The sequence below is a fragment of the Schistocerca piceifrons genome, chromosome 5, assembly GCF_021461385.2.
Source record: "Schistocerca piceifrons isolate TAMUIC-IGC-003096 chromosome 5, iqSchPice1.1, whole genome shotgun sequence".
NCBI lineage: Eukaryota > Metazoa > Arthropoda > Insecta > Orthoptera > Acrididae > Schistocerca > Schistocerca piceifrons.
This window is the reverse complement of record NC_060142.1, coordinates 642,200,099-642,272,187: the sequence shown is the minus strand read 5'-3', so window position 1 is coordinate 642,272,187 and position 72,089 is coordinate 642,200,099. Positions and strand designations below refer to the sequence as shown.

The window sequence follows — 72,089 nt, the reverse complement described above, 5'->3', positions numbered from 1 at the left end:
ACATGAATCACGGTGACTTCAGTGTAATTATAGTCTTCGAACAATAGTGCCATTCCTTTTCGTTTCATTGCGTATTTCTTTCGGGTATGGCGTTTACTATGCTGTAGGAGTTCTTTCTACGTATAGTCGAGTTTCTCTGAGATATGTTACTTGACAGTGTCACGTCATACGAAAGTTACTTTCGTCATTAAGTTTCGCACAGCCGTGTATACTACCTAAACGCTGACGCACTTCCGCGGTTCACGTTTCATGGTGTACAAATGCAGTTGTCAGTTTCCCATTTAACGGCTTCCAGGAGCAGCAAAAATTTATTTTTCAATATTTTATATAGTTATTTACAGAAATTAAATATTTTAAATCCTGGTGCAGTCTACTCATTAAGAAGTACAGGGTGTCCAGTGAACTAGTCTCTGATTTCAAAACTAAATGACTCAAAAATTAAGACGAGTGCAACAAAAGGTATGCTTACTGGTGAAGTGTAAGCATTTTTACAGAAGATGTACAGAAATTTCGAAATAGTTCGAAAAGCTGCTAACAGACGGCGCTGGACGCCGTACAGCTCGTACGGTATCAAGCAGTATTTTCAATCACATCACTTTTTTTTTCTAAATGTCCACGTCTCGCACTACGGAGTTTGTGAAGACGAACAATGAAATTTGTCATCACATCCTGTAGCGTCTGAACGAAAATTGACTCAAATCCCACGCAGATCGCTGATTCAATGTCGACCAGCGTGCTGGGACAGCTTCCATGAACCATCCGGCCCATGGTCGATTATCGAACGCTAGCTGTGTGGCGACAGACAACCTAACATTCCCTATTGATCGTTTCTCGCTTGAAAAAAGCGAACAATAATGTCTCTGCTCCATATCGCATCCGAAACAGTAACTTTGGGAGAATACAGTAGCCCTTCTTCGTGCAAATGGCTATTTTCGGCATTCCACAATTCACCATTCAGGTGAAAATATGCTTCATCTGTGAACCAGACGCAGCCAATATCAAATCCTTCATTATGACTCATTGTGAGAATTTGGTTCTCAAAGTCAGCCTCTGTCTCACTTTGAATTTTGAATGGAAACGTGTGTAGGCCCTGTCTCAATATTTTCTGTGTGCTGGAACACGGGGTCTGCATCCTTCCACCACTCTTTACACCTACCAATCCTTGATCCGCTCCATCCTCTGTTATGCCAGCGTGGCTATGATTTCCGTCACTCACAGGTTCTATAAATCCCTCCAAATTCTCGAACGCCAAGTGCTCCCCCTCGCTTTCTGCATCCGCCTTCCGTCCCCCACGTGCATCCTCTATGACCTCATCCCCTTCCCCCACCTTCTCCTTTTCCTTGAACACATCTGCACAATATATATTGTCCACCACATTGATCCCCCTCACCTCCTGGTGTCTCCCTTCCTCTCCACCCCTCTCCCATTGCCTCACCTTTACTGTTGTATCCCTCCCTCTCTCCATCTCCACACTCTCCTTTCCCAACGCAACTTCAACCATCTACCCCTCCCAGATGATGAACTTCGCCCTGACATCTACCCTTCCTACCAACTCTAACCCCATCTTCCTCCTGCCTCCTCCTCAGGGCTCCCTCTCCCCCTCCCTTCTCCTGAGCGTCTTTCCCCTCCTACTCCTACTCCCCTCCCTCTCTTGTGCTCCCATTCAGTGTCTCTGCACTCCCTCCTGCCTTCTCTTCATCTCCGGCCCCACTGATCTCCTGCCTCTTGGTGTACCCACTGACGCCCCTACTCTTTTCATCCCGACCCCTCCCCTGCTGTACCTTGCTCTCACCTCCTTTTCCATCCTCTCTGGCCTCTCCCTTGGCAGGTTCCCCTTGCAGTTTTATTCTTCATTGTGTGTGCTCCAAGTGGGTTTAAAGTGTGTTGTTCCGGAGTGTTTTTAATACTGTGGCCGACTTTTAACCTGCGTGTGTGCCTTCAGTGTCTTCTCTGTGTTTTAGGAATCGCCAACTGTGTTTTTTAACTTAATATCGACTTTTTTAAATGTCCCCCCTAATAACGTCTCCATGTCAGTGTATTTTTACCTCCATTATCTCCCCTTACTCTGTTTTATGTCCCCCTTTTTTATCGCCTTAAATGTAACATTTTATTCTCGTATTAGTTGTCATGTCACTTGGCTGAAGAGTGGCGGATTGTACCACTGACAGCCCTCCGCTGCCCATATGTGGCATGGTAATGAAATCACAATAAAGGAAAAAAAAGGTGACATGTGGCCTCTGGCCAGACATTGGGGTTGAACACCTCTACCATCCTCCGCACGTCCAAATCCTTAATCCGTCCCATCCTCTGTTATGCCAGTCCTTTCTGGATATACACTCCCCCCCCCCCTCCCCCCAAATTATAAAAGTCCCTCCAGATCCTCAAGCGCCATGCACTCCGCCTCACCTTCTGTATATGCCTCCCGTCCCCCATGTGGATCCTCTACGATCTGATTCTTTTCCCCCCATCTGCTCCTTTTCCTTGAACATATCTGCATCCTCTATACCTCCCGCCGCCTTCATCCCCCTCATCATCTGGTTACGCCTCTCCCCTCCAACCCCCACCCTCTGCCACACCTTTGCTCTTGTGTCCCCCCTACCCTTCATCTTCACACCCTTCATCTCCTTTCCCAAGGTGGAGTCCGTTGACTCCCCCTCCTGGATGATGCCCTCTCTCCCTCCATCTATCCCTCCTATCAACTCTGATCCCCACCTCCCCCTCCCTTCTTCTGTCCTTTCCCCAGGCTCCCTCTTCCCCCCTTCCATCCTGTTTTTTCCCGCCTACCCTCTCTCTGCCTCCCTTCTCTACCCCGAGTCTTTTTGCTCTCCCCTCCCATGCCTTTCCAACATCCTCCCAGCCCCCCCACCCTTTTCTATGTTCCCTCCCTCAATCGGCTCCCCCCCTTTTTCTTTTCTCTCCTCCCCCTTTTCCCTGTTTAGGTCTGGGTCCACTTCCCCCCCCACTCTGCCGCGATGTCACCTGTATAGTGCTGTTATAAGTGAGTGTTCAGTGTCATGCATCCCCTGTCAGTGTTGCGAACAGCCACCATACTGTCGCTAGTTGTGTTTTTTATCTTGTGCGAACAGAAACCAGACTGTCGCCTTGTTTTTTAATTGTGCCTGTCTCGTTCTTGTGTATCTTCACCCGCATCATCACCGCAGTGCTTTTGTGTTTTAAATTCCACAACTTTTCGACGTTTTAGAGTTTTTTACAATGTCACCGTTTTATCGCCTGTTTTTGCTTGTATCCTCATCATGTTCTTTTACTTTTCTGTAGGCTGTAAAGCAGCATATTACGCTGCTGCCAGCTCGCCTATCCACCCCCCACCCCTGAGAGGGGGGGGGGGGAGGAACTGAAATCCAACAAAGAAAAAAAATGCCGGCATATGGCCTGCCGTATGCGTCATAGCTCCACCTGTTGCTAAAGTGGACTGTGAGGATGCTCACTGCAGCGCGTACTAAAATCACTTATTCACCTCACCTATGAAACTAAATCACTACGTTAAATATTAGCTGTTTTATTCCAAATGTGGTGCATGACCTTTTGTTATTCAGACGAGTTTTGTGTCGAAATTTGATACCGCTACCTATAATAGTTTCAGAGATATAAAAAAAACCTATTAAAAAAGTACTTAACCGACACTTACGAAAATAAATTCAGATAGTAATAATAACAGTTGATATTTCTTTTGTTATTTGAAAACAGTAACAGCACTCTTTGTGTGCTGATTTAATTTATAAAGATTTTCAATTCTAAACTTTCGTTAATTTTTCATCCGTAATGGAAATAACAGTTTGAAAGTTAATATTCATATTTTGTGTTAGGGTGAGAGTAGATTAGAGTGAGTGTGAGTGTGTATGTGGGACATACGTCAAATTTCAATTCTACATTGTATTACACCTTATGTAACTAGCCAGTGTTACGCCACCTGCATGTCATGAAAAAACAGTGAATCCCCCTAACTGGCGGATGACGTATGTCGATGATCGTTTGCTTTTGTAATAAGGCAGACAGAAAGGTAGTAGGAGGATAATCAGTTCTAAAGTATACTTCAAGCATAGTTTGCTCTTAGTTTTCGTTTGGTTTGGTTCGGTGGAATATTTTGTTAATACTTGCAGCATAAAATGACGTAGATGCATCTGCGAATGTTAATGGGAGTAAAGCAGTTTGAGAGCAAATTTGATCATGAAAGATTAATTTGATTGGCTGTTCGTTTTGATCAACCAATGAGAGTAAAGTCTTTCCCGCGCATTGGAATGAGTTATATGCCCTGAAAGCAACGGCATTCAGCCAGTCGTGGACTAGCTGCCGGACGAGAAGGTCATTTTAGACGTCTCCGAAAAAGTTATTTGTAAAATGAAGAAGTGACTGTTATTTCGCGTTCGATTTATATCTCCGTGCAAGCAGATGCATTTACGGACAGTTCCGTGAAGTCTGGGAGATTTTGGGGTGTTTTTTGTAGAGAAAACCGCGTGTAAAACTATCGGCCTTTGTAGAGAAGTCAGCGTGGCGTGTTCAGTATGCACTTACAGAACATTTTTTGGCGAGCATCTTCATTTGAAGAATCCACTGAAAAGGATCGAGTGTGAAACTCATTTCGTAGCAGAATATTGACTGTATTAATCTCATAATATTTCGGGTTGGACTTAACACATTTCTGGATGTCTTGCATGTGACATAAGCTGCATGAACTAGTAGTGGATGTGCTAACGACGTAAATGTGGTCATGTTGACACCATAGCTAAAAGACAATAAAAAACATTAGTATCGATAAGAGGACATTTTCAATGAAGGAATGTAGCGTCCCCTTATGCCTGTTATTACTAGAGATTTTGAGGTTTATTTTGTTACCTGAGTTACGTGGACTATGCAGTCATAAGTATGGACGATGGTTCTCTTCAACGCTGTTTTTAACATCGTCTGCATAGTACCTAAGAATGCAGAGCAACGGATGGTAAACGAACGCTATACTGAGGTAGGTGGACATTAATTTTGCAGCCTGCTTCACTCAGTGCTAGCGAACATTTTAACACCATTTCGCCGCAACAGTAAGACAAACATTATATTTAGAAACTGTGTGTATGTCTTGAGGCAGCGAAAGTGACACAAATACCAAAATTATGTTCAACCTGTATTTGAGAATGAGAACACTAGCGACTTCCAACAAACTTTATACATAACTTCAAACGCTTATGACACTTTGTTACTTCCGCACTACGAACACTATTTGTAACACAGTTTGCACACACTACTCACATATACCACTGAACGTGCCTGTAAACTTATTTCATTGTACGACACACATTTCATGAGAGATGACGTTGTAAACATTGAGAAACACGAAAAACTTTCTTTTGCTTAAAATTGGATAACACGTTACTCATTTGTAATCATAGAACTTTGTAAAACGAGCACCACAGCCGTTAAACGTCATAATAAATAAAAGTAAAACTGAACGCAAGACAGCTATAATTGGTGATTTCTTTACTGTAACAACCGGTTTTACTGCATTAAAACGGCATCCTCAGGTGAAATACATAAGAAGGAGAAATCCCGTGTAATACGTATAATTATAGTACTATAAGAATCTTTTAAAAATTTTCCTGTAAAATTTTAAATTTGTTCCAGAATTTTAAGAAAAATGTTTTTTTAATATCTTTATAGACCCTGAGTGAAGTATTGAAAAAGATAGAAAAACTCAAAATTGAAACCACAGTGCCACATTAGCGCACAAAGATGCCCCCAGCATTCGTAGTCAAAAATAAAACCCCTGAAGAGGAGATGTCGTCAAAATAAATAAAACAGGTCACAGGGACGAATGCTACGGTGGCACACTATTAGAAGAAAACAGCATATAAGTACTATGAGTGAAAACGAAAGGCATAAATAAGGAAGGATCAAAATTGGGGCCTCCAGTGAACTAAAGAATCAACCCCCCACCCCCACCTGAAGCTTTCTCACACCCTTTCCCCTTCACTCAACTTCACACTATTATAAATAAATGTCAAGACCGTAAGGCTGATTGAGCAACACGCTGGTAAGAATATCCGTGTGGAATTCATGAAATGGAGGACACTAAATTAAAACCGCAACATACTGACATGGTTACTGACACAGTAAATTTTTTTGTCAGGCTGACTATATTAAGTGAAAGTACACCTAACCATGACAGAAATTTAAGATATAAGGTAGCAAAGGACTTAGACAAATTGAAGTAACATAAAACGAGAATCTGTACAAACCCCGTGATGGTTGCAAGAGTACAGCACTGAAGGCGGTCAAGCGTGTACTAACAGGGAAACTTGACATACGGAGAGAGGCGCTACTGACTGAAGACCGCGACATAAGGTAAACTAGGCGAGATTTTTTAAGTACAGAAAGTAATAAAAATAGTTAAATGTAACAACTGCTTATTCAAGGAAAGATAAATCGCTGAAAAAAGTAATACCTTTCCTTGAAAAAAAAAAAAAAAAAAAACAGTTTTCTCTAGCTTTTTTGTTATTCTGTCTTTGGATACATTATTAGGACGCTCCCCAAACTTCCATATTCAAAGATCAGCCGCGTTTACCACATCTCGCAGTTTTACGGTCGCTCACTAGTGTCTCCCATCGTATGCCAACTTTCTGTGTTAGTACACTCCTGACCGTCTTCTGTGCTGTACCCTTGCAACCACCACGGGGTATGTATAGATTTTCGTTTTATGTCAACTCAAGTTATCTAAGTCCTTTCCTAGCTTATTCTTAAATTTCTGTGATGGCTAGGTGTTCTTTCACTTGATATAGTCCGCCTGACAAAAAAATGTATAATGTGTCAATAGCTGTGTGGTTTTCACCTGCCTTGAGATGACTGGGTGTTTGTGTTGTCCTCATCATTTCATCTTCATTCATGAAAGTGGCGAGGTTGAGCTGAGAAAAGGTTGGGAATTTGTAAGGGCGCTGACAACCGCGCAGTTGAGCGGCCCACAAACCAAACATCATCATCATCATCATCATCAGCTGCGTGGTTTTCTTCTCGTAGTGCCATTCGTCGCGATGTACTGTTTTATTTATTTTGACGACACTCCCTCTCCAGTGGTTTAGATTTTTGACTACGAACTTTGGGAGTGTATTAGTGTGCTAATCTGACACAGTCAGATTTATTCTGCCTGTTTAAAGGCATTACACTTTTTTAAATACTTTCTGTACTTAAAAATTTATATTTTCTAGAAAATTTTAAAAAGATTCTTACAGCATTTTGATCATACTTGTATGTATTACAAGGGATCTTTTCCACCTTATGTAATCCACCTGAGGATGCTGTTTTACATCCACATCTACATTGATACTCCGCAAGCCATCCAACGGTGTGTGGCGGAGGGCACTTTACGTGCCACTGTCATTACCTCCCTTTCCTGTTCCAGTCGCGTATGGTTCGCGGGAAGAACGACTGTCTGAAAGCCTCCGTGCGCGCTCTAATCTCTCTAATTTTACATTCGTGATCTCCTCGGGAGGTATAAGTAGGGGGAAGCAATATATTCGATACCTCATCCAGAAACGTACCCTCTCGAAACCTGGCGAGCAAGCTACACCGCGATGCAGAGCGCCTCTCTTGCAGAGTCTGCCACTTGAGTTTATTAAACATCTCCGTAACGCTATCACGATTACCAAATAACCCTGTGACGAAACGCGCCGCTCTTCTTTGGATCTTCTCTATCTCCTCCGTCAAACCGATCTGGTACGGTTCCCACACTGATGAGCAATACTCAAGTATAGGTCGAACGAGTGTTTTGTAAGCCACCTCCTTTGTTGATGGACTACATTTTCTAAGCACTCTCCCAATGAATCTCAACCTGGTACCCGCCTTACCAACAATTAATTTTATATGATCATTCCACTTCAAATCGTTCCGTACGCATACTCCCAGATATTTTACAGAAGTAACTGCAGCGAAACCGGTTGTGACTATAAAGAAATCACCATTTACAGCTGTCTTGCGGTTCATTTTATTTCCATTCATTTGTAATCAGAAATTCGTGGCTGTTTCATTCACGGTAGTTCAATTTTTTTAAGGAATCTGATTTTTACTGGTACTGAACTGAAATGTCATTCACTAAAGGAAATTCTGGATATTGCCTTCAGTGGCACTGTTTTTCACCACGCTAAATTTTCAAAAGTACTATATTTAAACTGAAATTATCTTCTTTGACTATTTAACACGTAATGTATTTAATTAAACGTGTTAAAAGTCTCGGTAAAATTACGCAAACGAATGCCAGATACTCTCACAAGGCAATCCCTCATTGCAATTTATTTCATCAGTATAAATAAATGTTACGTTCGAAATCACAAATGTTGTTCTCTCTGCGTAAAGTTTAAAGCTATTGTCCAGCGATAAAAAGCTTGTAGTCTTCACATCCACTGGCAACGTTTTCAGCATTCACATCTACATTGATACTCCGCAAGCCACCCAACAGTGTGTGTCTTGATTGATGACACCCCTTCTGCGGCCAGTTTTAGATTTACATCATTCATTCAACGCTGTCCCTTAAGCATTAATACTTTTATCTAACTGTTCGTAACATTGCACAAGTTCATAATCTTTCTTCGTTTATTGTAATATGTTCCACTCGGTTATTGTATAAGAGGCGAATTAGATGAACAAAGAGGCTCTCGAAAAACTTGACGACAGTTTCACGTAATATTTGGACTATATCGTGCTACATCATTTTACGTAAGAAAGGGAGATCCTTAATATGAATGTTTTTCTAGTTCTATAACCCTATCTCTTTAGTAAGGTAAGTCGCATATTCCGTGTCGTGCCTCATTAGCGGGTCCCACGCTTCTAGCGTCATGCATCTAGCTAACCTTTTAGTGGAATTCCCTTATGCCACGTGAGATCATCATTCGTTCAAATTACTCTCAAGAAACATTTTGTGGTCTTTGAACATTTTCGGTCAGTGGTTGTAAGTATGTGATCACTAGCATAAAATTTTAATTGTCGATTATTTTACAAACGAACTGGTGTGAAGTATTCCTCTAGCAATATCGCTACCTAACTACTAAACCTCTCGAATTTAGATGTTGCAGTTTCTGTTTACTTCCACGCTGCCTTAAATAATATTTTCTTTCCTCTACCATCCGGTTTAATGGATCTTTTCGTTAATTTCCGTTGAAGTAACCCTTTACCGACTCTGTACCGACGTCTTGAGCGACGACGGAAGAAAAAAATCGTTTCTCACCTTCCTGTCGCGATGCTGAACTGTCGGAACCACACCAAAGCTCTTGAAAAGCAAGCAGCTATTCAGCAGCACCAAAGTGTGTTAGATCTACGACAAGATTCAAAGAGATTCAACGAGATTTTCCCCGGGAGCGAACTGACGCAACACGCAGAGATTTGACGAGATCTGATGGGCAGTCTTTCGACATGCTCTCAATTAGGCGACAGCATACATCGAGACGAGTGAGATAACATCTATAGCATCGCTCACAGCAGCGTTCAGAACGAACTTCACCTTCGCGCAGAGCCACAGAAGAATAAGTCTGAAAGCAGATCTAAAAGTTTATTCCCGACAGTTAACACACAGTGGTCACCCACAGGTCACGCACAGTGGAATCAAGATAAACGAAAGACCACTGACCTCATAGAAAGTGTCTGTCCTTCAAATGGATGGAATTACGCTACCAGTGATGTGCGTGTAAATTGTATTAAGATACAATAACAGGCTGCAGACAACTATAGGTTAACAAATACCTTTTTTCAAATTTTTCTCAGTTTACAGGTGAAACTTTTCTTAATTTTCATAACAGGTGTTTATGGAGTGATATAAATATACACACTACTCATGAGTCACCACACCAGCAAATTTTCTCTTTGTGTCGTTAGAGGTATTAGCTGATCGTGCCATTGTGGCCACTCATCCATTCAAGAAAACTTGATAGACATTGAGTTTCTTGGCTTGGATGATGAAGTATCCCCTGTGCAAATGTCCAGGAATATGGGAGATGCTTGATGGAAGCTCGACAAGCCTAACGCGAGAATATGTTCTAAAATATCTTGGTCTGCAAGATGTGACATCAATCCACCGGAATTTTTTGTTTGGGGTCGCCTCAAAAGTGAGGTATCCAGCATACCAGTTAATGAGTTCAAAGATCTGGAGAAGCAAATTGTACAGTCTTGTCTGACTTTACGAGGTGGTCAGGGATGTTTGAAAAAATTCGTAACTGACTGCAGAAACGAGCGTGGCATGGCATCCAAATGTCATGACAACATGCAGAGCGCTTCGCCTACCATGCGTGACTGTACAGTAAATTGTAACATGTAGCATGCTGAAGTAGTACTGTATTGCGGTTCTCAAGCTTCTCCCAGAGTATCTGTAGACAGAACAATACACGAAAGTAGTGTTGGTTCTCGGCATCCAGGCAGTACACCCACGGAGCGTTTCGATGATATTGTATTTCCTGTTAAAGCTGGCTGTGGGTGAAATTAGAGTGTAATTACATGTGTACTTAATTTAAACGCTGACATTTCAAACATATTTCTGCCAACAAGGTTAGTATTTCATACTAAAGTGAGTGGTGGCTCGGAAACACACATTCGCAGTTATTTCGTAAACGAAGTTTCTGTTTCAGTTATCGTATACTTTTACTCGTATCAGTTTTCGCTATTAATTATGATACATCATTGTGTTTCATAGCACGTCTAGGAAAACATTGTAGTCTTGTTTGGTGTAGTGAAGTGTTGTTAGGTGTGCTGACATGAAACGCTAGATGCCTCATTCCAAGAAATTCAAACCAAAATATCTTTAGTTTTCTAAATAATAATTATAATATTCATTTCTTTTTTAAGCCACTGAGTCTGCGTAAAATGTTTGGACAAAAACAAAAGTAAGCTTCAGTTGCAAAAGACGAATAACTGTTAACTTTATCTACGAGATAAATATCGTTTTCCAATATTGCTTCATTTTCGGATACTTGTGTACAGTTCTTAATTTTAAATTAGATCCTCAAAATACTGTGAAATACGCAAAGAAAGAGCCGTCTTTGTAAAATAATTCGATGTATGAAATGCCTTGGTACGTCATTTTGAGACATGATACAACCTGAAGAGATAAAAAGTGTAGGTCAAGTCACCGGTCCTGGCCCTAGACGCGCCAATTTGGGACCGACCGCCCGCCATATCATCCTCTGCCAGTGGCGTCGTCGGATGCGATATGGAGGGGCGTGTGGTCAGCACGTCGCTCTCCAGGTCGTTGCAGAGTTTCTTGACCTTGGATAGCCACTAATCAGTCGAGTAGGTCCTCAGTTTGATCAACGAGGCTGAGAGCAGGCCTTACCAATCCTGAGACGGAGGAAAACTACTTAGCAGCACCGGGAACCGAACCGGGTCCTCCTCCACATGTAAGTCAAACACGCTGACCACTCAGATAGGAAGGCCGATACAGAGGGAGGATAATACGGAGATTACATTAGCCTCCATCCTCCCTTATGGAGCTCACTGAAAACGTGTAAATTATTTTACTTAGTATAAAGTTGTGGATAAAGCCAAATTTCAAGTATTGAACACTAAAGAAGATTGTGTCATTATGATTTCAAGTAAGCTGCTAAGTTTGAGTGTTTTATTTTTACAATATTTCAGCAGAATCGCCGTCATCAGGATATCTGTAACTAATAATAACTAATTTTGTTATAATATTTCTAATTTTATAGGTAGTTACTAAATAGATTTCATTATTATACATCTTTGCATACGTCTGATGATTTTGACCTCTATGCAATATCGGTAATTTTGTCACTCCGTATTTGCCTGTTAATTACATTCCTGTGGTATTACTCGCGTAATAATGGTTGTTCATCACGTCATCTCACTTATTACTTTATGTAGTTGCCCGATTATGAAGTTTATTTATTTTATTTATTTATTTATTTATTTATTGTTCCGTGGGACCACATTTAGGAGAAGTCTCCATGGTCATGGAACGAGTCAATACATGAAATTATAACACGATTGTAGAAACACATAAAATGAAACAAGTCGTTAGTTTAAATAAAGAAAATCAAGAATGTAACACTGGAATTTGCCTAATTTTTTATCTCTTCCAGGAGCTCCTCGACAGAATAGAAGGAGTGAGCCATGAGGAAACTCTTCAGTTTAGACTTAAAAGTGTTTGGGCTACTGCTAAGATTTTTGAGTTCTTGTGGTAGCTTATTGAAAATGGATGCAGCAGAATACTGCACTCCTTTCTGCACAAGAGTCAAGGAAGTGCATTCCACATGCAGATTTGATTTCTGCCTAGTATTAACTGAGTGAAAGCTGCTAACTCTTGGGAATAAGCTAATATTGCTAACAACAAACGACATTAAAGAAAATACATACTGTGAGGGCAATGTCAAAATTCCCAGACTATTGAATAGGGGTCGACAAGAGGTTTTCGAACTTACACCATACATAGCTCGAACAGCCCGTTTTTGAGCCAAAAATACCCTTTTTGAATCAGAAGAATTACCCCAAAAAATAATACCATATGACATAAGCGTATGAAAATATGCGAAGTATACTACTTTTCGTGTTGAAATGTCACTTATTTCAGATACTGTTCTAATGGTAAATAAAGCGGCATTTAGTTTCTGAACAAGATCCTGAACATGGGCTTTCCACAACAGCTTACTATCTATCCGTACGCCTAGGAACTTGAACTGTTCCGTCTCGCTTATAACATGCCCATTCTGTCTGATTAAAATGTCAGTTCTTGTTGAATTGTGGGTTAGAAACTGTAAAAACTGAGTCTTACTGTGATTTAGCATCAAATTATTTTCCACAAGCCACGAACTTACTTCATGAACTACATTATTTGATAATGTTTCAATATTACACACAAGATCCTTCACTACCAAGGTGGTGTCATCAGCAAACAGAAATATTTTTGAATCACCTGTAATACTAGAAGGCATATCATTTACATAAATAAGGAACAGCAGTGGCCCCAGCACCGACCCTTGGGGAACGCCCCATTTAACAGTGCCCCATTGGGACTGAACATCATTACCACTCTCAATATTGCGGAGGATTACCTTCTGCTTTCTGTTCTTAAAGTAGGAGGCGAACCAATTGTAAGCTACTCCCCTTACTCCATAATGTTCCAACTTCTGCAGTAATATTTTGTGGTCAACACAGTCAAAAGCCTTCGTTAAATCAAAGAAAACACCTAACGTTCTCAACCTTTTATTTAATCCGTCCAAAACCTCACAGAGAAAAGAGAATATAGCATTTTCAGTTGTTAAGCCATTTCTAAAACCAAACTGTACATTTGACAGCAAATTATGTGAATTTAAATGCTGCAGTAACCTTGTATATACAAGCCTCTCGATAACTTTAGCAAACACCGATGGCATAGAAATAGGTCTATAATTGTCAACATTATCCCTGTCTCCCTTTTTATAAAGTGGCTTCACTACCGAGTACTTTAATCGGTCAGGAAACCGACCACTGCTAAAGGAAAAGTTACAGATATGGCTAAGTACTGAGCTAATATACGTGGAACAATACTTCAGTATTCTGCTAGATACCCCGTCATATCCATGAGAGTTCTTGGTCTTTAGTGATTTAATTATTAACTCAATCTCCCTCTTGTCAGTATCATGGAGGAGCATTTCAGGTAACAGTCTCGGAACACTTTTTTCTAAGAGCGCTATATGATTCCCTGTTGGGACTAGGTTTCTATTTAGTTCACCTGCTATATTCAGAAAGTGATTATTAAGTACTGTACATATATGCGACTTATCAGCAACACGGACATCCCCACTACGCACTGATTCTATATCCTCGACCTGTCTCTGCAGACCAGCCACTTCCTTTACGACTGACCATATGGTTTTAATTTTATCCTGAGACTTAGCTATTCTATCTGCATACCACATACTTTTTGCCTTCCTAATAACTTTTTTAAGCACCTTACAATACTGTTTGTAATGGGCTGCTGCATTTAGATTTTGACTGTTTCTAACGTTTTGATATAATTGCCACTTTGTTCTACAAGATATTCTTATCCCTTTAGTCAGCCACCCAGGCTGCCTGTTTGTGCTAGTACCCTGTTTTAAACGTTCTAACGGAAAGCAACTTTCAAAGAGCACGAGAAAAGTCTTGAGGAAAGCATTATATTTATCGTCTACTGTATCAGCACTATAAACATCTTGCCAATCTTGTTCCTTGATAAGGTTTACAAAAGTCTGTACAGCAACTGGATCAGCTTTCCTAAAAAGTTGGTAACTATATTTAACATGTGTTGAAGCACAAAAATCTTTTAGACTTAAAATTTGTGCATCATGATCTGAAAGGCCATTCACCTTTTTGCTAACAGAATGCCCTTCTAATAATGACAACTTACTCGACACATAATCCAGTGATATTGGATGATTACGTGCAATTCTGTTTATCGATGCTGTTACGTAAGTATTCATGTTTGCTACTGTTATACTTTTCTTTTTCGGAGTTTTATATCTATATATTTTATTTTTATAGTTGTACATATTTTTAACATATGGTATTATTTACAATTTATGGTAGTCTTATTTTCTTGGTTATTACTTCTTTTACGTATCTGTATGTCGATATGACATCCCTGGATACTGCCATTGTGATCTATTTTCTTACACGAATCCGGTATATGCTCTGTTTGGTCCTGTGTATTCGTTTGTATTCATTTATAAACGGAATTCTATCTTTCTTGTGATTTTTGTGGTATACGTTGTTCTTTTTCGTAGGTGCGTCTTTTTGTCAGCTTGTTGACAGGTTTTCCAGTGATGTTGTATGATTATGACACTGTCTGTTCGAATCTGTATATTTTTGTGAATTTAGGTATAATGTAATCTCTGCCTGTTTCGTATTATTTGTTCTCTGATGTATCTATAGTTGTCGTATGGATAATTTCAATAAACGTTTGTATCTGTTGTTTGTGTGCCTGGTAGATTTGCTCCTTTAGTATTTTCTGCGGATATTAATGTGTATTTAGACAGATTTCCACTTCTTCCAGAATGTTCATTAGCGGTCCTTTCGGTGTTACGTGTAAAATTTATGTATCTTGTTCTGTATTATCTACTGTCTGCTGTTCGGTCTTCAGGTGATGGAAAAAGGAAGGAGGATTGTTGTCGCTTTTTCTTAAGTAGCCTCATGAACTTAGCAGCATACCTGGAGTTCCAATCATGCACTATCCTTAAAAGATATGAACTACAAAGTGAGCCCAGAAGAGTATAGAAATACCTTAGTTTAACAGCTAAAATATCCATACACAGGGGTGAACAAAATAATATGAACACCTGACGTATACACGACATTTATTTATTGATAAGAAGTTGGATGCTTTGAGAGCAATTGCAACTCTTCGCGGAATAGACTTTTTCATTCTTCTACCAAAATACGCGCCAGTTGTTTCAACGATGTTGGGACTGCAGATCTGCTCCTCAGTCTCTGCTCTGAAACTTACCATAACTTTTCAGTGATGTTGATGTCTGCCGATTGTGCTGGCTAGGGAAGATGTTTGATGTTATTCTGATGCTCCACAAATTAAACCTAAATATTTTTTCCCAGTGGTTGAAAATACCTCTACAGTTGTTAAGTTCCTTTTTTTTATCAAACGACTGGTTTCGGGCTCTTATAAGCCCATTTTCAGGTGTCGTAACTGGGTGCTGTGAGCCCCAGCGCCAGGGTGGACGTGTACAAGGCGCGTTGTGCTACCCAAGAGCACAGAGCTTGTATGTGCTGCTCGTATGGGCTCGTTATCATGTAGGAATACGGCCATGTTCAGCAGCAATATGCTAGTCATTCATTGACGAGGATGTCGAGATATTGAAATGGCTCTGAGTACTATGGGACTTAACATCTGTGGTCATCAGCCCCCTAGAACTTAGAACTTCTTAAACTTTACTAACCTAAGAACATCACACACATCCATGCCCGAGGCAGGATTCGAACCTGTGGCCATAGCGGTCACGCGGTTCCAGACTGAAGCGCCTAGAACCGCACGGCCACACCGGCCGGCTGTCGAGATATTCACTCGCACTATTTCAGAGAGTGAGGGTAATGGCAAGACCAGCTGAATATCACGATGTAGCCGGCCAAATCGTAACGGAATCTCCTGCTGCGGCACGAATAAAATCAGGCGTAGATTTGGGGAATTCTTGTGAGTTTCGCGCAGCTATAACTTGAAGATAGTAGTTAAGGGACCGATAGGCACATCGGATGGCAGCCACGGGCGATGTTGATATTTTGCAGACACTTCTGGGAGGCAGGTTTACGACACCCCTCGCAAGCGGAAAGGCATGTAGTGGTTTGCACTAGATATAACCGTGAAGCAATCAGGGCAACACAGGGCACCGACGTACTGTGAAGATCCCATATGTTGCGCCTAGTGACCTGGGTGTAGGGGCCGAAGTGGGCTGAGGAAATCTGACTTGTAATTATCAAAGAGCACTCCACCTGTCCCCTTTGGAGGAATACGTCAGACGTGTAGGGAAAATACGTATAAATACGAGGGCAGTTCAATAAGTAATGCAACACATTTTTTTCTCGGGCAATTTTGGTTGAAAAAACCGGAAATTTCTTGTGGAATATTTTCAAACATTCCCGCTTCGTCTCGTATAGTTTCATTGACTTCCGACAGGTGGCAGCGCTGTACAGAGCTGTTAAAATGGCGTCTGTAACGGATGTGCGTTGCAAACAACGGGCAGTGATCGAGTTTCTTTTGGCGGAAAACCAGGGCATCTCAGATATTCATAGGCGCTTGCAGAATGTCTACGGTGATCTGGCAGCGGACAAAAGCACGGTGAGTCGTTGGGCAAAGCGTGTGTCATCATCGCCGCAAGGTCAAGCAAGACTGTCTGATCTCCCGCGTGTGGGCCGGCCGTGCACAGCTGTGACTCCTACAATGGCGGAGCGTGCGAACACACTCGTTCGAGATGATCGACGGATCACCATCAAACAACTCAGTGCTCAACTTGACATCTCTGTTGGTAGTGCTGTCACAATTGTTCACCAGTTGGGATATTCAAAGGTTTGTTCCCGCTGGGTCCCTCGTTGTCTAACCGAACACCATAAAGAGCAAAGGAGAACCATCTGTGCGGAATTGCTTGCTCGTCATGTGGCTAAGGGTGACAATTTCTTGTCAAAGATTGTTACAGGCGATGAAACATGGGTTCATCACTTCGAACCTGAAACAAAACGGCAATCAATGGAGTGGCGCCACACCCACTCCCCTACCAAGAAAAAGTTTAAAGCCATACCCTCAGCTGGTAAAGTCATGGGTACAGTCTTCTGGGACGCTGAAGGCGTTGTTCTGTTCGATGTCCTTCCCCATGGTCAAACGATCAACTCTGAAGTGTATTGTGCTACTCTTCAGAAATTGAAGAAACGACTTCAGCGTGTTCGTAGGCACAAAAATCTGAACGAACTTCTCCTTCTTCATGACAACGCAAAACCTCACACAAATCTTCGCACCCGAGAGGAGCTCACAGAACTTCAGTGGACTGTTCTTCCTCATGCACCCTACAGCCCCGTAGGAGGCACTACGCGGATGATGAAGAAGTTATTGATGCAGTACGACGTTGGCTCCGACATCGACCAGTGGAATGGTACCGTGCAGGCATACAGGCCCTCATTTCAAGGTGGCGTAAGGCCGTAGCATTGAATGGAGATTACATTGAAAAATTGTGTTGTGTAGCTAAAAGATTGGGGAATAACCTGGTGTATTTAAATGCTGAATAAAACAACCCCTGTTTCAGAAAAAAATGTGTTGCATTACTTATTGAACTGCCCTCGTAAGCGAGTCCGGAGGCTCAAATCAGACAATCGTGTCGCCGTTCTGTCCGCGTCTAAAATCGGAGAGAAACGGCTGTTTAAGTTACAGGCCAACCACGACGACCAACCGGCCCGCTGAAGCTACTTCCAACCTTCGGTGCAAGGACGCATCATAGCTGTGGTGGGGCACGCTGCGCTTTGGAGCTGTACCGGAACAAGGAGCGATAGAGCTGCTAGGCTCCGCTCTCTGGGTGACAACATCGTCGGAGGGACTGAAAGCTACCGTCCGCAGGGTCGGGGCCGGGGCGCGAACTCGCGGTCTCCCTGGTGCAGAGTTGTCGGCGGCCACTGAACGAGCTGCCCTGGGCGGATGCTAGGAGCCGCGAAGGCTCACTACAACGACGACGGTCAGCTGTTTCCCTTCGGTGGTCTACATGGGGTCCACGAGTCGCACTTGAGGGAGCAGCCAGCCATGTTCAGGACCCCGGGCGCAGCATCACACGCGGCGGACACTCAGCCGTGGCTTGTATAGGAGCGCTGCGTCCGCTAGGCCGGGCGACTAGGCGCTGACGCTGCAGATTCCGGCATTGGCACAATGTGCAGCGCGATCGGCGAGTTCAGCAGAAAGCCGGTTGCTTGCCTCGATGTAATGAAGTCAGTGACGTACTTGCCTGTATTCCCCTACACTGTTCTGCGTGAGTCACCGCTCCGTCCCAAATCATACCTCTCGGTCGTTCTGAAGTACTACAACCCCTGAGCTCGGGGAGCTTGTAACATCCCCCTAAGCTTGACTGTAGGAAGCAAGCATGTCGGATCGTAGGTTTCTTTTGGTGTTCTACATAAGTAAAGCTAGCCGTTTGTGGGAAACATAGCAAACGGTGATTCAGCAGACCATACCGCACTCTTCCAGTTGTCAGTGTCCAGGTTCTATGATCGTGGTGCCATTTCTTTCGCAGTACTGCACTGAATTCCGTCAGTAATGGTTTCGCAGTTGCACCTGTCCATGAATGTTAGCCTCGTGAAGCTCCCGCCGTACTCTTTTTGTCGACACAGAATCACGCAAGCGAGTATTGAGTTCCGCACTCACTTTTGCTGCAGCAGTGCTGTGTTCTCTAGTCAGAATTCTCGTCTGTGTCTGGCAGTTAACTTCTACTTTCGTCCACCATTCCTCTTGCCAACGATGTTTTACTATGTTTTGTGTATCCTGTCGTGGATACTGTAGGTCGTGAAATGTTAAACAGGTCAACCTCACACTAACGGGTTGCCCTTTTCGGAAGTCTCAGAGCTCGCACATTTCATTGATTGCTTGTGTTCACTGTCGCGGAAGAACATGTATAATACACTGGAAGGTAACCTCCAAGACTCGTCATACCAACTGTGCACTGCAGCTGCGTCGCAGTATTTACACATAGGCGGCGGTGCCAACTTGCAACAAGATGTACTACGGTGCATGGTGTTCACATTATATTGTCCTCCCCCTGTAACTTTAACCAGCCGCTTGTGAGTTTCAGTCTAATATGAATTTCGAAGTGTTATATTTCTAAAGTCAGGCTTACGAGCATCAGCCAACTACCTTTTCCTGTATCACTTTATGAGACGATTATACAAAGTAAATACGATATGGAAAAGCAGTGTGCGTAACGCCGAAAATGCAGGTAAAATACCTTCTGAATCTACCAAAATTTTTCAGTGTTTGATATCGGTTGTTAACTTGTTCTGTATTGCTGATTCTGAATCTGTGAGCTTTATTACAGAAACTGTAATTAATATTTATTTCTGACTGAATATAATTGATTGTAATTATAATGTAAGTATTGTAAATTGCTGGGTAATAGCCAAGTGAACTTCACTTTTATGTTTCTATAGCAACGACGGAATGGCAGTAGCCGTGCCGCTGTTTATCTTTGCGTATGGAGAGTCTCTATCGCCCTGCGAGCCGAAAGGAAGCAGAGCAGCTTGAGTGATGAAAGAGTCCGGAATCCTTTGTTGGGCATTACGGCAGCCGCGGTGTGCAGCTCCTGTACGATGTATAAAGTGCCTGTTACACATCTAAAATAGCTGTCTCTGCTTAGAGACACTCATTCGTAAGGTTTTCTAAGTTAACATTTATATTTAAAAAATTAACTAATAACAATGGACTTTAAAAAATTAAATTTTTTCTTAAGGAACTATATATCTTAGGAAACGATTAACATTTCATTTCTATAAGTTGAAAATCACTGTACTGGGGTATGTAGCATCCTGCACACCTGCTGTGTAGAGTCTGCTAGTTCGGTGAAATTTCGCCGTTTCAGGGCCGGCAAGTACTAAAGGAGGCCTAGCGTCACTCGGAAGCGTCAGCAGACAGTCTGCCAATAACGAAACTAGTTCGCCGTAATGTTTGGTGCAAAGACTGGGGTCCATACCTTCCCTGACATCTGTCACCCGTCTTCTAGACTAGTGCTTCCAAACCTGGGAGTAACTACCTCATGAGGAGTGAAATTAAACTTTGACGGGTGAGAACTGAACGATTCGATTCTCTTTCAGTCAAGAAACTAAGTTATTTTCAAAATATCATTACTATTACCACAATTTTGTAAGACTGTAATATTGATTATATAAGTGATCAATAATTACTGTTTCTCGATTAGTAGTATTAATGCGATAGAGGTTACAGATTCCTCACATAGTCCACCCTCTAACATATGTGTTATGTTTTGCCCGCATATAGCGGATGATAAAAGTGAGACATATACGTAACGAATGATAAATATGTGAAGAAAATGTCTTCTCCAAGTTGAAGATAGTCCATGCAGCAGTTAATAAATTGCCTCATTACTCGCTTCGAAACAGGTAAATGAAGTAATCGACTGCATGGCACAGCAGCAACTACATAAGTGCTACTATAGTGGTGTACACAATATTGTTATTATTATTATTACGGGTACTATTACCATTAGTGGCTGTGGTCAGACACAAAGCATTAACGGCCTGAAGTCTTCCAGTTTCTCTCAGTTTAGAAGTAACGAGTGCAGAAATCAAGTAAATGTCGTGGGACTAGGGTCTCCCGTCCCGGTAGACCGTTCGCCGGGTGCACGTCTTTCGATTTGACGCCACTTCGGCGACCTGCGCGTCGATGGGGATGAAATGATGATGATTAGGACAACGCAGCATCCAGTCGCTGAGCCGAGAAAATCACCGACCCAGCCGGGAATCGAACTCGAGCCCTTACGATTAACATTCTGTCGCGCTGATCGCTCAGCTACCGGGGGGCGGACTAGCAATCAAGTGATTTACGAATAGTAAGTACAGCGCATATGTTTTAAATTGCTTGATTTTAAGTGGAGTTGCAGTATTCATGTCAAGCAAGTGCTGAAATGGAGAGGAGTAATGCAGGGGAAGTATGTTTTTTAACAAGTGTCTACCCCAACTGTGGATAGTTAGCTTTCTCATCTGAGAAGGGGTTGTGAGTAGCACTTCCGATGCACCATGAATTCCTTTCTCATTCATTCTAAAACACAAACACACACACATTTTAATATCATTCATCTTCCATCGTTTAAAAATAAAAGTGTTCCAGGAAAAGTCTTTCATTTTACACTTAGATAATGGTGATAATGTGAGGGAAGGAGGGGTGGGGACCAACAGACGACGGGGGAGGAGGGGGGGTGTACTAGCTAATGTCTGAATGCGCTCAGGGGCTATGGTCTAACAAAGGTTGGGAACCGGTGGATAACTCGTTTCCTTTTTCTTCTGCGGTTCACACCCACACCTTCTATGTGTATCTAGCGGCATTCATTCGTTCTAAATGTGCGTACCATAATAACTTCTTTCCTTCAAGAACTTCCATTATTGCGATCATACAATGAAGGCTGTCGCGACCAGAAGTCATAGTTGCTGATGAGTCCTCTGGGATGTAGGGCTGTAGTCAAAGAAACTTTACGGTTCCTGACATTTTATCCAAAGATGTCCAGCGCACCTCTGGACGAAACGTCACAAACAGAAAAGTTTCTCCGATCACGGCCATACTTACCGGAAGACTCATCAACAACTATTACCTTATCTTCCCTTCCAATCGCATCATTTTTCTGATTTCTTCATTTGTAATGTGACCTAACCTTGAAAATCTGCACGTGATCTCGAATTATATTATCACTTTCCACAGTTAGCAGCTGACTTATTTGTTTATTTTTACTTTTATTTATTTATTTATTTATTTTACGCTTTCTCTCAAACTTTTGGTTTGAATTCAGGATGGCACAGGAGGAATGGTCAATATTCAGGGATATGACAGGAAAGATCATTCGAAACAAAAGAAGTCTAGTATACATGGATGCCTTAAGAGCTATGGTCACTTCATCATATTCGATATTGTGAAACAAAGCTCCTCTACTGCAATCTCTTCGTTTTCCATATTTTATGTGTTGGAAGTATGGACTTAAACAAGAAAAAAGTGTCGAGTAAACATGGGCTATAAAGTGAATGCTTTATGCGCTGTAAGCACTTTTTCATGTTAGCTAATGTGAAACACTTCTCTTTTACCGTATAGGTGCTCACAGCTCGTAAGTTATGCATTTTATAGCCCATATTTACTAGACAATTTTTTCTTCTTTTCGTCCGTATTACCTCTTCCCGATACAAAAAAAGCAAAGAGCTTGCAGTAGAAGAGATACGTGTCACCGTATTGAAGATCGAGAAGTGTTCATAGCTATTGAGGTATGCATTTTAGAGCCCATGTTTACTAGAATATTTTGCTTCTAATGATCCTGTCGTTTCCCTTAATATTGACCATTCCTCCTGGGACTCTTTGCATAATCTTTTCCGGTTTGATGTGGCATTACACTGAAGTGCTAAAGAAACTGGTATAAGGAATGCGCATTCAAACACAGAGGTATGTAAACAGGCAGAACACAGCGCTACGGTCGGCAACGCCTATATAAGACAACAAGTGTCTGGCGCAGTTGTTAGGTCGGTTACTGCTGCTACAATGATCAATATCAGGAATCCGCGAAAACATCAAATCTCCGACATCGCTGAGGGCGCAAAAAGATCCTGCAAGAACGGAAACAGCGACGACTGAAGAGAATCGTTCAACGTGACAGAAGTGCAACCCTTCCACAATTTGCTACAGAGTTCAATGCTGGTCCATCAACAAGTGTCAGCGTGCGAACCATTCAACGAAACATCATCGATATGGGCTTTCAGAGCCGAAGGCCCACTCGTGTACCCTTGATGACTGCACGACAGAAAGCTTTACGCCTCGCCTGTGCCCGTCAACACCGACATTGGGTTGTTGATGACTGGAAATATGTTGCCTGGTCGAAAGAGTCTCTTTTCAAATTGTATCGATCGGATGAACATGTTTGGGTGTGGAGACAACCTCATGAATCCATGGACTCTGCATATCGGCAGGGGACTGTTCAAGCTGGTGGAGGCACTGTAATGGTGTGGGGCGTTTATGGTTGGGGTAATATGGAACCCCTCATACGTCTTGATATAAATCTGACAGTTTATAACACTAACGTATATCATCTAACGTGATACACGCCAATGTAACCCTCTGAGAGGATTTCGAAGTTTGACCGCGCTTACGTCTAATGGCCAAAGGTATCTTTTGGATCCTGCCTGGAAGGCGGTGCGTGGGTCTGCTCCTGAGATCTGCAAAATAGGCGGAATGAAGGAAGCGAGTAGGAGCAGGTGAGGTAAAGCACTTCGGTAGTGCAAGTGAAGTTAAAGCACCTTAACTGGAGTACAAACATATACAAACACATCACTTAACTTTTGGTACGGATGAGCACGTAGATGCGAAGCCGTTCATGCATCAAAGCTAACAGTTACTATAAGTTACAATGGCAAAGTCTGTAATGGCTAGCCCCCCTACAAGTAGAAGCTAATCTTCTAGGTCGTCTGCTCTTGATCAACTGGGCGAAAGCAGAGCGGCGTTCGTTGAGCTCCACAGCGTCGGCTAGAGGGCGCTGTGGTCGGCGTAGTTCGTCCGCTCTCGTAGTCCAACCAACGAGCGTGCACCTACGCTGTGGCAACGGAACTATCGATACCATAGTATCGGACTATAATTCTGAATTTGGTGAAATTAATAGAAAAACCAAACTGACTTTAACCTTAAGACTTAATGAAAGAGGCAAAACTAAAACCATAAATGACTGAAAAAAAGCCTGCCGGAGTGGCCGTGCGGTTCTAGGCGCTACAGTCTGGAACCGAGCGACCACTACGGTCGCAGGTTCGAATCCTGCCTCGGGCATGGATGTGTGTGATGTCCTAGGCGACTGATGACCTCAGAAGTTAAGTCGCATAGTGCTCAGAGGCATTTTTTTTTTTTTACTGAAAAAAATGAACGGTTGCCAGCCCAATTGGGCACACTAATTTGGAAATATATGTTCGAGAAAACTGACTATTAGTTATTGAAGTTACTTTCGTTGAGATTTCCCTTTGAACAGTAACAGGATACAAACTTTACTAATTTACTTTGCAAGACAATAAAATACAACACTGGGCTTAATTAACTTCAAAAAAGGAACCATTCATGATGAGAATCAAAACCACACTAATTTTGATAATTAGCTTAACTTATTTGCCTTTTTATCACCTGTGAAGCAGGTATTTTAGACAATATTTACACAATCTTGCACTGTAATCCTACAAAGCTATATTTTGTAAAAAACCAAGGATACTTTAGCAAAAGCCTATCCAACTTCACTTTTGTGGTTTTAACTTTAACTTTTACTACTCCTTTTACATTAGACAAAAAAATCACTTTTAACACTTGAATGCAAGAATTGTTCATTTAAACCAGGATACCCGGTTTTAGTAGCACCTAATGAGGACCCTGCATAGTTTCGTGACAAGGATAGAAAATATCCAGACACGAATTTAGGTTTTTGTGATTATTATTGAAACAACACACAAATTAACTGGTCCATGCCCGTATATATTACTGAACGTAAGAAGTTTGTGGAGCAGTGGCGAAGATTGATGGCAAGTGACATGGTGGCTAACTCTACTCACGGCTCTTGATGTTCGAATGCTCTATAAAGTCTGTTCCTGGTGTCGGATTTTCACCATATTAGAGCCATTTCTTTATGCCGAGAATACCAAATAACAGCCAGATCCACATCCGGGGCAACAAAGCAGCTTCCAATTGCCTCTCTTAGCACCGCCGAAGTGCACCGTGCTACGGCTAGCCACGTACTGCGAGCTGTTCACCCGCGGCGGCCCCCGCTCACTTCGACTGCCGAAACCACCTTTTATATCGCTCCATTCCACTTCCATTGCAGGGGGACTTTCCTACAGCTTTTACGTGTTACAAATACAAGTGCCCTAAGCATGAACCAGCTTTAAATAAGCATTTTCTTTTTATGAACACGCACATATTATAATAATTTATCATTTTAACATATCCTTTTGATTTTTTCATATATACATTAGGATTTTGAAATTTTCTTTTCACAGATCAAGGAGTTTAAATAACACAGAACACTCACTTCATAATTGCAGATACACAGTTACATAATATAAACCTACTTCCAATAGATATACATGCTACAACGTGACACCGTACGTAAGCATTCTGTCTGATCACCTGCATCCATTCATGTCCATTGTGCATTCCTGGACAATTCCAGCAGAACAATGCACACCCCACACGTCCAGAATTGCTACAGAGTAGGTCCAAGAATCGGCCACCAAACACCCCACACATGAACATTATTTAGCATAGCTTCAGACATTTAGTCGAGTCCACAGCACGTCGTGTTGCGGCACTTCGGCGTCCTCCCGGGGGGGGCCCTACAACATATTAGGAATTTATACCAGTTTCATTGGCTCTTCAGTGTATTTCTCCGAAGCACTGAGTTTAGCTGCCGAATAACACGTTTCCGTTGCCCAGTTTCCTGTACACTTTCCATTTATCCATTCTTCCACAGTGGAAAAATAAATACGTGCCTGGCAGCCAGGGTGGTGGTCGTCACCGCATACAGGTATGACGTATGAGAACGGTGTAGCGCGGCGTGGCGTGGTTGTGACACGTGTGGCGGCCGGGCCGGCTGTTGCTGCTGCTACTGACGCTGTGTGCCCTAGTTCTGGATCTAGGCAGCCAGGGGGTGGCAGCTGAGAGCAGCGGCTGGCGCGCTGCACCACCTGCTGGAAAAGGGACGCTTCTGCAGCCACCCCCTCCCCAAACCACCCCCTCACCCCCACCCCAAACGTCTGAAGCACCAGCTTTTGTTTCTGTTTTACATACCACACAGAAACTGGTTGCCTTTCCAGCCAATCTAGTGTTGGGGCGGAACTTCGAAAAGAAAATATCGACATGCTAAATAACGATAACAAAGATTAGCACGACGGTTGCACAGAAAGTAATGCACCGCATTTTTTTCTACGAATACGAAACGTTACGTACGTATTACTTGAAGTCTCCTGACTGAGTGCGCCAAGTTTCCGTCTCTTCTGACAGATATCGTAGAAGCAGGACAGTTTCAAAATGGCATCTATAGACTATGTACCTTACAAGCAACCTGCCGTCATTGAATTTCTCACTGCAGAGAAAGAAACTGTGGGAATGGAATATTCACAAACGCTTGTCCAAAGTCTGTAGAACATCTGCTGTCGACAGAGGTACAGTTAGTCGCTGGGCGCAGAGGGTGAGGTCATCAGAAAGCGGTCTGGCGGAGCTCCTCGATTTGCAGCAGTCGGGGAGACCATATACGGCTGTGTCACACCTGACATGTTGCAGTGAGCTGATGTCATTCGCGAGCACAGACGCATTACGACTCGGCAGCTGGCACTGCATCTGTCAGTCCAACAAAGGACAAGGATTGGTAACGACAGGTCATACACACCCTTGTTTCACGCTGGAGGAAGGCCATAGAACGGGAAGGAAATTATGAAGAAAAATAGGATGAGTAGATAAAATACCATTCTTTTGTGACTAATCTCATTATGTTCAATAAAGAATTCTTGAAGAAAAAAATGCAGTGCATTACTTTCTGGCCAAATCTCATAGAATGAAGAATATAGATTTTTCGATATGCTAATGGCAAAATTCTAGTTTTAAAATTGAACTCATAATTTATGACTCACCAACGGCCTTTCCACAGTGGTAACAACAGTTCCCGTCAGATCACCGAAGTTAAGCGGTGTCGGGCTTGGATAGCACTTGGGTGGGTCACCATCTGTATCTACCGAGTGCTGTTGACAAGCGGGGTGCACTCCGCCCTTGTGAGGCCATCTGAGGAGATACTTGATTGAGAAGCAGCTGCTCCGGTCCCGAAAACTGACAACGGCAGGGAGAGCGGTGTGATGACCACACGGCCATCCATATCTGCATCCGGTGACGCCTAAGGGCTGAGGATGACACGGCAGCCAATCAGTGTCGTTGGGCTTTGAAGGACTGTTCTGTTCGTGGTTTTTTTTTCTTTTTGTTGATAATTTATGATTCAGGTTGTAATGAATCTTGCTTCCTCAGAACTTTTCGAACTTAGATTTCATTATTTGATTCCGTATAAATTTAGGCCTGACCTGAGATAAATTTTATACTTAAATTATATATTTCACAGAACAAATGGTCAGATTTGCACCTTACATGAGACCTTTACAAATCACAATGAAAATGTGAAGATGACACCTAACGTAAACCGACAGTTATGAGAACATTTGTCTATCAATATATAATGCAAAAGGAGATGACAGTCAATCGACGGTAATTAACACACCATTCCTATACAATGCATGTCTTTGAGCGGACGGTAGAACAGGGAACACGAGTCGAGTCGTTTTTAGTTTTCAAAAGCCAGCTCCACAATGGGGTAGTGAAGCCACGCTGCAGGAGTTACGCCAGAAACCATTTAAAGGGGTGGCAGGAAGCAGGACAGCGACCACGGGCCAGGTGATTCAAGCTGGAGGACCGCCTGTAGCGAGGCATTTGCTCAAGGGCAGAGAAGAAGCTTTAGAAAACTGCATTTTGGAATTCTAATGGGATATGAACAAAAGCAAGTGACGCATTTTCATCCAGCGAGTGTTACACATGGAAAGGTCAATGTACGTTAGGCATCTAGAATGAGCACAAAACGTCCGATTGGCGGAAACACACTAGGAAGGAGAGTAATACTGAAGTTTCGATGTAGTTTGATAGAAGGGACGTTGCGATTAGTAGAGGGTGTTTCTACAAAATAAGAGGAACGCTCCTATTGGTCGAAAAAGAAACCGTGACGTGAAAAAGGAACCCAAGTGGAGGGAGGCAGTTCTGCCACGAGTAGGACAAGAGAGAAATTTTTCGGGAGGACTCTTCTCTGAACTGGCGTCAAGTGCAGAATGGAGCGCTTAACGCTCTGTACGATGCAGAGAAGAAATTTGTGTGGACACTGCATTCACAGCGGCTGCACTCTAGCTCCAGCTATGGAGAAACGAACCAGCCAAATTAGTTAATTGTTCTTGCGAGAACAGAGAGGGCACTATAATATGCATGTTGCTCCACCCATGCGTGTGTATATCGCCACATAATAAGACTAGGGCGCAGTACATGTTTCCTCGCATAACGAGAAACGTAAGGAAAGTTTCTGCTGGAAAGTTCAGCAGAGGCCAGATTAGTTTTGTAGGAATTTCAGTGGGAGAGAGCGGCCTTACAGACAGCAGCACGTCGCAGCTTAAGATAAATACCGCATGCAGAGGCGTAAACTTTGTTGGTTCACCAGCTTGCGTAAACTGTAAACTCGAGCGGCCTTGGGTGATCTTGCACACAAATTTGTCACTTGACTAATCATCCACTGTAAACTTGATTGTCATCCTAAATAGTACCGAACTTTGAACCGGAATCGGACGATTTTCGTAGTACTGACCAACATCATAATCTATGTGTAGGAGCAATTTTGTAAAGAAACGTCTAATTAAACTTTCATATTATTGTGCTCAGGATTAACGTAAAGAAACTTCCAATTTAACTTTCATAATATTGTGCTTAGTATTAATGTTCTTTCACAGAGTTAATATTAAACATTGTTGTGTATAAAATTATTTCCCTTTTTGATGTTGGCAAGATGCGCTATCCATTTCACTGTTTTTATGTTGGCGAGTTGAAAACTGTATGAAAGCTGTAATTTTGCGAGAAATAGTGTGACATTAAACTTGTCATTTCACCTCACACAGTTGTTCTTATTTCTAGAATAAAATAAAACAACCCCCCCCCCCCCCCACTCTTACACAGTAAAACTAATATTATTATGCTTTAGTTTTCATGCAAACAAAATTTCAGTTTGCATTTTTAATTCTTCTAATTTTACTATCGATAGTTCACTCGACAGTGATAAAAAGACAAATCTGACAGTTTCTATATTGCCAAAATTTGCAGCCTTCATTATTAAGTATTAGGCTCATAAATCTTTATATAAATAATTATTTCTAGGAAACATTATCTAATTTATACCTGAAAATTAATTTCAATTAAGACAGTCATAATAAAATTTCCTTGAACCACATCCTGGTCTAGAAGGGTCTGGAAGCTAAGTACGTAATGCTTAAGGAAATTTTAGGCGCTAGACGCGCCGTCATAGTTTCGTTTACTGTCGAGATTGGTCAGTGCAGCTTTTAAGTTCTTTGTGTAGTGTTGAAATGTTGCACAATGCATTTACTTAACCAGTGGTGTCTTAGAGAGAGTCAGGAACAATTTATGAATAAATACTGAAAATGTCAAAAAGCACCAACATTCCAGAGCCTTTTACTGAAACGAAAAGTCTTGGACCTATTACTTGGAAAGCATAAACAAGAACCGACACCGGAGACAACGAGACAGCTATAGCAAAATAAGTAACATTTATCTCCTAATATACTGTTTCTGTCCTTAATAGTTGGTTCAGTGTGGGATATTTACTTTCTGTACATCTACGAACCTTTTGATTGTAAGGGCTATGTAAATTGTAACGAGTTACTTACAAATAAGGAATGGGTTTTATGAATTAACAAAAAACTTAAGGAAACCCACATATACCTATCACAATTTTACATGTAAATAGATGAATCACTTCATTTATTTTTTGTCGTCATTCAGCTCCTTTCGCAAATGAAGCAACGTTTTTCAAAACAGCGGTCGTACCTCTGCTTACAAGTTGAACAAGCAGCTGGCGAACCCATATCAACTGCTAGGCTAGAAGAGGAACTGAGAGGTCTGTCGACACTATCACGGATAGATTTTGACGCCTTTTTCTCCACGAGTCGGTAACCGTCCGGCCTTGATCAAATGTTTTCGGATGCTGGGGGTTTACATGAGCTTTCAAGTCTGTGCTGCTACCAGAGGTTTCAACACATCGCTTTTGAGGGGCATTTCGTGTTCACACTGCAGCATCAAAATATTACCACACAACGATCAGAAAACAACACAAACAAAAGAGGTTTCGAGAAATCTCAAACGTTTCCATCAATCTTACTTTCGAGTGGGACGAGGCTACGAAAAGACACAAATGGCAACAGTCAGAATTTTTTCTAAGAGCATTAAAGTAAACTGTAGATATCAGTCTCACACGGGTGTCCCAGGAGGAGTGGTCACTATCCACGAATATGACTTGAACTACCATTGGAAACAAAAAATTCCAGTAAATATGGGGTCCAAAGTCCATGCCTTAACAGCAATAAGCACTTCATTTTCGGTACTGTGAAACACACCTCTTCTACTGAAAACGTGCTCATAGCACTAACGGTATGCTCCAAGTCGTACTACACTTTTCTGCTTCGAATGCTCGTTAGCATTATATCGCTGAGTATTGACGATTGCTCTTGAGATAACCTGTATGGTAAACATTTCACTAGTGAAAAGAAAAGAGAGTTTTCTCTATCGTGAGTTATATGCTGATAATTATAATATTATCCAATTATATCGCCACAAAATCACGTTGTTACCGGTATATCAACTGTACAAATATCGATTAAAAATATTTTAGTGATACAGACTTATAGATATCCGATATCCCAGCCCTAATCAAGTCTTCTCGTAGCGGAACTCCGCACTGGAACAAACTAATCAACTCACAATCGTTCTGTCGTATCGTTCTTCGGGCGTCGAACAGGTTAAACTCTGGAACGGTTTTTTCTGAGATAATTTCGCCACAATCAGTACTAGAATGACACCAAACAAAAATAATATGTCTTTTTCCTGGCGTTTGTCCCGCCCTAGCAGGGTCCTCTAGTTACACGTCTGCCTCCATTTGGTACTGTCTGTGGCATCTTCATACGTGTCATTCATGAATTCCATATCCTTCATTATACGGTTCATGCATCGTGTCTTGTGTCTGCCACGAGGTCATCGGGCATTTACGTCAGGCGCATAGCTGTTCTTGTAACCGAGTCTGCTTGACTGCACACGATGTGTCCTTACCGTCTTAACCTGTTTTCCAGTAGTTTGTCTGAGATGGGTGCAACTCCAGGTCGCCCTCGAGCGTTGACGTTTGTTGCGTGGTCAAATTGGGTGAGCCCAAGGGACCATCCGAGCATACGCATTTCCACCACGTGGAGCCTGCTCACGCTTCGTTGTCGTTAGCCAACACTCCGACCCATAAAGTGCGACTGAGCGTGTGTGTATTGTGTATTGAACCGGGGACCTAGAAACGACGGAGAGGCTTCGCCTCGTCGGCCGGAGTGGCCGTGCGGTTCTAGGCGCTACAGTCTGGAAACCAGCGACCGCTACGGTCGCAGGTTCGAATCCTGCCTCGGGCATGGATGTGTGTGATGTCCTTAGGTTAGTTAAGTTTAATTAGTTCTAAGTTCTAGGTGACTGACGAACTCAGAAGTTAAGTCGCATAGTGCTCACAGCCATTTGAGCTTCGCCTCGCCCTAGTCCTCAGTGGTCCACAACCTCACAACAGGCCACAGCAGTCCTCCATCCCACCACCGCGCCACTCCGAACCCAGGTTATTGTGCGGTTCGGCATCCCCCGGGAACGTCTCATACCAGACGAGTGTAACCCAAAATGTTTGAGTGGTAGAGTAATTATGGAGTACGCGTAAGTGGAGATAGCGTGTGCTATGCAATCACTGACATAGTGTAACTGAGGCGGAATAAAAGGAACCAACCCCCATTCGCCGAGGCAGATGGAAAATCTCTTCCACAGGCTGGCCGGCACCCCGGACCTCGACACTAATCGTGCCAGGGAGCGGCACGCCTTCCTGCTCAGGAATCGGGGCGTTAGACCGCGCAGCTAGCCGGATTCTATAAACCTTTGACTTAAGGCGTAAAGCCGTACGGGGATCACATAGGACGCCGATTACCTGACGAAGTTTCATACAGGCTGTGTTAACACTGACCCAGATATCCGATAGACTTTCACCATGACTGCATACGAGTGAGCCAGGATATTTGAATTTTTCCACATCCTTCCGGTCTTCTCCACCGACTTTAATGGTCACATCGGCTTGAATACCACGGTCCATGTATTCTGTCTTCTTGCTATTCAGTCGGAGGCCAAATTTACCAAGTCGTTGATCCCACTGCTGCGTCTTTTCCTGGGAATCTTCGCGTTGTTCGCTTTCCAGTAAAACATCTTCAGCATATAGGAGTGGCCAAGGGTGGGGTGACGGTAGATCGTATATCAGTGTCCACACACACAGGATAAACAGTAGAGGTGACAATGCTGAACTTTGGTGTACTCCGACACAGAGTAAATGGGGGGGATGTTCCCACTACACATCAGACGTGTGAAATGAATTATCAGAAGTATTGATAAAAATTTAACTATGACCTACCGAAAACATAAACTTATCTAATTAACTTTTTTGCCATGCATATTTCAGCTGTTCTGGTGGTGTTCAGTCTGGTTTACTGCAGCTCTCCTTGCGAGCCTATCCTCTGGAAGCCTCTTCAGCTCTGAATAACTCTGCTACACCCTACATCCATCTGAATCTATTTACTATCTGCTTCCACAACCACCCCTCCTCCTTCACACTTCCCTGTACAGTATACCGATAATACCACCAAGTCCGAGGTGTATCCACCCACAAGTTTTAAAAACTGTTTTCAAAATTCGACGCAGTAACTCCTCATTAGGCATTCAATCTAACCACATAATCTTCGTAATTCTTCTGTAGCACCACGTTTCAAAAGCTTCTGTTTGCTCAGTTTGCATCTTCTGGCTGAAAGCACGTGGATTTTTCTCCCACTGTATCTGTTACAGTGGGAGACAAATCCGACGTGTCTTCAGGCAGAAGGTACAGAATGAGCAAAGAGAACAAGACGAGCAGGACAAGGCAACGGCGTATCTGCCGTACACCGTCGAAGTAGCGAACCAAATCTGCAGAATCTTGGCCCGACGTAACATCAAACAGGTTTTCCGTCCACCTCCGAAAGTGCTTGCACTATTAGGTTCTTTGAAGGATCACGTGGGGCTCCGTAAACAGGGTGTCTAACGTATAACAGGCAAATGCGGTGACCCATACTCCGGGTAGAGTGTGCGGACAGTCGAAAAAGGTGCCAGGAGACAGCAGACACACCTAACTCAAGCAGCCAACAGAATCTTTCGTATCGTAACATTGCATAATACGACTCGACGAAATATGAGCAAACGGAAGTGCTAGAACTGTGCTCTAAAGGTCGGTGTTCGGATAGGGGTGGCCGACATCCTGGTTAATAGATGGGAGCGGCTTCACTCTCAGTAAAGCGTGAGGCCCAGCGCTCAGCCAACTGAAGTCACAAGGTCGACCGAGAGTGACTTGCGCGCCCGACTGAAGCGGCAGGAGCTCTGAGGGACGGCGGTTCACGTCCAGTATTCGGCAGCCGCATCTGCCAGCACCTCCGCTCCCCACCACCGCACCACGAGCCACGCCGTGCGGCCGGATGGTTAGCATGGGTTGGGGAGCGATAAGAGCACAAAGGAGGCGCATTGTAACGAAGATGCTCCTTGTATAGGTATCACCTCGAGTTGACGCTGTCCAAATATCATGTTACGTTAACGACAGCACCCGGCTAGCCATCCGAGAGTAATAGAAACGCTCGATTCGCTGGGAAACTTATATGATACATTTGAAGCATTTTTGAGATTTAGGAAAAACTTTTAGTACGTTCACTGCAATACACTATTTGAAATACTGAAGTCATCAAGGATAAATAGAGGGAGCAAAATGAGATATACGACTTTCACAGAAATCAGATTGAATTCAACAGCGGGAGGATATGAAAGGGAGATAATAGTTGATAATAAAACAAGACGAGTTGCTGTTTGTCCCTTATTTAATTTGCACAAATTTTAGGTAACAGATTAAACCAAGGAGAAATTTGTAAAGGGAAACCAAAAAGGAAAACAAAATAGGAAACCAAAAAGTTCAACTTCTCCAATGATACTGTAATTCTGTCTGAGACGGCAAAGGATTTTGAAAATCATTTCAACGGAACTGAGTATCTTCAAACCAGACTGCAAGATGATCTTAAACAAAACTAAAACAAGGTTAATGGAGAACAGACAAAGTAAGTGATGCTGGGAGAATCGGATTAGGAAATGAGGCTTTAAAAGCGATATAACAGTATAGCTATTTGAGTGGCAGTGACATAAGTAAAGAAATATAAAATTCAGACTGACAAGAGGAAGAAAAGCTTTGATACGTTTATTGCAGGTCTCATGGATGCGGGGAGTGAAACGACTAAGTCCATCGAGGATTCCCAACAACAAATTTTATTTACCTGGTATCGAAACAATCAGCACTGGTAACAGCACAGAGACACAATGATATTACAGCCCCCTATTTGTTCAAATAACACAAAGTCCAAAATTCAGAAAATTGTTGCAAAGCAATAAGCATAATGTTTAAGAATACATATTTTAATTTAAGACAAAGTTAAATGACTTCCTTCAATAAAAGATTTTTTTTTAACTTGAAACTTATGCTTCTGCTTGCGAGAAAACTTAGTTACAAAATACTGATTTCTTTAAAAAAAATAAGAACTTTGAAGGAAAGACTTTACAGATGTTCTGCTTGTTCAATATAAATACCTTAGACAAAATTAATTGACAGGACTAACAAGCCTGGCGACTCCGAAGGGGTTTGAAATCTTTTGAGTAGTTTAAAGCACCAAAAACATTGTTTACAGTTTTACACCAGAAAAAATTTCTTAAAGATAGAATATATGCATCAGTTACAGTACTGCTCAAACTTATCAGTATTTCGTGGTCTTAGACCTACTGAGTTATACTGGTCACGCGGCAACGCACGAGGCGCAGCCCAGCCGGCTTACAAAACAAGTTCCTTCTTTAACACACCAAACAAACTACTAAAACATGGCCCGTCTAACGCCAATAGTGAAGACAGCCAACCTTTTGCATTCACGGTGTTAAATCGGATATTAACATACATTCATGAGGACAGGCGAACAGTCAATAAGCAGGAAGTTCTTAAAGCAAATTGCAATATTGGAAAGCACGTAAGACATTTTCATTGCAACTTTAACCATCAAGTGATTTAAGTAGGAAGCTTACTGAAGTACTCTATAAGTGTGCAAAGCAGTAAAAGCGCAGTTAATTATGGGGTTAAGATAAAACTACACGTTCAGAATTACAACTAAGACGGTATTGCATAATTTGAGCTGCTTGCTCACACAGTTGAACAGAGCTAACCAGTACATAATCAAATTCTGCAAGAGCAACCGTTACCAGTAATTTGACTAACTCGCACTTAAGAGTAAGCACGCTGCTATTCAACACAACATACTTCAAGCAACATAACAGACTTTACCACAGTCGCGCTTATAGAACTTGCCAGGCATTGGGCTTCAAATAAACAAATATTATTCCAGCAGAATTTCTCGTACGAAAGCTCTGTACAGTTCGAACGATTTGCACAGCTTTCACAAGTTAGATCCAGTAAATTGCACAGTAGAGACAGGTCGTACTTTTAAGCAAAACGATACCTACAGGGCAAGGAACTCCCATACACAAAAAGCGACAGCACATTTGAGGTACCACAGCTCAACGCGGAAGTCGTGAAGGGCCACCCAACAGTTAATCGTGCAAGAACGATCCTGGATGAGATAACAGCTTACCCACCAGAATTAACACAGCTGAAGGTGGCAGCGGCAGACACGGTGATAGGATGCAGAAGAGAATGAGATTTTCACTCTTCAGCGGAGTGTTCCTAGTAGATTAAAACCGTGTGCCCGAACGAGACTCGAACTCGGGACCTCTGCCTTTGGCGAGCAAGTGCTCTACCTTCTGAGCTATCCGAGCACGACTCACGCTTCGTCCTCACAGCTTCACTTGTGCCAGTACCTCGTCTCCTACCTTCCAAGGCTGTGGCTGAGCCATGTCTCCGCAATATCCTTTCTTCCAGGAGTACTAGTTCTGCAAGGTTCGCAGGAGAGCTTCTGTAAAGTTTGGAAGGTGGGAGACGAAGTACTGGCAGAAGTGGAGCTCTGAAGACGGGGCGTGAGTCGTGCTTGGAAAGCTCAGATGGTAGAGCACTTGCCCACCAAAGGCAAAGGTCCCGAGTTCGAGTCTCGGTGCGGCACACAGTTTTAATCTTCCAGGAAGTTTCAGGATGCAGTCGGTTGTATTCGGGCCTCTGCACCGCTACACTGTCCTCCAGACGTAGCAAAGCCCCAGCTCCGCTATTAGCGTGAATTCTCACGCCACGTCGTCCCCTCACGAGCCTTGCTTCAGTACTCGGCTCACCAGCGACTGTGTCACGACCAGCATTGCAACGACGATGACTGACAGACAGGGTCACTGCCCTCTCTCGATAACCAGCGAAACTTCCACAGCGTCTAGCTGCTGCACCGACTCTCTTTCGAATCGTTCCGTACGAGCCTAAATAGGCGATCGCGGCCAATCGCATCGCGGCAAAGAGCATACACGAGAAAGAGCCGACACACTAACCACTCCAGAGATAAGTTGCGGCTCAGTTTTTCTGATGAAGACAAATATGTTAAAGCTTTGTGTTACCTTGTATGGAAGTGAAACATTGCCACCAGTACCTCTGTATGTGATATGGCTCTCTAACGTCCGTCTAGGGACAGACTGTCTTCCAAGGTGTGTCGCTTTAAATGAAAATTTTAATAAATGAGTTACTGACGAGCTAGTCAGAACTCAACTACTATGTTGAATGTGGGTGCTCTAATTAAATGACATATCCAATCCTTAGGTATTTAAGTTTCAATAAAATCTCGTCTTTTTTTCTAGTCATCAGTCGTCTGTCTGGTTTATGTGGCCCACCACGAATTCCTCTCCTGTGCCAACCTCTTCATCTCAGACTAGCACTTGCAACCTACGTCCTCAATTATTTGCTGGATGTATTCCAATCTCTGTCTTCCTCTACAGTTTTTGCCCTCTACAGCTCCCTCTAGTACCATGGAAGTCATTTCCTCATGTCTTAACAGATGGCCTACCATCCTGTCCCTTCTCCTTATCAGTGTTTACTACATAGTCCTTTCCTCTCCGATTCTGCGTAGAACTTCCTCATTCCTTACCTTATCAGTCCACCTAATTTTCAACATTCGTCTATAGCACCACATCTCAAATGCTTCGATTCTCTTCTGTTTCGGTTTTCGCACAATCCATGTTTCACTACCAGACAGTGCTGTACTCCAGATGTATATTCTCAGAAATTTCTTCCTCAAATTAAGGCCGATATTTGATATTACTAGACTTCTCTTGGGCAGGAGTGCCTTTTTTGTCATAGCTAGTCTGCTTTTGATGTCCTCCTTGCTCCGTCCATCACTGATTATTTTACTGCCTAGGTAACAAAATTCCTTAACTTCATCTACTTCGTGACCATCAATCCTAATGTTAAGTTTCTTGCTGTTATCATTTCTACTACTTCTCATTACCTTCGTCTTTCTTCGATTTACTCTCAATCCATACTGTGTACTCATTAGATTGTTCATATCGTTCAGCAGATCATGTAATTCCTCTTCACTCTCACTCAGGACAGCAAAGTCATTAGCGAATCCTATAATTGATATCATTTCACCTTCAATTTTAATTCCACTCCTGAACTTTTCTTTTATTTTCGTCATTGCTTCCTCAATGTACAGATTGAACGGTAGGGGAGAAAGGCTACATCCTTGTCTTGCACCCTTTTTAATAGGAGCACTTCTTTCTTGGTCGTCCACTCTTATTATTCCCTCTTGGGTGTTGTAGGTATTATATGTGACTCGTCTCTCCAAATAGCTTACCACCTACTTTTTTCAGAATTTCGAATGTCACTATTTTACATTGCCGAGCGCTTGTTCCAGGTCGACAGAAACTTATGAACGTGTCTTGATTTTTCTTTAGTCTTGCTTCCATTTTCAACCGCAACGTCAAAATTGCCTCTCTCGTCCCTTTACTTTTCCTAAAGCCAAACTGATCGTCACCTAACGCATTCTCAATTTTCTTTTCCATCCTTCTGTCTATTATTATTGTAAGCAACTTGGATGCATGAGGTGTTAAGCTGATTGTGCGATAATTCTTGCACTTGTCAGCCTTTGCCGTCTTCGGAATTGTGTGGATGATGCTTTACCGAAAGTCAGATGGTATGTCGCCAGACTCATACATTCTACACACTAACGTGAATAGTTGTTTTGTTGCTACTTCCCCAATGATTTTAGAAATTCTGAGGGAATGTTATCTAGATACCTTCTCGACCTTATTTGACCTTAAGTCTTCCAAAGCTGTTTTAAATTATGATTCTAAGACTGGATCCACTATCTCTTCTAAATCGACTCCTGTTTCTTCTTCTATCACATCAGAAAATACACCCCGTCATAGAGGCTTTCAATGTATTCTTTCCACATATCCGCCCTCTCCTCTGCATTTAACCGTGGAATTTCGGTTGCATTCTTAATGTTACCACCCTTACTTTTAATGTCACCGAAGGTTGTCTGACTTTCCTGTATGCTGAGTCTGTCCTTCCGACAATCATTTATTTTTCTGTCTTCACATTTTTCCTGCACTCATTTCGTCTTAGCTTCCATGCAATTCCTATTTATTTCGTCCCTCAGTGACTTGTATTTCTGTATTCCTGAGTTTCCCAGAACATTTCTGTACTTCCTCCTTTCACCAGTCAACTGAAGTGTTTCTTCTGATACCCATAGTTTCTTCGCAGTTACCTTCTTTGTACCTACGTTTTCCTTCCCAACTTCTGTTATCGCCTTTTGCAGAGATATCCATTTCTCTTCAACTGTATTGCCTACTGAGCTATTCCTTATTGCTGTTTCTATAGCCTTGGAGAACTTCAAGCGTATCTCGTCATTCTTTAGTACTTCCGTATCCCACTTCTTTGCGTATTGATTCTTTCTGACTAATGTCTTAGACTTCAGCCTACACATCATCGATACTATACTCTGATCTGAGTCTATATCTGTTCCTGGGTACGCCCTACGATCCAGTATCTGATTTCGGAATCTCTGTCTGACCATGATGTAATCTAACTGAAATCTTCCCGTATCACCTGGCTTTTTCGAAGTATACCTCCTCCTCCTGTGCTTCTTGAACAGGCTATTCACTGGTACTAGCTGAAACTTGTTACAGAACTCAGCTAGTCTGTCTCCTCTCTCATTCCTTGTCACAAGCCCATATTCTTCTGTAACCTTTTCTTCTACTCCTTCCCCTACGACTGCATTCCAGTCCCCCGTGACTATTAGATTTTCATCCTCCTTTACATACTGTATTACGATTACAATATCCTCATACACTTTCTCTGTCTCTTCATCTTCAGCTTGCGATGTCTGCATGTATACCTGAACTATCGTTGTCGGTGTTGGTTTGCTGTCGATTCTGGTAAGATCGACCCTGTCACTGGACTGTTCACAGAAACACATTCTCTGCCCTATCTTCCTATTCATAACGAATCCTACTCCTGTTATACCATTTTCTGCTGCTGTTGATATTACTCTATACTCATCTGACCAGAAATCCTTGTCTTCTTTCCATTTAACTTCACTGGCCCCTACTATATCTAGATTGAGCATTTGCATTTCCCTTTTCAGATTTGCTAGTTTCCCTACCACGTTCATGCTTCTGACTTTCCACACCCCGACTCGTAGAACGTTATCCTTACGTTGATTATTCAATCTTTTTCATAATAACCTCCCCCTTGGCAGTCCCTTCCCGGAGATCCGAATGGGGGACTATTCCGGAATCTTTTGCCAATGGAGAGATCATCATGACACTTCTTCAATTACAAGTCACATGTTCTGTGGATATACGTTACGTCTCTTTAATGCAGTGGTTTCCATTTCCTTCTGCATCCTCATTCCGATGATCATTGGTGATTCTTCCGCCTTTAGGGGCAATTTCCCACCCCTAGGACAAGAGAGTGCCCTGAACCTCTGTCGGCTCTTCCGCCCTCTTTGACAAGGCCGTTGGCAGAATGAGGGTGATTCGTTATGCCGGAAGCCTTCGGGCGCCAATGTTGATTATTAATTAAAATTTAAGCAGCGGAGGGATTCGAACCCAATTGATTATGAATCAAAGACGCGACCCCTATTGTTTATTAAATTCACACTAAACTCTCTTCTGGTTATCAACACAAAAGTAATTATGTCCACTGATAATAACGGCCCGAGTCCTCATTATAGCTGGTAACAAACACAATACAAAACAAATAAATAAATTTTTTCTCGAAAACGCAATACAACGTTCAAATCTAGAAAGTAGTGTAGTCTAACTTCAAACTATCTCCAATAAATAACAGCCAAATCGACACACTAAGTCACTGTCTTAAGTACCGTTCGTTATGAAAATAATCAGAGTCCCCTCAGGCTAAGCTGAGACTGAAACCACCTCTGTACCTAATAAATCAAAGTCCTAAACAGCCCTCATTGACAATCACAAGTCCTCCTGCACACTGACTCAGATATAGTCACAATTCCAACAGCTACCTAATAATTTTAAATCACACCCAACGTCAAAATATTTCTGTAGCCGACACTCGTGTGGCCAAATCGTCACCTATAAACTTTCGACTTCGTCCAAAACCGCCCAACTAGATCGGCCCTCCAAACCTGCCTAATGCCGACAGGCCTCAAACAATATGGCCACCGCCTTTACATATTTTCGGTCCACCCGCTCCTTGCTTGGGGCTCCCTACTCCCAAACAATGGGTACACTGACATCACTTGATGACCTTATGTGATCACTGGTCTCTTACACAACTGTTTATTCATTAATTTAAACAAAAATCTGGATGCGCCATTGGCTGTGCGCTGAAGTTCTACACAAGACTCGTATCTTACAATAAACTTTATGAACCACAGTTTGTCCGCATATAACTTTAAGCATTTACAACTTTCAATTTGCAATGGTGATAACGGCTTATCTTCCCAGTATCTTTAACAATTACCGTACTAACATGACCAATGTCTAATTTTAATAGTAAATTGATTCCTGTTTCCATTACCGTTGCCGTATTTTGTGGGTCTCTGATCAAACTCAACTTATCGGCAAAACAGTTCAAATTTAACTGTAAACAATAATATTGACAACAAAAATGATAAGTCTTAAAATCTGAGTAGTGTGGGTGGCTTATAATAAGGCCTGGCAACCTACACTGAGGTGACGAAGTCACAAGATACCTTCAAATATCGTGTCGGCTCTCTTTTTGCCCAGCGTAGTGCAGCAACTCCACGTGCATCGACTCAAAAAGATCTTGGAAGTCCCCTACAGAAATATTGAGCAATGCTGCGTCTATTGGTGTCCACAATTGAAAGGTGTTGCCGGTGCAGGAGTTTGCGCCCGAACTGACCTCTCGGTTATATCACACAAGTGTTAGATGAAATTCATGTCGTGCGATCTAGGTGGCCAACTCATTCGCTCAAACTGTCCAGCATGTTCTTCAAACGAGTCTCGAACATTTGTGGCCCGGTGGCATGTCATCGTTGTTTGGGAACATGAAGTCCACGAATGGCTACAAATGGTCTCCAAGCAGCCGAACATAGGCATTTCCAGCGAATAATCGGTTCAGTTGGACCACAGGACCCAATCATTTCCATGTGAAGACTGCCCACACCGTTATGGAGCCAGCACCAGTTTGCGCACTGCCTTGTTGACAACCTGAATGCATAGATTCGTAGGCTCCTTACACAATCGAACCCTACCATCAGCTCTTACCAACTGAAATTGGGACTCATTTGACAAGGCCACCGTTTTCCAATAGTGTAGGGTCCAAGAGCTCAGGAGAGGCCTTCAGGCGAAGCCATGCTGTTAGCAAATCCCTAGCGTTAGTCGTCTGCTGCCATAGCCAGTTAAGGTAAAAATTTCGCCGCGTTGTCCTAACGAATACGTTCCTCATACGTCTCATATTGATTTCTGCGGTTATTTCACGCATGACTGCATGTTTGTTAGCACTGAAAACTGTACGCAAAGGCCACTGCTCTTGGTCACCTACATCTACATCTACATGGTGACTCTGCAATTCACACTTAAGTGCCTGGCAGAGGGTTCATCAAACCATCTTCATACTACTTCTCTGCCATTCCACTCTAGAATGGCACGTGGGAAAAAGGAACACCTAAATCTTTCCGTTCGAGCTCTGATTTCTCTTATTTTATTATGATAATCATTTCTTCCTACGTAGGTGGGTGTCAAAAAAATATTTTCGCAATCGGAAGAGAAAGTTGGTGACTGAAATTTCGCCTTTGCTTGAGTGACTGCCACACCAACTCGCGTATCATATCAGTGACACTCTCACCCCTATTGCGCGATAACACGAAACGAGCTACCCTTCTTGACACTTTTTCGATGTTCTCCGTGAATCCTACCTGGTAAGGATCCCACGCCGCGCAGCAATATTCCAGCAGAGGACGGACAAGTGTAATGTAGGCTGTCTCTTTGGTGGGTTTGTCGCATATTCTAAGTGTTCTGCCAACAAAGTGCAGTCTTTGTTTCAATTTCCCCACAATATTACCCATGTGGTCTTTCCAATTTAAGTTCCTTGTAATTGTATTTCCTAGGTATTTAGTCGAATTGACAGCCCTGAGATTTGTTCGATTTATCGTATACCCAAAATTTATCGGATTTCTTTTAGTACCCATGAGGATGACATCGCACTTTTCTCTGTTTAGTGCCAACTGCCACTTTTCGCACCATACAGAAATTCTATCTAGATCATTTTGTAATTGGAATTGATAGTATGATGATTTTACTAGACGGTAAATTACAGCGTCATCTGCAAACAGTCTAAGGGAGCTGCTCAGATTATCAGCTAGATCATTTATGTAAATCAGGAACAGCAGAAGGCCTATGACACTACCTTGTGGAACGCCAGATATCACTTCTGTTACTCGATGATTTACCGTCTATCACTACGAACTGTGACCTTTCTAAGAGGAAATCAAGAATCCAGTCACACAACTGAGACGATACTCCATATGCACTCAGTTTGATTAATAGTCGCTTGCGAGGAACGGTATCAAAAGCCTTCTGGAAATCTGGGAATATGGAATCGATCTGAGATCTCTTGTGGACAGCACTCATTACTTCATGGGAATAAAGTGCTGCACAAGAACGATATTTTCTGAATCCATGTTGGTTATGTATAATAAGTCATTTTCTTCAAGGTGATTCATAACGTTCGAGTCCAGTATATGCTCCAAAATCCTACTGCAAACTGAGGTCAGTTATATGGGTCTATAATTCAATGGGTTACTCCTATTTGCTTTCTTGAACATTGGTGTGACCTGTGCTACTTTCAAGTCTTTAGGAACAGACCTTTCGTCAAGTGAGCGGTTGTATATGATTGCTAAGAAAGGCGCTATTGTGGCTGCATACTCTGAAAAGAACCTGATTGGTATACCATCTGGGCTGCAAGACTTGCCTTTCTTAAGTGATATGAGTTTTTTCGCAACACCTAAGATATCTACTTTTATGTCACTCATGCTAACAGCTGTTCTGGTTTCGAATTCTGGAATTTATTAAGTGAAGGCCATCGGCCACTGTCCGTGGTGAGGGTTAATACCTGAAATTTGGTATTTTCAGCACACTCTTGACACGATGGATCTGAGAATATTCAATTCTCTAACTGTTTCCGAAACGGAATGTCGCATGCTTGTAGCTCCAGCTACCATTCTGCATTCAAAGTCTGTTAATTCCCGTCTAGAGGCCACAGTCACGTCGGAAAGGTATTGACGTGTATCACCTGAGTATAAATGCAAGTGCACAGTCATATGGTACTTTGTGCACGCGATACTGCCGCCATCTGTGTATGTACACTTCAGTCATCTCAGTCTACACCGATGAGCCAAAACTTTATGATCATCGCCCATCGCCTCCTGATGGTGCTGCGGGAATGTGATGCAGTAAGGAAAGAATAAAAGCGAAAGAGAGTCTAATGCACATTAATTATAGCGAAGACATGGGCGGGAATTGCGGAAATCCACTGATGTCAACGGTTTTGGCAAAGGGCACATTGTTAGGGCGTTGCGGCTCGAAGCGAGAATCTCTGAAACAGCGAAGGTGGCCGCCTGTTGGCTTCCTACTGTCGTGAGCTCCTGTGGAAAGTGGTTTAAGAATGCTGAAGTAACGAGCAGGCCGTATGGTGCTGGACGATCATGTCTCATCATAAAACCTAGAGATAGGAGCATCCCGATTGTGTAATCCAGGATAGGCAGTGATCTGTGGCAGATCCTACGACACAGCACAATGATTGTGCAGGCTCAAGTGTTTCGGAGCACACCGTTCAAAGGCCATTGTTGGACATAGAGCTCCACACCAAACGACCCCTGTGTGTTGCTGTGTTGGCCCAGCGACATCGCCACTTATGACTGCAGTGGGCACAGCACCACTGAGCTTCCAACGTGGATCAATAGAAACATGCCGCCTATCGAATGAGTCGCATTTCTTGTTACACCAGGTCGATGTTTGCGTCCATATACGCCGTCACCCAAGTGGAATGGCTGCACGAAACATGCACCGCGCCACAGAAGCAGGCCGTTGAGGACAGAATTATGCTGTGGGGTACAATTAGTTGGGCTTCCATGCGATCTCTGGGGGTAATCGAAGTCATCTTGACAGCGGTGGATTGCGTGAACATTATTACGCACCACCTGCATCGCTTCGTGCTTGATGTCTCCCCCTAAGGCTATGATCTTCCAGAAGGATAACTGTCTGTGTTGCAGGGTCAAAATCGTGCTGCAGTGGTTAGAGGAGCATAATAGTGAACTCACATTGATTTCTTGGCCCGTAAATGTGCCTGATCGACTCCCACTTGAACACTTATTGGGCGCGATTTGCGTGGCCGTAAAACACCATCCCGAATTTGCGGGAATTTCTTGACCTGTGCGGTGCCCTCTGCTGCCATATACTTCTGGAATCCTGTCAAGGACTTGAAAAATCCATGCCAAACAGAACTTCTGTTGTACCGTGTGGTCATAATGTTCTGGCTCGTCGGTATATTCCTGCTCCTCTGAATGTGTCTGTCTTCGACCAAAAGGTTTGGTGATCCAATTAAATGTCTTCGGCAAATTCAATAATAATATTATGTAAAGAAACGTCCCCTTTGTATGTGAAAAAACACTGTGCTAGAAAAACTCTTACGTTATTTGATTTTCAAACAGCTGAGCAAAATTCAACGTACTCAGTCAATTTTCTCTTTACTTATTCTGATCATCATTAAACTGACACACAATATTTTAGCGCAACGCAATCTGACTTCAAATAATCCCTACAAAAGAATGGCCCTGACTAACAATAACCTATACCTTTCATGAATCACTTAGCTCACCAAAATCTTCGTTACTCTAACTACTGCAATACAGCGAGCGCCAATGCTGCCAGCTAAATAAAAGATTCTAACTACTGAAGGCACTAACTATTGATAGGCATAGTTAGCAAATGAAAGATTTTGATAGAGAGCGAACAATGTATTTACCTTAATAGTGTTCAATATATATATATATATATATATATATATATATATATATATATATATATATATATATATATGTGTGTGTGTGTGTGTGTGTATGTGTGTGTGTGTGTGTGTGTGTGTGTGTGTGTGTTCATGACATCCAGTCTTACAAATTTACTCTTTCATATGGACACACATCCAGATCATCCGCTCTCAAAACTCCGCCATCTCTCTCCCCACATCCACCAGTGCTGGCGGCTCGCCTCCAACTGCGCAACGCTACACGCTGTTCACATCCAACTGCCCAACACTACACAAACGAATATTCCAACAATGTGTCCAACCAGCCACAGACTGCACACAGCGCAATCAGCGCTTTTCATACAGAGCACAACGTGGCGTTACCAAAAGAAAAACCTAAACATCCTGCTTACAGTAGTTCCGTCGACATACATTGATGATTGCTGCAATTTGTGGCGATTAATAGCTTGTAAGTTACAGATTATTTAGTGAATTAAAGTAAATCAGATCTTCTCCATGCTGTATCTCTCCACAATATCCGTGGACATACATGTCTATCACTGGAATCGTATCGGCTTCTTCTTCCCCCTCGCCCCAAAAATAAATAAATATAAAAATATAGTTCAAATGGCTGTGAGCACTATGGGACTTAACTTCTGAGGTCATCAGTCCCCTAGAACTTAGAACTACTTAGACCTAACTAACCTAAGGACATCACACACATCGATGCCCAAGGCAGGATTCGAACCTGCGACCGTAACGGTCGCGTGGTTTCAGATTGTAGCGCCTAGAACCGCTCCGCCACTCCGGCCAGCCATCTTCTTCCCAATGCCATCTCGTGGCCACCTGTATAGAGATGCTGTTCTCCGTATTTGTGCAAACGTGAACAATACTTTCTTATTTCAAAACCGTCAATGGCTTGCTGACGTCATTACCGGGTCTGACGAGCTTTGTTCAAGACCACGCGGACACCCCTTGTGGTTGGCAAGCGTGCATTACAGCTTCCGACAGAGCGGGAGGTGCCCGTGGCCAGCGACAGCTGTCTTGCCGCCCTCTCTCCCACTGCAGCGCGCACGCGCGTATTTCAAACGCCGCATCCGCCAGAACTGAATTCCGACACACAGATATGTCTCGTCCTGTTACAACGTGGAGTATAGCCAGTAAAGAGACGAATATACGAGGGCTATCCACAAAGTACATTACGTTTTGGAATTAAAAATAAATAAAGTATTGGAATTTTTTTTTTATTATATGCAGATGAAAGCCACATTTAAATACTACTTTTCTACATAGTTGCCATTTAAATTAAGGCACTTATCGTACCGATGGACGAGCTTGCAAATTCCTTCGTCGTAAAATTCGGCCGCCTGCGCCTTCATCCACGTGGTTACCTCTTCTTGAAGCTGTGCGTCGTCACCAAAACGCTGCATAGCCAACCACTTCTTCATTGCTGGGAATAAGTGGAAGTCACTCGGTGCCAGGTCGGGACTGCACAGAGGATGAGGAAACAACTCCAACTTAAATATTTGAGAACTTCACGAGTGGCATTTGCCGTGTGGGGCCGGGCGTTGTCGTGAATCAGCAAGATCTTTGAGCCCAACTTTTCCCTGCGTTTGTTTTGTATTGCTCTTCTGAGGTTGTGCAGAGTTGGGCAATACCTTTGAGAGTTTATTGTAGTGCCTCTTTCCAGGAAATCCACAAAAATCATACCTTTTCTGTCCCAAAAGACAGACGCCATCACCTTCCTTGCCGACATTGTCTGCATGCATTTCTTGGGTTTTTGGGGGGAATTTGTGTGCCCCCACTGCACTGACTGCAATTTTGTCTCGCAGTTCACATGCTTAACCCATGTTTCGTCACCAGTAACGATGCGATCGAGTAATGAGTCGCCATCTTTTTCGTAAGCGTCCAAAAACGTTAACGCTGCAGCCATTCGCTGATTTTTGTGAATCTCTGTCAAGATTTTTGGTATCCATCATGCACAAAACTTGTGGTAACCAAGCTTTTCGGTAATGATTTCGTGCAAACGAACTTCGGGAAATTTGTGGAAAACTCATAGAGAGTTCCGTTATTGTGAAATTACGGTTTTCACGGACCGCGGCATCGACTTTTTCGACAAGTTCGGCAGTCACTATGCTCTTCGTGTGAACGTTAGTTCGGCCATTTTTAAATTTTATGACCCATTGACGCACTCCACCTTCAGTGATTATATTGTCCCCATACACTTCACAAAGCTGCCGATAGATTTCTATCGGTGTACAGTTTTTTGCAGTCAGAAACCTTATTACAGTACGCACTTCACACTTCGCGGCATTTTCAATTAACGCTGACATTTCAAACTGTCACAGTAACTCAACAGAGTACAGCACGAACCTCTCACTAGCACGGCAGGATGCCGAATGAGCGGCGGAATGCCATGACACCAAGATGGCCGCGCTAGCCCTGCCCCTAACGGACACAAACGAAAACGTAAAGTACTTTGTGGATAGCCCTCATAATAAGAGCTTCCCTGACGTGGACTGACCACGGCTAGGTAGGAAAGTCAACTAATTAATGAAGAGGTTCTGAATCGATTTGTGGAAAAGAGAACCGTATGACAATACATGACTAAAACAAAATACTGATTCATAGGACACATCCTGAGACATCATAAGGAATATATACAGGGTGGTCCATTGATAGTGACCGGGCCAAATATCTCACGAAATAAGCATCAAACGAAAAAACTACAAAGAACGAAACTCGTCTAGCTTGAAGGAGGAAACCAGATGGCGCAATGGTTGGCCCGCTAGATGGCGCTGCCATAGGTCAAATGGATATCAAGTGCGTTTTTTTATATACGAACCCCCATTTTTATTGCATATTCGTGTAGTACGTAAAGAAATATGAATGTTTTAGTTGGACCACTTTTTTCGCTTTGTGGCAGATGGAGCTGTAATAGTCACATTTGTATAGGTACGTGGCATCACGTAACATTTCGCTAGTGCGGACGGTATTTGCTTCGTGATACATTACCTGTGTTAAAACCGACCGTTTACCAATTGCGGAAAAGGTCGATATCGTGTTGATGTATGGCTATTGTGATCAAAATCCCCAACGGTCGTGAGCTATGTACGCTGCTCGTTATCCTGGACGACATCGTCCAAGTGCCCGGACCGTTCGCCGGATAGTTACGTTATTTAAGGAAACAGGAAGTGTTCAGCCACATGTGAAACGTCAACCACGACCTGCAACAAATGATGATGCCCAAGTAGGTGTTTTAGCTGCTGTCGCCTTTAATCCGCACATCAGTAACAGACAAATTGCGCGAGAATCGTGAATCTCAAAATCGTCGGTGTTGAGAATGCTACATCAACTTCGCTTGCACCCGTACCGTATTTTTATGCACCAGGAATTGCATGGTGACGACTTTGTACGTCGTGTAAAGTTCTGCCACTGGGCACAAGAGAAATTACGGGACGATTTTTTGCACGCGTTCTATTTAGCGACGAAGCGTCATTCACCAACAGCGGTAACGTAAACCGGCATAATATGCAGTATTGGGCAACGGAAAATCCACGATGGCTGCGACAAGTGGAACATCAGCGACCTTGGCGGGTTAATGTATGGTGCGGCGTTATGGGAGGAAGGATAATTGGCCCCCATTTTATCGATGGCAATCTAAATGTTGCAATTTATGCTGATTTCCTACGTAATATTCTACCGATGTTACTACAAGATGTTTCACTGAATGACAGAATGGCGATTTACTTCCAACATGATGGATGTCCGGCACATAGCTCGCGTGCGGTTGAAGCGGTATTGAATAGCATATTTCATGACAGGTGGATTGGTCGTCGAAGCACCATACCATGGCCCTCACGTTCACCGGATCTGACGTCCCCGGATTTCTTTCTGTGGGGAAAGTTGAAGTATATTTGCTATCGTGATCCACCGACAACGTCTGACAACATGCGTCAGCGCATTGTGAATGCATGTGCGAACATTACGGAAGGCGAACTACTCGCTGTTGAGAGGAATGTCGTTACACGTATTGCCAAATGCATTGGGGTTGACGGACATCATTTTGAGCATTTATTGCGTTAATGTGGTATTTACAGGTAATCACGCTGTAACAGCATGAGTTCTCAGAAATTATAAGTTCACAAAGGTACACGTATCACATTGAAACAACCGAAATAAAATGTTGAAACGTACCTACGTTCCGTATTTTAATTTAAAAAACCCACCTGTTACCAACTGTTCGTCTAAAATTGTGAACCATATGTTTGTGACTATTACAGCGCCATCTATCACAAAGCGAAAAAAGTGGTCCAACTAAATTCATATTTCTTTACGTATTACACGAATATGTAATAAAAAATGGGGGTTCCTGTTTTAAAAAACGCAGTTGTTATCCGTTTGAACTATGGCAGCGCCATCTAGAGGGCCAACCATAGCGCCATCTGGTTTTTCCCTTCAAGCTAGACAACTTTCGTTCTTTGTAGTTTTTTCGTTTGACGCTTATTTCGTGAGATATTTGGCACGGTCACGATCAATGGACCACCCTGTATATATTGATTTGTAGGTGGCCAAAGTTAAATATTAAATTATGTTTCAAATGAGAGACCAGGCTCCCTACAAATTATTTCAAATGCTTTCGGCAGAATGTAATGCAGGCTAAGTTCACTGACCTAGAATAAATCGTGTCTTTGAAAGTATGTATTTTTTGTCTAAATAAAATTAGTGAAGCTTTGCACTTTAGTTAATTGAATAACTTGAAATGATTCTTCCTGCTCCGGCTGTGGTGATATGTCACACAAAAAAATAAATTTAAATACGCCGCGTAATGGCGGCCAATCACGAAAATTTCCTCCAGACCGAGCGGTACAAAAAGGAACATGCATAACCCGCTGCCCCTGAATCTATCTTGCTACTCTCCCATGCAAACCACATATACTTAAATTACATGAAATACACCACAATGGCAACATGGAATACAACACAAGGAATAGTCACAACGTTATAATCACATCACTTTCAGCTTTCCCACTTCAATTAGTATTCATCCCAGTTTCACACGACACTGCCCCACTTCGCAACTTTTCTTTCCTACTATGAACTCTGGAGGATATATGCACGTCTTCCTGTGCAATGCAAGCCAAGTGGCGTTGCTGGATAGACGGCTGACTCACCTTGTTTCACTCTCAGAGTATTATAGTTTGAATCAACCGTCACACAGAAACATAACACGCAAAGTAATATTAAGAACATATTAGTCACACACGCGAGTCCTCAACTGATACCATGGACGAGTACTTCTCTTTATCCTTTGTCTCATACACAGATTGAGACTCACACAGTACTCACCACGTGGAAGTACTCGTCTCTAATTTCAAGTCCTGAATACGCCATTTCTTAAATATCTCCAACTTATAGTAAACACGCCAGTAATTCAGATTAACTTTAGCCCTCGGAAGCATTTCAACTTATTTCTACACGTGGTTTCATTGTGACCGTTGGTCACTTCCGAAGATTGCTACGATCCCCTTAATATTACCTGCCTGTCATTTAATTCTCCCCCTAAAAGTTCCTGAAACAGAGAAATAATTATTCCAAACTACTCTTAAGTATTTCACATGTATACCATGTCTCCACTCTTTTGCCTTTACGGAGCACACCTAAGACAGGTCTTACCAACACAAGATCTAGCGCCAGAGTGCTGAAACATGGCCGTTCTTCAGGTCAGCTCGCACCTCCGTCGAGGTGGGGGCGCACCATGTTATCGTATTGGTCAGCCATATTTCAGGCGCTCAAAGCTCAGGTAAATTTCATCTCTTTGGTTCCACCAAAGGTGACCAAAGGACCGTCTCAGAGATGCTCATATACTGCACATTCACTATCTGCGGTTAGCTTACGACCATACATTCATTCATATCACATATCTCACCAAATTGGATGCAGGGATTTATTTTGTGGGAGTGCACATGTGATCAATTAAATAAATAAATTATCCTTCTTTCCTACACTTCGGTGCATTAAGTGAAATTGAGTTATTATTACAATAAATATGTTGTTCTGACAAGAATAACGAAGAATGTTGTACATATTTTCAGTGTCGGGCAGTACTGTACCCATTAAACATTTTCATAATTAATTTGTAGCTTATGTCCATGTAATATTATTCAGAGTCCTTTTATTATTTACTTCAACTATATCGGCTTGAATATTTCAAAAGGGACACTATACTGACTACAGTAAACATGTTCATATACATAAGCGATACAGTAGTTACGAAAAGATGAAGAGACTTGATGGATTGTCTAGTTTGGAGAGACGCATCAAGTCTGTCTTCTGTGTGAAAACTGCTACTGCCACATCAATTTGTTGAAAGTACTACTCACAAAGTTTCACTGTAAAACGTGTAACAATAAAAGTATATTTATGAGGATTTCAACGAAGTACTGGGTTGGTGAATACGTTCGTAGCCTTTTTCCATAAGTTTAATAAACACAACAGATACGCATGACAGAGAATGACAGAGACTTTAGTCATCAGTAAGATATCCACCTTCACTATCTGCAAGTCTGCTAACACTGGGGTATCTTAAGGTGCGTCTACACTACTCGTGGGGCTTGTGTACTTGTGCGGCTCCGAGGGCTCACCCCAAAACAGGCTTGTTAAGAGCCCGAGCATATGGCCTGTCTGGCCCAGGCTGTTGTCGGTACATCAAAGGGATGCGCGGTGAGCTGCGCGTGTGGTGTGGGCGGCAACAAACTTTTACCAGTTGGCTCGCTGCACTTGTACAGTTGGGTCTTGCTGTTATTCTTTCCCTGCGTTGTGTGCATCGGTTTTTCTTTTAAAATGGAGTGGACCGACGATTTTGTCGTTAAATCATAAATACTTATGAACAATATCCTGTGCTGTGGGATGCAACAAACTCCCATTACAAAATAAAATTAAAAAAAAAAGTGAAGCGTGGGATTCCATCGCGACAGAACTCCGCGTGGATGTGGCCGAATTAAAAAAAATGATCAGCTTATTAGCCACTTACAGGAAAGTACACCAGAAGAAAAATGAACCTGGGAAGTCTGGCGCTGGGGTTAAGGAAGTGAACGCTCCAGATTGGATCATTTTCAAAGCTTTTGAATTGCTGCGCTGCAAATATCAGCTGCGGAAGGCAATCAACACAGATGTAAGTAAAAACTATTTATTCTTGGAAATGTGTAAAAAACCTATTAACAAACTTAATGGGGTTTGGTCCCTTTTGGGTTTCGTCTCCACTGCTACTTAACTTTTTGTCTTTCTCAGCTTACATTTCGGACCCTACTCATTTGTTATTTTTAAATGTTTTGGTGTCATTCCCTTATATACTATTAACCAAATCATATCCTAAGATATTTTTGTCCTATTTATTTTAGCTTAACACTATTTCTATTAGGAATATACCTAGTAACTGCTTATAGTTTTCAAATTTAAAAATTAAGTAAGTTCTAATTGTGATAAAACTATGGATTTATGGCAAAATGAGCTCTGAAAGTCACAGAGGGGAAAGAAGGAAATGGATTAACAGGACTGGAATACATACTGAGGCAACGCTGGGTAACATTTATTTTTCTAGCACAATATATTTAAGCACATGTATGTTTATATGTATTTTATTTGTATATTATGTTATTTGAGGAAATAAAAATAGGAATTAATGAAGATAAAACTTCACATATATAGGGAGTTGAAATGTGTGCAGTCAGGCAGTCACTAGTATGTATGAAGCTAGTAGCTGATAAACATTCTTTAATAAGTTACTGGTAATCATCTTGCCTTGTCAATCTTCCCTCTTTGGAAATGAAATAAGCGGCGAATTCATCTCTAATATCTTGGGCAGTCTGCGTTGAACGTTGTGAAATGTTCGCTAATCGTGTAAACGTTGTAGCAGGAGTGATCTCATTTCTCTAAGTTCGTGGCTTTAAATGCCCGTTCTCCTCATGATCCACTGCTCCTACAGTGGTATAAATTTGTCTGGAAGCAGAACTTTTTCGCAAAAAATTATGGAGGTATACATAAGAAAGTATTCCGAACGCACTTTCCACAATCTGCCGTGCTCTCTAAAATGTGTAGTTAAAAATTCTTCTCATTGACCTCCGAGGTTGTTGTCCATTACACGGCTTCATGATAGTATTGTTGAGGGGAAACTCGTCGTCTGCGACAATGACATAGGGTACTTTTTTGTGTCTATCTGGGAGGTACGATCGTCCGGAGAAACCCATATTCTTAAAAAGAGATATATTTAGAAAAACGCCACCGTCTGAAATTCTACCTTGACACCCGACATCAGTATACACTCCTGGAAATGGAAAAAAGAACACATTGACACCGGTGTGTCAGACCCGCCATACTTGCTCCGGACACTGCGAGAGGGCTGTACAAGCAATGATCACACGCACGGCACAGCGGACACACCAGGAACCGCGGTGTTGGCCGTCGAATGGCGCTAGCTGCGCAGCATTTGTGCACCGCCGCCGTGTGTCAGCCAGTTTGCCGTGGCATACGGAGCTCCATCGCAGTCTTTAACACTGGTAGCATGCCGCGACAGCGTGGACGTGAACCGTATGTGCAGTTGACGGACTTTGAGCGAGGGCGTATAGTGGGCATGCGGGAGGCCGGGTGGACGTACCGCTGAATTGCTCAACACGTGGGGCGTGAGGTCTCCACAGTACATCGATGTTGTCGCCAGTGGTCGGCGGAAGGTGCACGTGCCCGTCGACCTGGGACCGGACCGCAGCGACGCACGGATGCACGCCAAGACCGTAGGATCCTACCCAGTGCCGTAGGGGACCGCACCGCCACTTCCCAGCAAATGAGGGACACTGTTGCTCCTGGGGTATCGGCGAGGACCATTCGCAACCGTCTCCATGAAGCTGGGCTACGGTCCCGCACACCGTTAGGCCATCTTCCGCTCACGCCCCAACATCGTGCAGCCCGCCTCCAGTGGTGTCGCGACAGGCGTGAATGGAGGGACGAATGGAGATGTGTCGTCTTCAGCGATGAGAGTCGCTTCTGCCTTGGTGCCAATGATGGTCGTATGCGTGTTTGGCGCCGTGCAGGTGAGCGCCACAATCAGGACTGCATTCGACCGAGGCACACAGGGCCAACACCCGGCATCATGGTGTGGGGAGCGATCTCCTACACTGGCCGTACACCACTGGTGATCGTCGAGGGGACACTGAATAGTGCACGGTACATCCAAACCGTCATCGAACCCATCGTTCTACCATTCCTAGACCGGCAAGGGAACTTGCTGTTCCAACAGGTCAATGCACGTCCGCATGTATCCCGTGCCACCCAACGTGCTCTAGAAGGTGTAAGTCAACTACCCTGGCCAGCAAGATCTCCGGATCTGTCCCCCATTGAGCATGTTTGGGACTGGATGAAGCGTCGTCTCACGCGGTCTGCACGTCCAGCACGAACGCTGGTCCAGCTGAGGCGCCAGGTGGAAATGGCATGGCAAGCCGTTCCACAGGACTACATCCAGCATCTCTACGATCGTCTCCATGGGAGAATAGCAGCCTGCATTGCTGCGAAAGGTGGATATACACTGTACTAGTGGCGACATTGTGCATGCTCTGTTGCCTGTGTCTATGTGCCTGTGGTTCTGTCAGTGTGATCATGTGATGTATCTGTCCCCAGGAATGTGTCAATAAAGTTTCCCCTTCCTGGGACAATGAATTCACGGTGTTCTTATTTCAATTTCCAGGAGTGTACAAAAAACAATAGCCAGCATCCACTAGGCCAAAAAGAACAATGCTGAAAAACGTATTGTAATTGCAAAAATTGCTTCCAGAATTAACTGGGCTTTGGACTGCGCAATGTTTGCAATCCATTGCACCGAGGCAATGAGGAAAGTTCCATTTTCTCTCATATTCCTCCGCTGCAAGCATCCACTCTTGTTGTGTCTGTGGCATCTACAAAAAATTAAATAGAAACTAATAAATGCTAATAATATAAATAATTATTAATAGCATTGACAATAATGGATATTATCATAATTATGAACATTAATAATAATTAAAATCAATAATATTGCGTAATATTGTGTAGTTAATCATCATAACGAATATTCTGCATTTCACATATCAACTTGACATTGTTCCCAATTTTTTAAAATTATTATTATACATCCCCCTATTCCTGCATCCACTCCTTTACTTTTTATTTTACTTGCTTTATTATTGTTTATATCAATCTATTGTCGTCGCTTATTTTAGGAGGAATTTAAGGAGGACTTGGAGGAACAGTTGCGGGCAAGGATACAAACGAAGTTACAGCGAGCACTTGCGAAGAAATTAGTAGTTAAAAAAAATGGTTCAAATGGCTCTGAGCACTATGGGACTCAACTGCTGAGGTCATTAGTCCCCTAGAACTTAGAACTAGTTAAACCTAACTAACCTAAGGACATCACAAACATCCATGCCCGAGGCAGGATTCGAACCTGCGACCGTAGCGGTCTTGCGGTTCCAGACTGCAGCGCCTTTAACCGCACGGCCAATTAGTAGTTAAGATGTCGATCATTAAACAACGCAAGGCCACAGACTACCACCCACACCGAGCAAACGCACGAAGGTATTTCCTTCACCTAGAAAAAATCAGAGAAAAACGGTCGAAGATCCTCGCAAAGGAGAGGCATATAATGCACTACAAACTGCTTTATCTAAAACTAGAGACGAGTTTGACATCTATGGAGAGTAAATAGTGAACGTTCTACAGTCCGTGGACAAAAGAACACGTGCTTTCGTTAAAAAAGAATTTTTCGAGACGGTTTTCAGAGCAGGAAGCGGCTGTTTCGCACATTCTAGACCAAGTTCAACTAACAGCGACCAAAGTTGCTCGTCGGATTTACCTATTCCTTCAACTCAACATGTTCATGCCGATGAGGAGATGCAAAGCAACTTCCAACAGACATCTACTTCTACTTCTACTTCTGACAACGCCGAACAAGGCTCTCCACATTTTCGGGATCTGCTTGATTTATAATAATTAAAAGTAATAATCTTTGCGTTTAATTGTTTCTCATGCTTTAAATCTAAATGTTTTTATTTCTTGCCTTATGAACTGATTAATAAAATTGCATTAATAACAAACTTTGTATAATTTATAAACTTACCTTTTCAAACTCCTTCACGGTGCCAGTAAGAGCTGCACATACTTCAGGAACAATGTTTGATATCACTTGCTTGGAGACTTTAAATAAAAAACTGAGGCTGGTGTAGGAATCGCCAATGCTAGGTATCTGAGCGTAAGTGCCAACCGCTCAGTAACTGGTATAGCTTTCCAAAATTTGCTGTCAGCCTTTGATATTTTCGGTCCAAACTATTTATCAGATATTTAAAATCGGATGCGAACATACGGCAAAATCTCTTGCAATGTGTTTCCAACTTTCAAGTCATCCATCATATCACTCCCACTATATTTTCTTCTTCTTCTGACAACTGTGGTCATCCACCACCTGCGTTTTCTTGGGTCTTTTGAGCGTCTTAGTCTACATTCTTCCTCAGCTAAAAGGCGCGTCACAAGGGAGCTGACATTTGCTATAACCACTTCGTCCATTTTTAAATTAGGAAACTGGCACTGGTCACGGCTGCGAGTACGGTGCGGATCTTCACGAGCCAAAGCCTGGCAAGCGACTGAAGTAGTGTGGACGAAGATAGAAGCAGCACGAGCGCAAGTCAGACAAGTTTGACAAGTCTCCTGACAGACGAATATGACGAGCACAAGTCCGGCGAGCACGAGTAGTGTGGACGCACCTTAAAGATTCCCCTACTGTAGAAATCACGTGGTTTCGAGGTGAAGAGCCATGTTTCTAGCGCATTTTCATTCTCAAAGGAAGTTCTACGAAGTCTGTTCGATAGAGAGTGGAAAATGAGAAAACCTGAGGGCGCAAGATCCAGGTGAACAAGGTTGGTGCGGAATGACTTCCCAACCCAACTCCTGTACAGTGCTTTCTGTCAATCTAGCAGAATGCGGTTGGGCGTTATTGCGGAGTAGAATACCTAACGCAGACTTCTTGGTCGTTGTTCTTGGATTGCAGGAAGTCTCAGTTGTTGAAGCAAATGTCAGTAGTGATGGTTACATCTCAGGGAAGAAATTTTTAGTTCACCATACCGTCGCAGTTCGACCACAAGCATGACATTATATTTCGTGGATGCGTGCAGGTATTTGTACTCGGGGTTGCTTCTTTGTTTGGGCTCAACCATTCCTTCCTTTTCCTTATGTTAGCATAAAGACACCATTTCTCTTCACAAGTAACGATACGGGATAGGAATCATTGGCACTGTTTACGAGCCAACTGACGACGAGCAAGTAGAGATGTACATATGGCCAATCGCTGAGTATCGTGACTTTCACCTAGAGGATGCGGTAACCACATGTATGATTTTTGAAACTTCCCCGTTGCATGCGAATGTCTCCCGTTGGCGGACTGATCACACTTCATCACATTTGCAAGTCCCCTTGCACGCTGACGTGGATCATCGTGGATTTATGTGTTTCAACGATCTTAAGCAAACCTCGAATATCTTCCTCAACCTGGAGAGTCACTAACGTCGAAACGATTCTCCTTAAAACGACAAAACCATTTTCTTGCCGTGCTCTGTCCAGTGTCATTATCCCCACGCAGGGCGCAAATTCTTCTGGCTGTCTCTGCTGCTGTCAACCCTCTATTGGGCTCTTAACAGAAGAATATGAAACGATTAACGATCGACCTAAAACAAACTTCTGATTGTTAACGGCAAGACTATCTCTTCTACTGACGCTGAAAGGCGTAAGAACACCCTCAAATGCAGAAAAAGCTGACTAATGAAAGACAAAGCGAGCCTGCTGAAATGTTAACTTAAAGTGGCCGCGTCATAAGCAGCGAGGCGCGCGACAACAGGCGCCAGATAATTGAATTTCCGAGGCTGGAGCTGCTGCTTGGCCGACTCGTAAAACGGGCATGTGAAACTGCCGGCCACATAAAAGATTTTACGACCTCCGTGAAAATGACGCTGCTACCGCAGTGTGTACCGAGCCGCTTGAGGAACGTAAGGTATCCGCCACTGCTGGCAAGACTTGTACCTCTCAGCATTTCATAGAGAGTGGAGTGAGGCAGAAAACAGAGTTAACGAGGTACTCCTACAAGAACCTACGTACGTTTTCTTCCGTTTAACACGGAGCACGGTGCGTAAGCTGGAGCTCGTAAGGTTGCTTGGTTCATGGCATTGTTTCTTTCAAGACGTTGTGTCTCAAAACCTCACATGAAGGGTAAACATGGACACGTATCGGTGTAGAGCAGAATTCATTAGACTCACATAGCGATAACTATAGCCACTGCAACGTACAGTTCTTGCAGCAGGCAGCATATCGATCTATTCTACTCTCCTGGAAATGGAAAAAAGAACACATTGACACCGGTGTGTCAGACCCACCATACTTGCTCCGGACACTGCGAGAGGGCTGTACAAGCAATGATCACACTCACGGCACAGCGGACACACCAGGAACCGCGGTGTTGGCCGTCGAATGGCGCTAGCTGCGCAGCATTTGTGCACCGCCGCCGTCAGTGTCAGCCAGTTTGCCGTGGCATACGGAGCTCCATCGCAGTCTTTAACACTGGTAGCATGCCGCGACAGCGTGGACGTGAACCGTATGTGCAGTTGACGGACTTTGAGCGAGGGCGTATAGTGGGCATGCGGGAGGCCGGGTGGACGTACCGCCGAATTGCTCAACACGTGGGGCGTGAGGTCTCCACAGTACATCGATGTTGTCGCCAGTGGTCGGCGGAAGGTGCACGTGCCCGTCGACCTGGGACCGGACCGCAGCGACGCACGGATGCACGCCAAGACCGTAGGATCCTACGCAGTGCCGTAGGGGACCGCACCGCCACTTCCCAGCAAATGAGGGACACTGTTGCTCCTGGGGTATCGGCGAGGACCATTCGCAACCGTCTCCATGAAGCTGGGCTACGGTCCCGCACACCGTTAGGCCGTCTTCCGCTCACGCCCCAACATCGTGCAGCCCGCCTCCAGTGGTGTGGCGACAGGCGTGAATGGAGGGACGAATGGAGACGTGTCGTCTTCAGCGATGAGAGTCGCTTCTGCCTTGGTGCCAATGATGGTCGTATGCGTGTTTGGCGCCGTGCAGGTGAGCGCCACAATCAGGACTGCATACGACCGAGGCACACAGGGCCAACACCCGGCATCATGGTGTGGGGAGCGATCTCCTACACTGGCCGTACACCACTGGTGATCGTCGAGGGGACACTGAATAGTGCACGGTACATCCAAACCGTCATCGAACCCATCGTTCTACCATTCCTAGACCGGCACGGGAACTTGCTGTTCCAACAGGACAATGCACGTCCGCATGTATCCCGTGCCACCCAACGTGCTCTAGAAGGTGTAAGTCAACTACCCTGGCCAGCAAGATCTCCGGATCTGTCCCCCATTGAGCATGTTTGGGACTGGATGAAGCGTCGTCTCACGCGGTCTGCACGTCCAGCACGAACGCTGGTCCAACTGAGGCGCCAGGTGGAAATGGCATGGCAAGCCGTTCCACAGGACTACATCCAGCATCTCCACCGATCGTCTCCATGGGAGAATAGCAGCCCGCATTGCTGCGAAAGGTGGATATACACTGTACTAGTGCCGACATTGTGCATGCTCTGTTGCCTGTGTCTATGTGGCTGTGGTTCTGTCAGTGTGATCATGTGATGTATCTGACCCCAGGAATGTGTCAATAAAGTTTCCCCTTCCTGGGACAATGAATTCACGGTGTTCTTATTTCAATTTCCAGGAGTGTATGTGTCATTGGGTCATTTTGTTCATCCGAATTTCTTCGTTTTACAGGATCCTAAACAGAAACTTTCTATGTGTTTGTTTTATACTCAATTCTTATATCAGAGATATATTCAAAAACAAAGAGTTAGAGAAGATGTTGATTTCGTTTGTACTCTATACGACAATGAATGACACGAATGTCAAAATCGGATGAAATTTGACAAACCAGAAGAGGAAAGGTATTGGTCTGTTTTATGAATTTGGCGAGCTATGGACCTACGGTGTTTCTTTTTCTTCCTTCTTTCCAGGACTTCATTTTCTCTCCAACCGCTCATCTCTGATCATCTATCCATATTCTCTTTGGTCGAGATTTTGGCTTATCTTCTTCGTAGGTTGCGTTTTCTATCAATAGCCTGAAGCGATTCCTGTCGCGTATTATTTCTTCTGGAGCACCTATTTTGTTTTCATCTTTCTTCACTGCTTCTAGCCATCCTACTGTTTTTCTTTTCAGTTTATTAACGTATTTAAAAGTTTTCTTTGTAATCCATGTTTCTTCCATTCTTTTTAAATGTCCATATAATTTTAGCCTCTCTTCCTCATGTAGCTCCTATTTCGTTTATCATAACATTTCTTTTACAAAAAATTTTGATTCAAGAATATTACCCAAACGGTTTTCATCAATATCAACGAAAACTGTCCCTCAGATGTCACAGTTCAGCACTTCCAGCGCCAATCATATACGTCTCTGTATCCAATAGAGATACTTCATTTTAAGAAGAGCACTGATTCCCACTAACCAAAGATAAAAAGTTCCACTAAAAAACCTGACACCAATTTCGTCACAGATTCCAAGTCTTGCGCTACATAAAGGAAGTTGCCGGTGTAGGTACTGTGTCCATCATCAACTGACACTTCATCACTGACTTGTACAGAGCAAGCTGCCGAGTCCTCATCTCCACTTCAAGGATGCGACGCTACCAGAGACGAAGCAATCAAGACGCAGGCGAACGTGAAACGCGCCAAGCAGACGCGAACAAAGCAAGCGGCAATCAACAGCGATAATTAGGGCATCAATTATTCCGGACGGGCCTGGTAGGCCAGCCCAGGCTCCACCCCTTTCCCCCACCACCATCACCCCCCACCCCCTCCCGCTACCGAATACCTACCACCTGAGCGCAGGCAAACTGCGACGCGGAATTTCGCCACCAATTAGATCGCTGTGTACACAGAGAATCTTGTTTCCGTGAATCAGATTTCCGTCACCAAAAACGAATAATGTTTAATGCAATTACACAAGCCGGTTTTTTTTTTTTCATTTTTGAGTCAGTGATTGGTTTGACGCGGTCCACCACGAATTCCTAACTTATCCCAACTTCTTCATCCCAGAATGGTACTTGTAACCCAAGTCTTCAATTATTTGCTGGATATATTCCAATCTCTGTCTTCCTATACAGTTTTTACCCTCTACAACTCCCGCAAGCACCATGGAAGCTATTCCCCGATGTGTTAACACGTGCCCTGTCATTCCATCTCATCTTCTTGTCAGTGTTTCTCAAAACCTCCTGTCGTCCCCATTTCTGGGGAGAACCTCCTCATTTCTTATGAGTACATTTAATTTTCAACATCCCTCCACAGTACAACTCAAATGCTTCGATTGTCTTCGGTTTTCCCACCCCACAATTCCGTGCTCAAAACATATAATTTCAGAAATTTCTTCCTCAAATTAAGACCTATGGTTGATAGTAGTAGATTTCTTTTGCCCAGAAATGCTCTCAGTGTCTGTGCTACTGTGCTTTTATGTCGCCGTTGCCTCATGCGTCATTTGTTATTTTGATTCAAGGTAGCAGAGTTATTTTACTTCCTCTAGTTCGTGATCACCAGTTTTAGTATTAACTGTATCCCTAATTATCCCTTATTTTATTTCTGCTACTCCTCATTACTTCTGTCTTTCTTCGGATTACTTGCAGACCATATTCTGTATTCAGTAGTATATTCATCCTATTCAAGACGTCCTGTAATTCTTTTCACTTTCACTGAGGACAGAATGTAATCAGCGAATCTTATCTCTGGTATCTTTTCACCCTAAATTACAGTCCCACTCTGGAAACTTCCTGTTACTTCCGACATTAGTTCTTCACGGTGTAGCTTAAACAGTAAGGACAAAAGAGTGCATCCCTGTCTTAAACATTTTTAATCAGAGAACTCTTTTCTATTCTTATTGTACCTTCTTGGTTCTTGTACATAATGATCTTATCCGACTTTCCCTGCAGCTTACTCTTTTTTTTCTCACGATTTCTAACGCCTTGCACCATTTTACATTGTCGAACACCTTCTCTAGGTCGATAAAGCCTTCTTTTGGTTTTTCTTAAGTCTTCCTTTATCAATTTCAACGTCATAACTGCCTATCTAATAGCTTGACCTTTCCGAAAGCCAAACTGATCTCTGCCTAACAGGTCCTCAGTTCTCTTTTCTATTCTATCATTGTCCTGTATATTATTCTCGCCAGCACCTTGGATGTGTAAGGTGTTAAGCTGATTGTACGATAATTCTCGCAGTTATCTGCCCTTGCTGTCTTCGGTATTATGGGGGAGGTATTCTTCCGAAACTTTCATGGCATATTTCTAGTCTCATAGATTTCACACACGAACTTGAGTAGTCATTATATTGTAGCTTCCACCAACGATTTCAGAAATTCCGAAGGAATATCCTATCTGTCCTCTGTGCTTAACAGCGAAATTCCAATTGTACTCTTATACTGACTCCCTTTCTTTTAATTTCACCAAAGTTTGTTTTGACTTTCTATATTCTGACTCAATCCATGCGACGAGTATTTTTTTCGAGTTTTTCATATTTTTCTTGTAGCAGTTTCGCCTTGACTTCCCTGCACTTCCAATGTATTTTATTATCAGTGACTAATCATGCTGTATTCCTGTCCTACACTACCGTCTGCTACTGCTGTACCATAACCTTAAAGCTGTAGGCAGATCGTGAAATAAAACTATCTTGTTAAAGCAATTACGGTATAAAGCAACAGAGCAGTATTACCCTCTGAGAGGAATTTTGTTATGTTGACCGTGTTGTACCTAACGGATGTGGTTTATCGGAAATCAAAGAATTACGCAAATATTTGAACAGTAACAAACAATATTTTTGCCTAGCAACACTGTTTAAAGAATAAGGAAAACGGTCGCCAGCCTAATTAGGCAAGAGAAAAATTAACGTTCTCGTTTAAGAAAGTAAGTATGCGTAACTTTAACGGACAAACACAGCCTAGACTGGGCCACACGCGAGTGCAATGAACTCTGACACCTGCATATGTTAACGTTAAGGTTGGAACAAACAGCTAGAGCAGCACAAAACTATTTGCATAAATATAACAAATAACGAAACACACTATTACTTTCAGTGCTTATTCATACTGAATGGTCTTTATAACGTTATTATTACTATTCACTGCAGAATCATTAATTGGACGTAGGTTAAGACTCTCTCAGCTAAATACTTTACTATTTAAAATGAAAGTTAATTGGAATCCACTAACAGGTTGCTTCTCACTATCTTTTGAATAAAGAAATTATGATTTTCATAAATAGTGGTCTTCCCGTTACTTGTTACCTAGAATTAGCACAATAGACAACTGTGGATCCTGTTATACTATTAATATGCACTTCCAATACACAAGAGAGACAAACACTTAGCAATCATGAACATATAAGTTTCTACTATTGCAGTTTTCCACTTTTACTACAGTGAAACACAATGTTGACAAATTTGCAAGAAACTGACTCACCTTTTAAAATTTACTACAGGTAGCACTATGATTATTAACTAAGCTAAACTTTATAAGCCTCAATTATAAGTACTTTAATTTTTAAAAGAAACTGCAAATTGTCTTCATAACCACAGTCTTCTACTTGCAAGTAAATGATTAAATAGGAGGCTTTGAAACTCCATAAAACTTTAAATTAGACTGTTTCCATCCCTGGGAGGCTTTCACAAGACTACATTTACTACCTCCCACAATTTCATTAAATCCACAGTAAATCTAAATACTCACTTCTTGCCAAAGATCAAACAACATTATTTAATGTTCTGAGGCTTTCATTTTTTCCACAAACTAGGACACTCGGTAATCATAGTTTAAATGGAGAGGAACCTGAAAGGTGTTGTGATAGGGAAAAATCAAGGTAGGTACATGAATTCAATTATAAGTTACCTTATATTTGAGCACAGTAGCACATCCAATAAGCAGATCCTTCACTGTACATTATTATAGCATTCCGTTACAGTGACTGCGCAATGTGGTGGCAACTGCATGTTGGTAGGTGGATATGCAAGCAGAATTGCCGGACTTTGTCCCTTCTTGGTGGCGATGATGGATACCAATTCCAGAATCGTTCCACCTATTTATCCATCCATCCAAAGCATTGGAAAGTGACAGAAAAATCCTCTCTCGGAACCAACACCATATACAACTTTAACATGACAGTACACAGTTTGGTAGCTCGTCCCCGACTGACTCTTGGTTCCACCTTTTATACCTAGGCCAGCCACAATTTGCGCGCGCTACTCAGTTCCATTCCCGAGGGGAACCACTACACCTTTTACATACAGATAACTAAGAACCCTAAGTGAGGATCATCAGTTTACATAACAGCAACCAAACACATTAAATAAAACAGAACATTTGCACATATTAGTATTTCTACAAAAAAATTATTCACCCAAATTCCAAATGTATACAATAAGTTTTGTCTCCTTCCAATCGAGACAAAGAATTTAAATGAAGATATACTACTTTACATAGAATCAAACCATGACATCAAAGTTTTAAACAAAGAAAAGAGTATACAATTTTGTGTTATCTATTGAATCAAACACATTTACAGAAGCTCAACGATGTAACATTAAACCAAAGCAAAAGGCAAAATAAGAGCCATGGTGTTACACTTTCTTGAACGTTTTTGTGCTTCCTCCTTTCGGCGATCAATTAAAGTAATTGTTCTATTACCCAGGATTTCCTCGAGTTACCTTTCTTTGCACCTATACTTCTCTGAGTAACTTGTGTGTTTAGTCTTTTTAGAAGTTTCAATTACCTTTTCTGTTTTTTTTTTCATTTTTTAATCATTTACGCACTATCTGCGTCACCACAGCGCCTTAAACGCATCTCATCACTCATCAGTACTTCACTATACCACTTCTTTTCACGTCGATTCTTCAAGACGATTCTGACAAAGTCCACCTTTCATCATTACTAAATTGTGATCAGAGTCTTTATCTGCTGCTGGTACGCCTTACAATTCAACATCTGTTTTCGGGATCAGTCTGACCATTGCGTAATTCCGATGAAATCGTCCCGTATCCCCGGGTCTCTGCCAAGCGTACCTCCTCCTCTTGTTATTTTTGAACAGTGTCTTCGCTGTAACTAGTTGAAACTTACAGCAGAACTCAATCAGTGTTTTACGTTCTAAACGCCTTCTGAAACAGCTATCCGACTTGTTTATATGCGACAAGAGTCGACAGGAGAGTGACTGCATCATCCTAAGGTTCCTTGCCACACGCAAATCCTGTCACTACGCTAATGAGTGTGAAGCAGTGACGAGGCTTGGCTCTGATTAGGCCTGTACTTCCACTAAAGCACCACTGCAGGAACAATGAAGGAACCCACAACGTTACCTTCTTACACTTCGAGTTTAAGCAATTGATCATTCTGCCGCGGTGCCAAGTCGACGACGGAAGCACAGAGTCCAGTTGAGCCACTTCCCACTACTGATGGAAGGACGTCCAACTCCGCTCAGCCTGCACCACGCTCTGGGGTATAACCGCTGATAACCCTCTGCCCGTGAGATCCGCGCTCTCTTTCCATACTACGTCTCTAGACAACTGGAAACGAGTGAAGCGCAAAATAATCGTGTGTCGTGTGAATGAATAACCTCAGATGATAGTAACATTGATTCTTCATGCCTAGGGTTGTGTTCTGAATTTTGTTTGTGGCACAACGGTCACTTATAGGAACTTCCCTAGGATAATCTGTTTTAATTATTATGTAACCTTGTCTCTAGTGTAAATCTTGTTCATTGTATCGACTGTTACAGTCTGTTGACATATTGTCTATGTTTTTCCATTTGTTGTATATTATTGTTGATTTCCCTGTATCACAATACACCTGACACTATTTTCACGCAATAATTCTAAGCATTCACACACCATCTTGATGTAATTGTTTACGTTTATTATCACAGCTCGTGTTCACACACCATTTTGTCCTCACCGAAATACCACATTTAAGCATTTATTTATATTCCAATGTTATTCTTTATTCACGTGATAAACTTCAAATTCACTTCGATACAAGATGAATTATCCTCACGTACTTAAAAGTATTGTTTTGTTTTTAATTGGGGCAGTTACAAATAACATGTGTTTTGCATAAAATTTGTGCTTGATTTAGCTGGTTAATCACAAAATGTTGCACGTTAACATGTAATTTTCCATATTTTCCGCAGTTTTTGGTAACTCGTTGTTCATTACATTATGAAAAGGTATTTTTATGTGTATGACTGTGGAATGAGTGTAGTTAGAGAAACTGCTTTTGTGAAAAGAATTTCTTATGAAATGATGTTACGTCAAAGATAAATTTTCTTACTCTTTCGGATTCTTCAGGGAGATCATTGTCACAAGAGACAGTTTCCTTTAATTTACGTCTATGGTCACAATCTTTTTTGTTTAACAGATTACCGGTTTCGGTCTTTAATGACGATCATCAGATCTGTTTCGTAAAAACAAAGTCATAATGTACTGCAGCCATAGTGGCATCGTCAAATGTTAAATGCGGAATAAGCACCAGCATTATCAAATACATATAAATCACATCACATGCACTAATCATGTTGTCAGTAAAACTACTGTTTAAAACTGTATGGCAGATTGTTCTAAACAGTAGTTTTACTGACAACATGACTCGTGCATGTGATGTGATTTATATGTATTTGACGATGTTGGTGCTTATTCCGCATTTAACATTTGACGATGCCACTATGGCTGCAGTACATTATGACTTTGTTTTTATGAAACAGATCTGATGATGGTCATCAAAGCCCGAAACCGGTAATTTGTCAAACAAAAAAGATTGTGTCCATAGACGTAGATTAAAGGAAACTTATTACATATACAGGTCACTGTGTTTTTTCGCGACGATGTCGCAGCTTGTGAGACAAGAGACAGTGTTTTCTTTAAACAAAACACGTTCGATTGCACTAGAAAAATTATAACTTTGACCTCAATAAGAGTGAGTGTTGTCTTGCTGGACACGTTGGTACACTTGTGTAGATTTTGACTGTCTTAAAATTTGTGTTAGGGTTAGTCGCTGTGACCAGGTGGTCATCTGCAGCTTCCTATAAGGCATTCAGCCCTTGTGTTCAGAAAATAAGCGTGTAAGTGACGACTGAGTTGATATCCTTGCATACGTCTCTGTTTTGGCGGATATTTGGATATTAGTGGAATCAGATGGTTGGCAAAGGATTCCCCCCATTTCCCCTTATTTGTCGGAACGATCAAGAACACTTTCATGTCTGTTAATTTTTGTTGTCTTTTCCATGTCTCACTACAATAAGCTAGGTATGACACTCCCTAAGCGAAAAAAAGTCTACCAGTGGAGGGTAATAAAACGTGGCCAAGGCTTTGGGGTCGCTTTCTTTCATACAATACAATACATACATAATCAATACAGAGGCATTATAGCCATTCCAGTTATATAGTGACCCATCTGGGCAGCTAAATGAATGTATAACATGTAACGACAGAGTTTGTTTGCCGCTAGGATTAATAGTTGACGGTAATTATAGGTGTATCTTTTCTCGTATCGGTGAGTACGGCACGATGTGCGACTGGACCCACTGCCGAGGTCAATGCTGAGGAGGGATTGAAACGTCCCCTTAGAAAAATTAATGAAATGATTGTGCTGATAAACCTCTTACATTATTTGCTTTTCAAACAGCTGAGCAAAACTGAACGTACTCAGACATTACTCTCTTTACTTATTCTGATCAACACTAAACTGACACACAATATCTTTAGCGCAACGCAATCTGACTTTCAAAAGTCCCTACAAAAGAATGGCCCTGACTAACAATAACCTATACCTTTCATGAATCACTTACCTCACAAAAATCTCCGTTACTCGAACTACTGCAATACAGCGAGAGCCACTACTGCCAGCTAAATAAAAGATTCCAACTACTGAAGGGACTAACTACTGATAGGCATAGTTAGCAAATGAAAGATTCTGATAGAGAACAAACAATGTATTTACCTTAATAGTGTTTAAAAGTCATTATATATATATATATATATATATATATATATATATATATATATATATATATATATATATATAGGTTCATGATATCCAGTATTACAAATTTACTGCCTCTGATGGACGCAAGTCCAGATCATCTGCTCTCAAAACTCCGCCATCTCTCTCCCCACATCCAACACTGCTGGCGGCTCACCTCCAACTGCGCAACGCTACGCGCTGTTAACAACCAACTGCCCAACACTACAATAGCGAATATTACAACAATGCCACCCAGTCACAGACTGCACACAGCACAGCCAGTGATTTTCATATAGAGCGCTACATGGCGTTACCAATATATAAACCTAAACAGTCCACTTACATAGTCCCCATGCACCCCAAAAAAAATTTTAGAAATTGTTTTGGGCAGTGGCCAATAATGATTTGATAAAATTTTTCATAATTATAATAACAAAGATATCAAATGCACACACTTATTGATACACTGTTGGTCAAAAGCAAAGATTTTCTCACAGTCCATAAAGACAGTCCTTATCATTCATCACAGTAAAATTGCAGTGTTTTTCTCAAAGTCTGAGCAGTAAAAGAAAATGCACATGGAATTAGTGGATTTCCATGCAGTCTTCAAGAAGTAGTGTTGTCCTTCCAATGCAAAGACAGTGCTGACTCTTGACATGCAGACGGGTAATGGTCCACAACAGAGCAAACCCACAGCAGAGTCAGTCGAAGTTTTGAAGAATATTGGTAGGTACGTCATCACAGAGCAGACCCACTGTAGTCCTGTTAGAGATTACGGTATTGGTTGGCCACCAGAGGTGCAGACCCACTGCAGTCCTTGTAGAAATAATGGTATTGGTGGGTCATCAAAGGCGCAGACCCACTTCAGTCCTTGTAGAGACGGTCAGCAGCCATCTGTTGCGACTGTGCAGGTGCACAATCACAATCGAAGTGTATTGTACTATATAGCAAGTCCATAAACCACCACTTGTGGACTCACAAAGTTTTAGGAATTGTCCTTAGAACCAGCAATGCTGTTAACCAGTCCCTTGCTGAATTATTAACACACGTGCAAACACTAACAGTCCCAACTTCTCCCATGTTGTGCATATAGTATTACCAACAGAAATGTGTACACTGAAATGAATGCTTACAAGTTACTTAATTTGATGAACTGGTTTCAATTACAATTTTATAACATGAGAATATAATTACAAAGATACAGAAAACATCATTGAAACATAATAATACAGATAAAATTTGTAGTAATACAGGCTTTACAAAAGAATAGATATAAACATATACATCAGTGTTACAGGAATTATGACATAACTAAATATATAAAACAATGAGAATAGTTTTCGAAACATGAACTTCACACGTGAGCTTTAAAACAAAACAGAATAAATAACGTCTAAACACCTTTACAAAGTAAATAACATATTATAAATGCAATTTATATTTGAGGATAACAGTATTCCTCATCACAGTGAATGCAGCTGAGTATTAGAAAAATTCTACAACATAAGTCTTATCAGATAAACACATAAAGACAGGAAGAACTCAAATACACAAGGTACATAGACACATAGTAGAATAACACAAAAGGACAGGACAGGGTTTTTTTTAGTGTGACATTTGGTACTGCAGTCCAACCCAACATCATAGATGTTTTCCTCTTATTTCACTTTTTTTTAGCTTTTCAATGCATTTCTTCCAATTCATCACAACTCATTCTCTTATATAGCCTACCCCATCTTAAGCTAACTTAAATCTACTAAGCTCAGATGCTGAACTAAGGGACAAGGCAATGCAGCAGCACAAAACAATTAACACAAACAGCAATGACAAAAAAATGCAAATTGGCAAAGCAAGCAGCAATATATATAAATTAGCAAAGCCAATGTGCAGCGAAAAGAAAAATAAATCAGTAGTAAAACTGGCTTAACAGAGCAATACAAAGTGAAATTTAAAAGCACTGTGCTTGGCAAGCAGCAGCAGCAAATGCAATAACTTATACCTAAACATTACAAAGCTCAAGCAGAAAAAATATTACAGTAAAGATGGCCATGTTTAATACCTATGTCACATCTTAACACTAGAGTGATGCATCATGAGAACTTACTCTAGCAGACAAGTTACCAAATTGTAAAAAGATTATTTATGCAATTCCTGTGAAGGGAAATGTCTATTTATGTTCCCTCGTTTTCTTGGAAGTAGGTCACAAAATTATTATTTACTGGATCTGTAGGCATAAAATAACTATATTAGTACATGTCCATTATAATTATCGGGGCTGTTATGCCGTGGTCGGTTGATGAATTTTGTCTCAATTCCCAACGTTTCGTCTCCGACTGCGGGAGACATCTTCAAGGGGGTCCGTAGGTCGATGGAAGGTCCAACACACCCACTGGCTCGCTACTGACTGCCGCTAAATTCCGTGTCCGCGCGCTCGCGCGCAGCGGTGTGACGTCACGTGTTTTGAAAACGTCAGTGCAATTGGCCGCTGTCCGTCGCCGTCGAGCGCCGTTGCCATCACCCAATAGTGGACAGGTGGTACAAATCTTCTTTAACACCGGCATCCGTATACCGTTTAATTTCACGCCCTCCTCTTTCGGTTGAAATTATTTGGGTGTTTAGCGATTTCGATTGCCTCCCTGTAGAGCCTTTCATAGTATCCGCTTGTGGCCGCTAGTACTTGCGTCTCCTCGAAACGAATATTGTGGTTCCCTGGCTGGAAAGCATGCTCCGCAACAGCTGATCGTTCCGTTTCTCCTCTTCTACAGTTTCCCTTGTGCTCTTCCAAACGTTTAGAAACAGTTCTTCTAGTTGTACCCACATAAACATCACCACAACTGCATGGGATCCTATACACTCCAGCTTTTTCCAAAGGTTTGCGAGCGTCCTTGGCAGGCTTAAGGTATTCCTGTATCTTCCTGGTGGGCTTGTAAATTACGGTAATATTCCGCTATCCCTATTCTTTCCGTTACATTTTTAACAAACGGCAGGAAAACCTTAGATTTTGCAGTAGCCTGTACGTCAGTATGATTTCTGCGTGGCTGCCTCAACGCACGTTTTATTTCGGCGGACGAATATCCGTTCTTCATTAGTGCATTGTGGAGATGTTCCATCTCAGCGTCGAGCAACTCAGGTTCACAAATATTTCTAGCTCTGTCCGCTAACGTCATGATAAAACCCCGCTTCTGTTGTGGGTGGTGGTTCGAATCCCGGTGCAAATAACGGTCCGTGTGCGTGGGTTTGCGGTATACTGAGTGGCCCAAACTACCATTTTCGTTTCTAAAAACAAGCACTTCGAGGAAATGTAATTTGCCGTCTACCTCCTCCTCCATTTTAAACTGAATTCTCGAGTTTATGCTGTGTAGATGTTCGTGGAACCGGCTTAGTTCCTCCCTACCATGT

At 42.5% G+C, this 72,089-nt stretch overlaps 1 pseudogene; it reads left to right on the top strand.

Moving 5' to 3' along the window:
• Positions 1-52,409: 52,409 nt before the first annotated feature.
• LOC124799175 lies at positions 52,410-56,576 on the top strand (annotated as a pseudogene).
• Positions 56,577-72,089: the final 15,513 nt, after the last annotated feature.